This window comes from Camellia sinensis, chromosome 11 (genome assembly GCF_055761805.1).
Source record: "Camellia sinensis isolate YWXY chromosome 11, ASM5576180v1, whole genome shotgun sequence".
Classification (NCBI taxonomy): Eukaryota; Viridiplantae; Streptophyta; class Magnoliopsida; order Ericales; family Theaceae; genus Camellia; species Camellia sinensis.
The window spans coordinates 139,471,689-139,543,777 of record NC_138971.1 but is presented as its reverse complement, the minus strand read 5'-3'; the positions used below and the strand labels follow the sequence as shown (position 1 = coordinate 139,543,777).

The window sequence follows — 72,089 nt, the reverse complement described above, 5'->3', positions numbered from 1 at the left end:
AAAACTACCCTTACATTAAATAAAAAAAAAAACAAAATAACCAATACCTATAATTTTTAAATAGATATAGTTTATGCTAAATTAAGATTCAAAATTTGAAAAAATAAATAAATAAATAGTTTCAAACTCCATCAAAACTATGAATGAGCCGTGTAGTTCATCGAGAACAATTGTAAAATTTTGTATATTTAATATTTTTTGATGTTGAAATAATTAATAGTATTTGTTAGGTTTTTATTCTTGGCAATCCTATTTGACAAAACTCCTTTTAGTTGTAATTGTATTTGATCTTTTATTCCAATGAGGCTATGAGTTTTAGATACGAATTCAACCCGAATTGTACCTATGCAGAGGAGTTTGTGATCTTAATCCTATCATGTTTGTCACTTTGCTGACTATGTCGGGAATCGAGCTGCCCAGTCAGCTTGTGGGGGTCCAGGGGACAGTGCCTCTTGGCGGGTCCGGGGCAGCGCCCAGGCAGGGTTGAGGAGTAGCGCCCCTGAAGCAAAAAAGAAAATTGCAATCAAAGTTATTTGCCCGCTCAAGCGGTCATTCCTATGCTTGAGTGGAGATTATGACCTTTCAAAAGTTTCACCTGCCTGCAAAAGTACTAGGAGTTGTTTTTTCCACTCGAGTGGCTATTCCTGAGCTCAAGCGTAGATCCACTCAAGCGGCCATTCTTGCACTCGAGCGAAGATCGCAAATCTATTTTCTATAAATATGTTTTTCAGTCTGATTTTAGGGTACGACTTCTAAATCTTGTTATTGGGTATTAGGGTTTTTATCTGGAATTTCTTTACTTGTTTCCTTTGATATCTGTTAGACATTAATCATGAATCGAGTGGATCATATCAATGGGTTTGTTTGTTTTATTTATTCGATACAAAAGAGAGAGTTGTTCTTTGGTGGATTCCGTGGAATTTGAGCTTGAAATTTTGGTGGATTATGGAGTGTCTCATCGTCGTAGATTCGACATCGACATTGTGGATTCAATGTTAAGCAACACAATTCTGAGATGAAGACCGTGGTGGAAGGGGCATATAGAGGTCGGCTTAGTTCAAGCGTGGATTCGCTAGGTAATTGAGAGTACACTTGTGTAATTCCTTTTGTCTTCTTAGTGGAATGTTTCATGACTTTTACCCGTGATTTTTTATTATTATTATAATTGGAGGCGCTCCAATTGTGATTTTTTCACGTTAAAATCGTTATGTTAATTTGTCTTGATTGTTTGATTGGGATTGTTATTTACTGGTTAAAATTGATACATAATCACAAATTAATATCTAGGGAATTTCTAGATTTTTCAGTATTGATATATTAAAAATTTATTTGTCATTTAAGGAATTTAAATTAAGATATTGGGGAATTTATTAGAAAATTATCTTTCAAATACTTGTATATATCTCAATTAGTCCTTAAGATATTGGGTTAAATTTTTCTGATACTGTCATCTCAACTTGAGAGAGCGTTTGGGTTTGGGAGGCCTATTTTTTGATCGATTTCGATGATTTATATTGTTCACTTTTTAGAGCTAATAAGCTCATTGAATAAAATATTTATATAAAAAATCAAGATGATTGGACATTGATAGCTATATGTTTTAATCATATTTGTTTTAAAAAAAATAAACAAACAAATTTGATTCAAACATATAATTATCGATATCCAATCATCTTAATTTTTTACATGAATATTATACTCAACGAGTCATAAAAAGTGAACATGCAGATCACCGAAGTAGATTCTGAAATACACCTACCAAGCCCAGACGCTCTATCAAGTTGAGATGACCAACATGTAAGAAACCCAAATAAATCCTATTATTTTGGACATGTGATCCATTAAATCCCAATTCTCATATTTAACGTATTTTATGGACAATTTTATTTTTATAAATATTTTTTGAACCCTTAACAATTTAATGATATAAACATTCACATTAAATAAATTTAACAATGTGAATGTTCACATCATAGAATATTCACACTGTCAATATGAATATTAATACGCGCTTCACCATATTATTATTATTAGTGATATTTTGGTAATTACGTACCTAAGATTTTTTGAACCAGTAAGTCCTATTTAGTAAAGCTGAGAATATTATCATTTTTTTAATTTTTATTTTAAAAACTAAGAACATTATCAATTTTGCATAGTAATATTCTAAATAATTGTTTAACTAACTGATAAAAAAAGAAACAGAGTATGAGATTAAATATTTTTGCCCTTTTACTTATCAGTTTTTCTCAATTTTAAAAATGAAAACATTATCAGTTTTTTTATTTTTAAAGTTTTTTTTTTTTCTTTTCAGTTTTGAACATTAATGTTCCATCATCATGCTCCGTTATACACACAAATCCACATGTGTGTGGATTCCATACTCATATGAGAGATTTGGTAAAAAAATTGATAGATTATTTGAGATCCCTAGTATAACCCTTTTGAAATATATAAAAGAATTTATTAAATTTAATAATAAATGTCTCAAGATTGACATATTTTTTATCCTTATTTTATATTCTAAAGACACTCGTTAGCAAAACCTAATATTAGTTCATAAAAAGCATATTCTCATAATTAATAATAAATAAGGTTTCTAGACCCAAAAATAAATAAGATTCCATCCCCCATCGATATTCCAACTTCTGAGGGACTGATTGGTTTTCGATACAAAAATTTAAGAATAGTTTATCGTAATTCAGTTCACAGGTTAAAATTTTTAAAAATATGAACAAAATCAAGCCAAATCCTTTAAAGGTTTTTATTTTCATTGTTTAGTTTAATATGTGTAGGAAGTTTCTCAAGTTACTTATTTTTCTTTTCATTTATTTTTTTTTAACTTCAATTTCATTTCGACGTTGATAAAGCCTTCATTCATCCTATTCACAAAATATTTTCTCTATAAAAAAGAAAAAGAAAGAGAAAAAGAAAGTGTGTATTATTTTTTGCATTATTTATATGATTTTTACAATTTTATATTTATTGAAAATTTTGTATTTCTATAGTAATTATTATATAATATAAAGAATTTACTTTGTCTTCACATATGTTATAAAAGTTAACAGGACTAAATTAAGTGTAGTCATATATATTATAAAAGTTAATATATTATAGGGACCAGTTTAGTTTTTATTCACCTTATAATTGACCAAAACCGGTTGCTTAGATTAATTATTGATTTATATTTTTTTAATCAGACTTTATATATATATATATATATATAAAGATAATTACGTGTTTGGAAACTGAAGATTTTTGTCGCGTTGAATACATGATCCTCAGATTTTGGTTCATCGATTGTATTAGCTTTTTATTAGTTTTTAACTTTTTTACTGACTTTAGTTTTGGGTTTCAATAACAAAACCAAAGCACCATACTAAAAACTCATAATTTTCTTTAAATAAAAAAGGAAGAAAAAAAATGTTCGGTGAAAAAAATGTGTCCAGAAACTAAAATCCGATTAAAGAAGCCAATAGTTTCGAACAGGGCTTAAAGTTTTAGAGTAAATTAACAACATATCCTAATAGTTGGATTTAATTCTCATTTTTTAATTCGTTACTGAAAGTCGATCCTATAATAATCGTCGGCAAAAAAAGATTTTTGTGATAATTTTTCAGAATCTGTTGCTAAATATTGATAATTAGTGACCATTTTTTTGTGATATTTTAAATTTGTTGCTAAAAATTGACATTTAGCGACGTTTTTCTGTAAAAAAAATTTAAATTATCACTAAAACTAATAATTAGTGACTTTTTTTTATTTATTTATAAAAATACTACTAATTATCACAGTACTCTATTGAGTAATAAGTCCACTTATTAAAACCAGCATATAAGTTACCAAAGTTTTAAAGGGAACTTATGTGTAAATCCTAATAAGTGGACTTATTATTCAATAGATCTTATGATAATTAATGATATTTTTCATCAAACATTATTAAAAAACGTTACTAATTATTAATTTTCAGCAACAGTTTGAAAATTATCACACAAAATGTCACTAATTATAAGTCTTAGTGATAATTTAAAAAAATAGTCACAAAAAAGGTCATTAATTTTCAACTTTCAACGATAATTTGAAATTTTCATTACAAAAAAAGTCACTAATTGTAGGTTTTAGCGATAATTTATCAAAATCGAGACAAAAAAAGTCACTAATTGTCAACTTTTAGTGACATATATAAAAAATCATTATAAAAAAATTATTTTTATCAACAATTTCACTAAAACTTATTTTCAGTAGACATTTATGATAATTAAGTCCAACTACTAAGATTTATTAATAATTTACTCAAGTTTTATTGATAAAAACAAATGTTAGTTATCATGAGCATGCCATAAGCCAATCCATCTCTTGAGATTGACAAAATAGCCCATTGATAGTTTCAAATGTTTTTAAATTATGGGTTAATTACTCATATATAGGTCCTATTATAAGGACTGTGCACCATTAAGTTTTATAAGGATTTGTATAGGTTAAAAAATTTTAATAGTTGGATTTAAAGACTTTTTATAACGGTTTTAAAAATGTCGTTAAAAATTAATAATTTGTGACATTTTTTTAAATTCGTCACTAAAGGATGGCAATTAGTGATTTTTTTTTATGAGAATTTTCTAAATATGTGGCTAAAAAATAACAATTAGTAATTTTTTTCTGTGACGAATTTGTTAAATTATCACTAAAAATAACAATTAGTGACACTTTTTACAAAAACACCGCTAAAAAAGTTTTTTTTAATTTTAATTTTTTTTTTTTTGTGTAGTAACAACTAAAAGTAATGGCACTTTTGATGCACTAAAAAATCAAGAGGAGATTTGGCGTGGAACCGACTATTTTAATAATTTTTTGACTCTTTATGAAAGATATGAAAAAAAAATAGAGAGAATAATGCGACAAGATATAGTAATTTTGACTACACCCATCTTTCAAATTTTACTTTTCATTTAGGTCCTTAAATTACTATAAAATATTCTGCCTGAGCCCAAATATATAGGGCCAGAATGAAGCTTGCAAGAAATGGGCTATATTCAGATAAGTTGATTCAGGACCCAACTCAAAACCCAGCCCACAATTTGAACCAGACAGTTGTGGGTGATTCTATTTGCCGCCCTCAATAAAAATTTTGAAATTTTAATTTCTATTATATCCTACTGTTTATTAATTAATAAGAACAATACACATTAAGGTCAAGTTTGGAAAGATTAAATAAGTGTACTTTTGACTTTTTATGAAATATGAGTTGGATTTGGGTTGGGTTTGAAGTGATGTGTTAGAGAGGTGATGTGACTTAAATAAGATGATGTGACTTAAATAGGATAGTGACTTTTTGACTTTTTGAATTTTTTGGAGGATGCCAAACTTGGCCTAAATCTTAAAATAAAATATATATTTTTTTCATAGTACATTCAAATCACTTATATGTATTTTTTATATTCAACTCTCTTTATCTTCTTTTTCAAGTTTTAATTATTTTCTTTTCATCTTCTTCCGCACTCCGAAACTCTAATTCATCCTGCCAAAACTTACCATATTATCAACATCATTATTTCTTATTAAAAAAATAAAATCAAAATTTTAAGTCATAAAAAATGACTGATTTGTGACAAAAACTAATATTGTTATTGTGCGGTTATTAATTCTACCATTAATATATCTCTATTTCCTTATTGTAAAACTGTGTTCTTTTAAATTCCAAAGCACCAAAAAAAAAAAAAAAAACAAAACAAAAATTGATGAGGCTCTATATTCGTTGAGGCACTGGCAACATTCGTTCTCCATTAATTATGCTATTCCTTAGTTTAGGTCTGGCAACAATAGTGGTTGTTCACTATGAAACTCAAAGAGACAAAATGCAGCTAAAAACTATGTATAAATTAAAGTCTTAAATCAAAAAATCTTATTTTTTTTATCGTTCTCTTTCGTTGTTCTCATTTACCGGTGTCATCTATCCTTATATGTGAACAAAATGAATAACTGTAATAAGAAATATGTCTAGGGTTTTTTTAAATGTTTTTGAAAGTGATGTAATTTGAGATTTTGGATTTGTTATTATTTGGATGTATTTTGAAGGGTAATGTAAGAAAAAATATAAGATATATTAAGTGTAAATTATAATTTTAAATAATTTCATAGAGTGTACTAAAAAATTGAAGGTAATAATTTTTTGAGTGTAAATAGAATCTCCTGACAGTTGTGAGCAAAGCCGCAGTGACAGCCCCAGATTCTTTGGGCTTAGCCCTGCCATTGCCCCTCCCTTGAAAAGTAAAATAAATAGATTTAGACAGCATATTTACATTTTTAGACCATATTTTGCATTGCATTAAAATATATTGAATAAAAAATAATCAATATAAACAAATAGATTTAAACTCTGTTTTGGATTTTGAATTTTTAAAAAGAGTTTTTTAGTTTATTGTTTTTCATTTTCTTTTTAAAGTAAATTCGCTTAAATATTTTAAGTAATTTTTTTTTTTTAGATGCATCTTAAAAAAAAATATTTCTTGAAAAGATAGAAGAAAAAAAAATTCAATAAATTCCAAAAAAAAATTCAAAAATAAAGTGGAACATTTTTTTATTATTATTTTTTAAAGAAAATGTATCACCAGTTAGAGCTAATGGTATGGTAAAAGGTTTGCTATTGTAAAAAATATATAAATATATATATATATATACACACATATATATAGCATAAAAACTCAATTTTGGCCTCTTCAATAGTTATCCAAACCTCGTGCTATATTTTTGTATTGTTGAACTTTGTCAAATTTGACACAATTTCGCTATTGTTAAAATTTTGTAGCATTTTTGTTTATACTTCTCGTGATGCAACTCACATATATATTTCTATTTTACACTATGATCTGTTGCCTGCATGACTCTTCTTCCTCGACTTAATTCTTTTAACCACATCAATATTGACCACGGAATCAGATATTGTTACCAAATCATTGCATAGTATATAGGCAAAGCCTCAAAAAATAGTAGAAATTTCAATTAAATTGCAAACCAATTGGCATAACATTACACTAGCATATCATCCGTGCTATATATACACAGATTATATTTACAATTATCTATATATGTGAATTGTAATTTTTAAATGTCTTTTTTTTTTAAATACCTTCTTTTTTTTTCCTTTTTTATATTATATTAAAGTTTAATATTTTGATAATAATCATATGTGTTAGACTTTTCAATGAATTAAATGTCTGTTTTTTTATTATATTATATTAAATTTAATATTTTGATAATAATTATATGTGTTGGAATTTTCAAGAAATTTTTTTATGCTTGTTCTTAATGTATTAAAGTGTTATTATGATGAATAATAATCATATGGTTGGGACTTTTCAAGGAATTCATATGTGTTGGATTTCAAAGAATTTTTTTTTATGTTTGTTCTTAATGCATTAAAGTGTTATTATGATGGTAAGATTTAGGGGTTAGGAGAAATTAATAAATGCTAAAGTTTTTTTTTTTTAAATCAAAAAATCAAAAAATTTAGATTGAGAGATTAAAACTCTCACAAAATTTAAAGTTAAAAATCCCTTTTTACTTAATATATAGTATAGACTGTATGCAAATACAAACATCAAATAACTTAAAATTAATAAATTAATATTAGATTCAGCATTAACTTCAAAAGACGAGCCCCAAAGTTTATGGCATGGAAGGCCACTACTGGTTGGGTTAAAAAAGTCTCGTTTATTTAATAAAATTATTTATTTGTTTATTTGTTTTTTTCAATTTAGCTTCAAGCCCCACGCTTATCTAGGTCAGTTCTACAGGAATGGATTAAGGATCATCATTAGGGTGTGCGCGGTGCGGGTCGGTACGGTTTGAGAGAAAAATAGAAATCGTATGGCGGGTGGGGGATTGATAAAAGTGTCACTAGAATTTGCGATTTTCCTTATCAAAAACCGGCAGTTTGGTTGGCAAATAATGACGGATTTACCTTGGCGGTTCGGGTGGATTGGCGGTTTATAAAAAATATAATTCAAATTACAAAATTTAAATCAAAGAGTAAAAAAAAGACGAGAGATACCGTGATATTAAGCATCTTGCGAAGCTTTCTTCTGATGCAGCAAGTGTAGCAACAACATGATAATATCAACGACTATGCCATCAGTTCATTACAAGCATCTGTGAAAACTACAATGATCAAATACAATACATATTATTCAGGGTTTACAATATTTTGAAAATGTTTACTGTTGAAAAGTATTTAGATTGAAAAGTGAGCTGATGCAAGTTTGCAACATGGCTAGCAAAAAAAAGATTGAAAAGTGAATTGGAATTCAACTTTATTTTGGATTACTGACATCTTGAATTCCCCTCGAGTAGTAATGAAATACTATATTATAAGGTATAGAACAACAAGCAAACTTAAGTAAAAAAGAATTTTTAGAATCTTATAAAACATGATTTAATAGCGGTGCGGGTCGGTGCGGTTTGGAAGAAAAATAGAAACCGGCGGATTGATAAAAGTGTCACTAGAATTTTCCATTTTTCTTACCAAAAACCGGCGGTTCGATTGGCAAATAATAACGAATTTGCCTTGGCGGTGCGGTTCGGTGCGATTTTGGCAGTTTCGGCGGTTTCGGCGGTATTATGCACACCTCTAATCATCATTATTGGAGCATGAAAATATGTTTGAAACATGAACTCTTATAATTTTAAATTTTTTAATACAATATATAATATTTTTTAAAATTTTAAGAGTGTGATCACCACTTCTGCTACTAAATCCATCCTTGTTCTTGCTTACCTATGGAGGTTTCGCGGAAGTCATGCATAACACTACTCATCATGTGATTTGGTCATTTATTGTTTATTTACTTGTACGGGGAGCAAATATTCCGTGGAGCCCATACTCCTTTCGTCCAAGCTCCTTGTCTATCCGATCGACCTGCGAGCACAACGGCGGTGAGCTACCCGGCGGTGTGTGGCCGGAAAACCCCTCCAACGGTCAAGTTAGCACACACATTCTGGGAGAGAGAGAGGAGAGAGAGATATATCACAATGAGTGTTTCTCACCAAATGATGTTCCATCCCTAGCATGGGGGGCGCAATCATGCTTATATACTTTCTACGCTCAACTCTGCACTCATTAGTCTCTCGACACGTGGAGATGCTCTCCCATCTGTCAGTACAAATCCAGTGAACACTACCTAACCAAACCGTCAGACAACATTAGCGGGAACTCGGCAGCCCAGCGGCATTACCTCGGCCTTACACGACCGTGCTGCGTAACGTGCCTGAGTGCTCCACTCGCCGAGCCCCATAACGGCCGAGCTCGGTAGTATTCCGGCAGAGCCGAGCTCAAGACAAGTCGGCCGGTGAACAGAAGACATTTCCTGCCGAGCTATGCGTGCGACCCATGGAACCCGAGTTGGCAGGCAGTCATCTCAGCCAAGTAAGCTCGGTCCAAACATGGGACCTGAACCTCGGGCCTAGGCCTCGACTGAGCAAGATCAACTCCAGGGAAGCCCCAGTTAGTTCGACCTAAACAGGGGGCCCGAGCCACGACCGAATGAAACCCACTCAGAACAGGCCCAAATTAGCTCGGACCAAACGTGCTCGGCCCTATCCAGTCCGACTTCCTCCACGGCCCAAAGCCAGCTTATAAATCTCCCTTTCAATTGTCCCTTAATTCCGTCCGTGCAAGCGTGACTGGGATTACCTGATCCGACCGGGGTAGATTCTCCCTCGGTTCTTAGTTCGCAAAACGTTAACCGCGCTAATCCCTAAGCTCGGTTTCTTGATTTGCTCGGTTGACGTCTCAACTTGCTTTCCTGTCTCTTCAATACTGGCGCCGCCGTCAATGGGGACACGCGTCGATCATTCATTGGCCTCGAGCAGCCAACCTAGCCGTCTCTTCAGATTCAAATTTAGGCGGTTCTTTTCTCCTATAAACATGCCACATCCCCCTTCATTTTCTTCCTACTGTCTCTCTTTTATTCCAGACGACCTGCAGTGCCCTCCATTGCTTTTCAAGCTTCATTCTTGCTTTCTACCGCGTTTGTGCTTGAAGACTCGACTTCTACCCCATTCTGGTAAGTTCTTCGAACCCCTTTATCGCTTTTTCATTTGGGATTTCACATTTTTGGGCACGAAAAACCATTGGTTTTAGGATATAACCCCCCAAAATCCTCCTTTGCCCCTGCTCTCTTTACTGTTCTTCAACCTCAGTGATAAACACATGAGGATCTGGGGCGGGCCGGGCTCCAGGTCCTCGTTTGATCCCAAAAAACACCAACACCGAGCAAGTTATAGGTTTGCAAAACTCGCGTATGAACCGAGGTAACAAAGTGCTGGACCGCTCGACCGGGCTAAAATGTGGCCCACTTAAGCGACCAAGCTTCTGGGTTTACCCTTGTGACCGAGATGGTTAGGCACTTTATCTGACCGAGCTAAAGTCAAGCTTGTTTTGCGCGACCGCACTCCTGTTTACACTAAAACTTCCTTTTACTGCAGAGTCCAAGGGGACCACGCACCAATACTGAGACTTTCTAAGGTCGAGCAGCCATCAACCGAGAAATTTGCCAAACTAACACAGCCGTGCTAAAACCAGCCGGTTACACATGGGGCGCTATCGCTTCCTAGTTGACACGCCGGTCGCACTAGCCGCGTTCCAGGAAGAATACGGTGTCCCCGTTGACGTACATCTAGAGCTCGGTGCCGAGGACACAACCCCTTGGGGCAGACTAGACCAGTGCCCTTTCACTATGCTTTCCATTATCGAAGGCGGTCTTCGCTTCCCGATCAACCCTTTAATGTGCGAGTTCCTGAGGCGCACCGGGCTAGCACCAACCCAAGTTTCAACCAACACTTATAAGATAATTAACAGGATAGCCGAGCTGAACAACCGACTAGGCCTGAGCCTAGGACTAGCCAAGATACTTCGCCAGTACACCCTAGGGCATACCGGAGATGGTCTCAACTAGTATTTAAAAATCAGACCGGGCAAGGAGAAGATAGTAACCGGCACCCAAATAAAGACATGTACGACGATGACTTTTTCTGGGTGTCCGGTAATTATGAAACAGCCGACGTGCTGGGCTGGTATATCAGCAAGAACTTCGGTTCAACATGTAAGCCGTGCTAACTGCTTGGTCAAATTACTTTCCTTCACTATTCTGTACTTAATATCTTTTCTTCTTTTCTCTTTGCAGCCATTGAAGCTTTGCAAGCCTACTACTACAACCCCAACAAATCAGCCATCGGAACCGTGCTTCAGTACAGTAACCGGGATTTCCACGAACTTCTCGATTACGTACCGACCTACAGATACTCCGCTTCCCGCCGGAGTAGAGTGACAGACTTCCTCCGAACGTCGTCCCCACCTCCTGACCCAACACTACCGGACGTGTCCCTTATCCGGTTGACCGAAGCAGAGGAGATGGCGAAATGAAGCCGCATCAAAAATCTAATCACCACTATATCCACCGAGCTACCGAGCATCCCTTCCTGCACAGTCGTTGCCGGTCAATCAAACGGGGCCATGGTCGCATTGGCGTCAACCGCCGCGGTGCAGACAAGCAAGAAAAGTCGTCGCGCTGGTAAATGGCCTCGCATCTCCGATCCCTCAGCCGAGCTCATAGCGGAGCTGAACACTGAGCAACTAGCGGTTGCAACTGACCTAACACCTTCATGGAAGCCCTAACTGAAGCACCAGGGAAAAGAGATCCCGGCCAATGCTTCGGTCAAAGGGGACAAAGAGCACCTCCTCGCCTTCGATCTAACCAAACCCCTACTTCTGCCGAGCGATGTGACCAGCAACGACCACATGCCAGACACCCGGCTCGTGAAGTCCTCGATCAAGTCTATGACTCGGGTAAGAATTTCGCATGCTTTATTCAAATTTTTTCAAGTGTTTGCTCGGTTTCCTTTCTCCAATCAAACTCTCTTCTTGCAGGCCATCCGGAAACAACATCTGGTGATAGAGCGGATTCATAGACTCCGGTAGAAGGCGACAGACGCTGCCAGTCAGGTTGAGCACCTTCAGACCAAGCTGGGGCGGTCGAAAGCTTCTTTGGAGATTACGAACTCAGACAACTCCAAATTGCTCAGCCAACTTAGAGCCGCCGAGCAAGAAAGAGGCGCTCTCCAGGCCGAGCTGGAAGCGTTGAAACAAGCAAGGAAGGATGAGCTGGATGAGGCGAACAATGAAAGTTTCAAGGAGGCCGAGGAAAACTACACCAAGCAAGTTCATGCCACCCAGGACATTTTCTTTAAGGCCGGCTGGATGGCTGCTTGCGAACAGCTCGGCCAAGGATCTGGAACCGACGTGTTTGCCTCTCCCACAGCTGCCTTCCTACCGACGTACATGGTGCCATACGCCAACGATGTCTTCAACGCATTACAGACTGAGGCTGAGGAAGAAGGCGCGGAGGAAGCCGAGGAAAATGCCAAGGGAGATAACCGCCCAAAGCAGGCCAGCCAAGTTGAGACCGGGGTCCAAGAAACCACAACCACAGTCGACCTGGAGGCAACTGCAACCAGGGATGACTTTGCCGACCTATCTCTCTTAGTTTAGTTTTCTTTTTCTTTTTTCTTTTTAAGAATGTTACCGGGCTGCCAGTCCCACCGTATGTAATTCTGTTTCACATCAATGAAAAGTTCTGATTTCGTTAACTGTTGTACTGCATGTTGCACTGTGTTCCATCATCTCAGCAAAAACATTTGACAAAACGTCAACTATTTTAGCCGGGGTAAAGCACCTCGGCTAAACCTTTTGAGTTGTGCAAATCATCAACACCATTAGCCGGGACAAAACATCTCGGCAAAAGCCCTGAGGAAATCATCAACTCATCTAGCCGAGGTAAACCATCTCAGTTGAAACCATAGTTGAGTAAACCATCAACTCATTTAACCGGAGTAAAACATCTCGGTTGAAATTACAGTTGAGTAAGCCATCGACTCATTTAACCGGAGTAAAACATCTTCGGTTGAAATCACAGAGTTGAACAAATCATTAACTCATTTAACCTGAGTAAAACATCTCAATTGAAATCAAAGAGTTGAACAAATCATCAACTCATTTAACACGAATAAAACATCTCGATTGAAATCACAGAGTTGAGCAAATCATCAACTCATTTAATCGGAGTAAAACATCTCGGTTGAAACCACAGTTGAGTAAACCATCAACTCATTTAACCGGAGTAAAACATCTCGGTTGAAATCACAGAGTTGAGCAAATCATCAACTCATTTAACCGGAGTAGAACATCTCGGTTGAAACCACAGTTGAGTAAACCGTCAACTCATTTAACCGGAGTAAAACATCTCCGATTAAAATCACAGAGTTGAACAAATCATCAACTCATTTAACCGGAGTAAAACATCTTCGGTTGAAATCACAGAGTTAAACAAATCATCAACTCATTTAACTTGAGTAAAACATCTCGGTTAAAATCGCAGAGTTGAACAGATCATCAACTCATTTAACCCGAGTAAAACATCTCGGTTGAAATTACAGAGTTGAGCAAATCATCAACTCATTTCACTGGAGTAAAACATCTTGGTTGAAACCACAATTGAGTAAACCATCAACTCATTTAATCGGAGTAAAACATCTCGGTTGAAATCACAGAGTTGAGCAAATCATCAACTCATTTAACTGGAGTAAAACATCTCGGTTGAAACCACAGTTGAGTAAACCGTCAACTCATTTAACCGGAGTAAAACATCTCCGGTTAAAATCACAGAGTTGAACAAATCATCAACTCATTTAACCGAAGTAAAACATCTTCGGTTGAAATCACAGAGTTAAACAAATCATCAACTCATTTAACTCGAGTAAAATATCTCGATTGAAATCACAGAGTTGAACAAATTATTAACTCATTTAACACAAGTAAAACATCTCGATTGAAATCACAGAGTTGAGCAAATCATCAACTCATTTAACCAGAGTAAAACATCTCGGTTGAAACCACAGTTGAGTAAACCATCAACTCATTTAACCGGAGTAAAACATCTCGGTTGAAATCACAGAGTTGAGCAAATCATCAACTCATTTAACCGGAGTAAAACATCTCGGTTGAAACCACAGTTGAGTAAACCGTCAACTCATTTAACCGGAGTAAAACATCTCCGGTTGAAATCACAGAGTTGAACAAATCATCAACTCATTTAACCTGAGTAAAACATCTCGGTTGAAATCACAGAGTTGAACAAATCATCAACTCATTTAACTCGAGTAAAACATCTCGGTTGAAATCACAGAGTTGAGCAAATCATCAACTCATTTAACCGGAGTAAAACATCTCGGTTGAAATCACAGTTGAGTAAATCATCAACTCATTTAATCGGAGTAAAACATCTTGGTTAAAATCACAGAGTTGAGCAAATCATCAACTCATTTAACCGAAGTAAAACATCTTGGTTGAAACCACAATTGAGTAAACCGTCAACTCATTTAACCGGAGTAAAACATCTCGGTTGAAATCACAAACTAAGCATCGAAAACAACAGAATGCTTCAGCGAAGATAAGTCACTTCTATTATATTGACAAAAAGAGTATTACATTCAGAAGTGTAAGGCAAATAAGTCATTCCTCAAAAGAATCACATAAAAACTATGAAAACTAAAAATAATACAGTTTGAGGTTAGTCACATTCCATGGCCGAGGTATGCCCTTTCCTTCCAAATCTTCCAAGTGGTATTGTAATGACCCCAAAATGCGTATAAGAAATCTTCTTTATTTACCTATGAGAGGATGTGTTTTAATTTAATTATATCTATTAGAATTGACGCATTATCTGTTGAGTTACGGACTTCAAATTGAAATTACCGACCTTTATGGGTTCAGAAATCAAAATTGAGTACTTGGGTATGTTAATGGGAATTTTAGAACTATTGGGAAAAATTAATTGGAAATCTAATTTGTCTGATTCGTTAATGCACGTTTGGGTGGCTAACTTTGTACTGCAAATTGAAGACCCTAGAGACTTCAGAAACTAGAACAGGGGACATATTTATGATCAGCACAATTTTTAGAGTCACCTGGGAACTTTAATTAAAATTTGATTTTGCGCGATTCGTAAGGCCACATTTGGTTCTCCCTATTGTGTTAAGCCTTGTGTGTGTGTTTATTTAGATATATAGATATGTTTGTGAGTGTTTGGTCTCATCTTTTGGAAGCCAAAATATCTAAGAGAGAGAGAGGAGAACCGTGGGGGAGAAAAGAGAGGGGAGACCAAGAAAAGCTTAACAATCATGGTGGTTTGAAGGGAATTGAAGATAGAGAAGGGAGAACAGCCATGGAAACTTGGAGAAATCAAAGAGTGAACTAAGGTAAGATTAATTATCTTGAATCCTTATGTTTGAGACATCAATTTCATGAAATCATGATAATAAGGGAAGCTTTGAACCCATGTTTTTATGTATATATATTGATTGAACCTTGATTTCCTTAGAATTTCTTGATTGAAGAAGTATAGGCATTATATTTGTTTATTTTGAGGTTATGATGGTTGATGGAGAATAATAATGTGAAATTGGTCATGTATTAAAGGGTTTTGGGCTTTGATTTACATGTAATTAAGGTTTGATTTTGAAAATGAGAAGTCCCAAATTTTCAGCCATTTTCGGACTGCAAACTGTCCAGGCCGCACATGCGGCACTGTTCCCCCACACGTGTGGAGACAGCTCTATCCAGCTAACTTTGAACAAGCATATCGTTTGTATCTGAACTCCGTTTTGAGTGATTATTGTGCCTAAAATCAAGCCCCGGAAGTCTAGTTTCTAATGGCAGTGGTCTCACGCCAAAATTCTAAATACAGAAATAGTTATGCCCAAATTAGTGACGGTTGTTCACTTTCTGTCAACCAGTTTTGTACCATTTCTTCACCTAAACCATTTCCCATCGATTTCTCCTGTTTTCTGAGACATGGATTATAACTTATTAAAGAATAATGAGCTTGGTACCACCATGGCTAATTGATTGAATGATCAAAGAGAATAAGTAAAGGATCGAGTATAATCTCATATAATGTGTTGTGCAATGTACTTGTAGGTCAAGACGAGGACATCATCTCAATACTATAGGGAGCGGATCACTGTGAGTAATAGTACCCTCAATGTTTCGTGATCTTGTTAATTACTATTGTTATTAACGTTATGTTGAACATGTATGCTATTAAGGAATGGTATGAAATCATGGAATTGTGAACTATGAACCTATGGAAACATCGAAAGAATTGTGAACTATGAATCTCCAACTTGTGAAATATGAAATGATGAGGCCGAGGGCCAATTGTGAAATATGAATCTCCGACTTGTGAATTTAAGAGGCCGAGGGCCGACTTGTGAATTTATTAGGCCAAGGGCCAATTTGTGAATTTGTGAACCTATTAGGCCAAGGGCTAATCTGTGAATTTGTGAACCTATTAGGCCGAGGGCCAAACTGTGAAATACGTTGTACTTATTATTAATAATTATTAGTAGTACTCTGTCAAACGCCAACTAACTATGTATGACTCTGATTAATAGTTGATATGAACATTCTATTTTTCGTAAGTAAATTATGTCGTTTATTAATAAAAAAAGAGAACTTATGTTTATTCTGGAATAATGGTTTTAGTGTAACTATGAAAGCATACCGTGTTGCTACTAATGGGCCTGAGGCCGATCAGTTATAAATCATCGGGTATGGATATTTCTGAGGGATCAAAATAATTGGATAAGCTATGTGCGTCCGTATGAGTCTGAAATAGTTTTGTTGTGTTACATATGGACTCGAGGTCATTCAAAACCTACGATATGAATGCAAAGGTTTAACGTTATTATATGCTCTCTGTAATAGTATGATTCGTATTCTGTTATACCCGAGATAACTGTGTTAATCGCTAACTAAGTCATGAGAAGTTTATGTGCGCTATACCATAATGGAATTCTTAAGGAACTAAGGTTATTCTGTTTTTGTTTATCCGTTTCGGTTATGTTATGTTATGACATAATATGCATTGTTTGGTCTTTATGACCTAATGATATATTCTGGTATGGAACAAAGTGTTGTACAGAACTAAGTGCTACACCTTGGTGGGAGCCACCTCTAGAATCCGTGCGAGCCACCTTTTGAGTCCATACATAGTTATTTTTGGGCCGAAAGGCTGTTCTGTATATTTCTGGGCTAAAAGGCTGTTCTGTATATATTTCTGGGCCGAAAGGTTGTTCTGTATATGCTGGGCTTAAAGCCACTCTGTCACGGAAACTGGACCCATGGCTGTTTTGGAAATAATTACGGAATGTAGTTAATCATATGTATCTGCAGTTATATGTTTTATTATTCAGGTTAAACATTACATTATTTATGTACTATTATTCACTGAGTTCGCTCATTCTGTATTTTGTCTGTCTATTTCTGCAGGTAATCAACCGGGAGTTCAGTCCTAACCTTTAAGGCTCGTCTTTCTCTTGTCAACTTTGATGCGTCCAGGCACCTACCTGAAGCCATGCATTTTGTAAAGTGTTGTTAGGTTATTGGCTTATGCTTTGGTTGTCTTTCATTAATATTTTCGTTACACGCCCAATTGTGGGTCTAAGTATGAATGTATAAGTGTGTAACCGAAGTTCGGGTGTATGTTTCTATATATTATGTACCTAATGCAATGTGTGTGGTCCTGGCATGGTAGAGGTAGCTCAATGGATGATGTTTTATGTTATTTTATAATGGTAATACTTCCGCTCAGGCCCCATATGTTATGTATAACAGGTTAAGTGTCCGTTTCTGAATAGGTCATGCCCAAAACTTTTAGGGGCGGGTTTGGGGTGTGACAGGTATGCCCCTTTGCCCGCCAGACTGGTTATCTTGTAAGGCTCTTCCCAGTTTACCCTTAGCTTGCCTTCGCCTAGCACCAGTGTGTTTCCCATAACCTTCCTTAGAACACAATCGCTCATTTTGAACGGTCTAGGGTGCACGATTTTGTTGTATTTCCTGGACAATTCTTGTTGGTATGCGGCCACATGGATCAAAGCTTTTTCTCGGCGCTCTTCAGCTAGGTCCAATTCCAGGGCGACTGTTTCAGAATTCAACTCGGACTCAAAATTTTCACTACGGATGGTGGGCATACCGATTTTCAATGGGATAACCGCCTCCATGTCGCACGCTAGGGCAAAAGGAGTTTCCCCGGTAGATCGCCTCGGGGTCGTTCGATATGCCCAAAGGACACTTGGGAGTTCCTCGGCCCATTTTCCTTTGGCTTTCTCAAGTCTTTTCTTCAACCCATCAAGAATGGTCTTGTTTGATGCTTTGGCTTGGCCGTTAGACTGCGGGTAAGCCGGGGTGGAGTTGTAGAATTCAATTTTCAATTCCTCACAAAATCCTCTAAATAAGCGCCCGTCAAATTGGGTGCCATTATCAGAAATCAGAATCTTGGGGACGCCAAACCGCGTTACCACATTCTACCAGACAAACCGTTTGACGTCTTTCTCCTTGATAGTTGCTAAGGGCTCAGCTTCAACCCATTTGGTGAAGTAGTCCGTAGCCGTGATGACGAACTTCCGGTTGCCTGGTGCCGTTGGGAGTGGTCCCACTATGTCCAACCCCCACATCGCAAAAGGCCAAGGGCTTGTGAGGGAAAGTTCTCTGGCTGGCTGGTGAATTTGGTGGGCGAACTTCTGGCACTTCTCACATTTGTGAACATATTTCTGAGCGTCCGCTTGCATGCACGGCCACCAATATCCTTGCGAGATAGCACGGTAGGCCAAAGATCTTCCCCCGATGTGACTGCCGCATATGCCTTCATGAATCTCGTACAGGAAAGCTTCCACGTTGTTTGGGTGCACACACTTGAGGTAAGGACCGGTGAAAGACTTCTTGCATAAAGCACCAGATGGAGAGAGCCAAAACCGCTCTGACTTCACTCGGACTTTATGCGCTTCCTATTTATCAGCCGGAAGGGTCCGCTCTTTTAAGAAGAGGATAATAGAGTCTATCCAAGAAGGGCCAAGCTCGGTGCAGAATACTTCTGTCTGCTCGGGTTCCTCAATACTAAGCCTTAGAAGAAACTCAATCAGGAGAGGACTGGGAGATGTTCTGTCGACCATGGAAACTAGACCAGTTAACTCATCCGCACGGCCGTTTTCTTCCCGTCCAATTTGTTGGACCCTTATCGCTTGGAATCGCTTGATGTGGTCTCTTACCAGAGCTTGGTACTTTGCCATTCTGTCATCTTTAGCTTCGTAGACCCCAGACACTTGGTTAACAACAAGTTAGGAATCGCTGTAAACCATCAACTCGGATGCGTGCAACTGGAGCGCGCTCTTAAGTCCGGCCAGCAGCGCCTCGTACTCAGCCTCATTGTTTGACACAGGGAATCCGAGTGTGATAGAGTGTTCGATGGTCAGACCATCTGGGGAGATCAAAACTATGCCCAGCCCGGCACCGTGACGATTTGAGGCTCTATCTACAAAAACTTTTCATATTTTACCGACAAAGAGCTTCCAACACTCTGAAAGGTCTTGGGAGGCTTGAAGGTCGATGGGATCACGGTCGCTCGGCTGTTCTTCATCCCCCCTCAGCGATGCAACACCGGACCCAACAGGTTGAACTGTTATGCCCAAGTCCGGCGTCGCATCGTCGGGCTGCAGTACTATGCCGGCTGGAGGTTCTATGGCGGGGCGCGCAAGTTCCGCGTCGCCAATATCGCCCTGTTGTGCAATTTCTGGCGAGCTTGCATTCACCTCCTCGGCTGCCGTGGCAAGATCCACCAGGCATACTGGATGAATTCCAGGTGAGAATTCAGCAACGAAATCGGCCAATGTCTGTGCTTTTATGGCAGTTCGGGGTTGGAACTTGACGTCGAATTGTTCCAATTTGACCACCCACTTGAGGATTCGACCGGAGAAATCTGCCCGCTCGAACAAAGCTTGAGTGGGAACTCGGTCAAAACGATGATTGTGTGAGCATGAAAATAGTGCACCAATTTCCTGGAGGCCATCATCAACGCCAAGGCAAGTTTTTCCAGTGGCAAGTATCTCGATTCTGCCGGTAGCAAGGTTTTGCTCACGTAGAAGATGGGGAAATGCTGGATTCCTTCTGATTGGACAAGCACTATGGTAACTGCATGCTGAAAAATGGCCAGATAAAGGTAGAGTTCTTCGCCGGGCTTTGGTGTCACCAATAATGGAGCAGAAGACAGATACACCTTTAGCTCAGCTAAAGCCCTGTCACATTCCTCGTCCCACAAAAACTTGGATTTCAGGGTCGAAAGAAAGGGCGGCAGCAATCTGATGACCGGCTTATGAATCGATTAAGCACGGCGGCCATTCCGGCCAGATGCTGTAAGTCATTCGCCGAGTTGGACTACTTTAATTCTTGTATTGCTTTGATTTGTGTGGGGTCTGCCTTGATGCCTCGGTTTGTGACTAGGAAGCCTAGGAATTTCCCGGATTCCATGCCGAAGGCACACTTGGACGCATTCAGGCGTAGCTTGTGCCGTTTGAGAATGGCGAACATCTCGGCTAGGTCGGACAAGTGGTCTGCCTGATGCCTGCTTTTGACCACCATGTCATCGATGTAAGCCTCCATCGTCCGGCTTAGCAGAGGGGCGAACATTTTGGTCACCATTCTTTGGAAAGTTGTCCCGGCATTCTTCAAACCAAAAGGCATGACTCGATAGCAGAAGAGTCCCCTTGGAGTGGTGAAAGAGGTTATCTCACGGTCGGGGCCATGCATGGCAATCTGATGATAACTGTAACAACCCTCATACTGTTTACTGATTAATGACTGATTGATTACCGTTAATCACCAATTACCATTAAACTGAATTGATTATGACTGATAATTGGACTGATTAAAAGTACTGAACTGACTGACTGAAATTGGAAACCGAATTGATTGAGTATATGTTAGTTAAATTACATCCTATTTGTTTGACTGTATGATTGTCTGTTCATGCTTATATGTTTAGACTGCTAATTGAAGGCCCTATCGGCGGCCGAATCCAGAATTGATTAATGTTTTTTGACCGTCATGATTAATGTGACTTTATGGTGTATTTACCTGAAAACTGATTAGGTATGATTAAATTAGATTAAATTAAGCTAATTAAAGAGTTGGACTTAATTACCGAACTGCCACCCTTAGTGGCCCACTCTATACACACACTTGAGCCTCATGTACACACTTGAAGAACATTTCCATCAGCCATCTCTCTTGAGCTTAGCCGACCAAGAGAGGGAGAGAGTGAGAGAACTTGTCTTCCATCTTGGGTTTGCTTGCTAATTGAAGAACTTGAAGTGTAGGTTGCTTAATTGAACCTCTAGACTTGCATTCAAGGAACCTAGGTATGAATTTCATCTTTTGATTTTGTTTTGAGTTGATTGTTGCATGGTCCATGTTAGATTGTAGAGCTAAGTCATGAATTAGGTCATTAATGGTGAATTGAAGCTCAATCTCTGCATGCATGTTAGTATTGATGAGTTTTGAAGTTGTAGTCCATGTTTCATCACTTACATGTCCATCTTTTGGTCATACTCCATGAGTTCATCTTATTTTTGAAGGTTTGAGCTCTTTTGAAACAGCATTAAAGCTTTGAAAATGATTTGAATCCATGCATGTTTGCATGTTCATATTGTTCTTGAAAAATGGTTTGAAATTGGGTTTGAATAAAACACCCTTGGGCTTTGATTCCTCAAATTGAGTTTTGAATCATGTCATTCTATATGTTTGCAAGAGTTTTCCAGAAAATGAGCCCAAGAGGATCGGTTTTGAGTTGTTAACAACTTGAGTTTGAGCTTGGAGGTGCAATCTGGGTTTTCCAGATTTCGCACTTCCGCTCGAGCGGGGGAAGTTCCTCTCGAGCGTGGAATTCGAGCATCCAGCATCTCTCTGCACTGTTTTACAGTCCGCTCGAGCGGAGGATCGGGCGCTCGAGCGGAGTCATGTCTCAAGCTCGAGCGGGCGTCGAGCGGAGATTTCACCCATCCAGTACTTTCACAGTACGCTCGAGCGGGAAAGTTTACGCTCGAGCGTGTACCTTTGTTTCATGTCCGCTCGAGCGGGGAAACCTGCGCTCGAGCGGGACTCTGTTTTTCTGAAAATGCTTTTAAATGTACATCTTTGCATCCTCATCCCATTCTAGGCATTCTTAGGCCTAGTTTAAGACATCTTGTTGAGGATATAGATGTAGAACACACCGAGGCATTAGGGATTAAGTTATTACCGTTCCCAATTGTGTGGCTTAGTGTGTTCAATCTGTTAACTGTGTAGGGTTGGCGACTGGGGAGACACGCTCTAGCATACCGTAGCCCAAACTCTGTGAGTAACAATTGTGTAAAGATATGTTCAACTGATATCTTTTGAATACTGAACTGAACTGTTTACTGAACTGGTATTACTGAATGAATGTATGTCCTTTATTTCTGAACTGTACTGTGGCATCCTTAGTACCTACTGTTTACTGTTACTGTTACTGTTACAGAGATCTCTGTCGGTTCCCTCATGGAGCCACTACTGTTTACTGACTGATGGCCATCATTATTGTTCGGTCTTTTAAGACCTACTGTTACTGTTATGCTAATGGATGTACCACATATGACTGTTTACTGTACTGAACAACTGAAATACTGATTGAATTGAACTGTTTTCATTACCGTAAGGACATTCATTATAAACCTCTTTACGCATTATGTTATTCACTGGGCTTTAGCTCACTGTTTATATATATATGTAGGTGCTCAGCCACCAGATCGGAGCTAGGAGCGTGGGTTAGACTTCAGTTTTGTCAAGCCAGCCCTTGTGCCTCACTGCGAGGTTCCGAGTTGCCATGCTATGGCTTTGGGGTGTTTTGTTTTGTTTTCCTCCGTCTGTCTCCATACTATTCGGATCACTGTATAGACTGTCTCAGTTACTAACTGTACTGTTATCAAGGGAGTAGGTCCCTGTACTGAGTGACTGTAAATTTTGTATAGACTGCACTGTTTGTATATGTGTGAATGCATGAAAAATCTTTTTGGCATACAGACTGTCACAGCTCATTGGACATTGTCTATTTACTGTATTGGCTTCCGCCAGGCCCTGTACTCTGTTTTACTGTATTACTGTTAAGCAGGCCTTCGGTAATCTCGGATTACTGGCCGGTTACGGTGCTAAACCCATAGGGCCGGGTTTGGGTCGTGACAATAACCGCGGTAGGCATCCAAGAAACTGAGCCTTTTATGTCCGACCGTTAAATCCACCAGCTGGTCTGTTCTGGGCAGAGGAAAGCTGTCTTTAGGGCAAGCTCGGTTGACGGTCTTGTAGTCGACGCAAACTCGCCACTTCCTATTCTTCTTGGGTACTACGACCGTGTTTGAAATCCACCGAGAGTACTGTACTTCCTGAATAGCCCGTGCTTCAAGCAAGTTCCTTACCTCCTCCGCGACTACCTCTGTGTGATAAAGAGCCGATCTCCTTATTCCCTAAATGACTGGCCGTGCATCAGGGAAAACATTGAGCTGGTGGCAAATAAAACTTGGATTGATGCCAGGCATGTCGTAGGGCGACCATGCGAAGACTTCGATATTTGCCATCAAGAACTCTACCATCTCGGTCCTTTCTTGAGCGGTTAGACTTGATCCAAGCAAAAAGAACTTGTTTGGACTTGCCGTGTCGATCCGTACTTCTACCAATTCTTCAACAGCTTTGTCCTTGGCCCTAGTGCCCACGTCATCAAGGACACTCTAGTCTTCTGAGCCTTCAATCATTTGCACGAAGCCTTTGGCAGCTCGGCTCCTGTTCACTACCACGAAGCATTGCTTCGACATGACTTGATCGCCCAAAATTTCCTCAATTTCCCCCATAGCCGAGAGGAATCTCATAACCTGGTGGTAGGTCGATGCTACAGCCTGCATAGCGTAAAGCCAACCCCTACCGAGGATCAGATTGTATGTAGACAGCACCTGCAATACCCAGAACTCCACCTGCTTGACTACGGATTCGGCTTTGACCGGTAAAATTATTTTTCCCAAAGGCCACTCCAGTTGCGAGTTGAAACCTACCAGTGGCGAAGTTGCCGGAGCCAAGTCTGTATCTCGGAGTTTGAGTTGTTTGAACGCATCGTAGTACATAATTTCAACCAAGCTTCCTTGGTCAATCAAGATGCGCTTGACATCTAACTCTTTGACAAGGAGGGTGACCACTAGGGTGTGTGGCGTTTGAATGCGCTCTAGGTCCCTTGTGGAGAAACTAATCACGTCTTTTCCCTCGGTCTTCTCCCTTTTGATCGCGGGCTGGACTGACAAAACTTTCCTCATGTGTTCCGCCTTTTTGATCATTCCTCGGAGCTCGCATACATGTGCCGACTCCACTATGCCATGGATCACATTAACCACTCCTTGAGGGGGTGCCTCCAAGTCATCCAGTCAATGCGGATCAGCCGGGGCGGGATGTGCGGCCTTAACACCCCCGTCAATGTAAAGATCTAAGTGTCCGGCTGCGACTAACTCCTCCAAGTGTTGCTTCAGAGGCAAACAGTCCTCTGTTCGGTGTCCTCGCTCCCGGTGATATGTGCAGCGGTACCGCGGCCTAACTTAGCTGGAAACCGGACGTAATCCTCGTCACGAATTTCACTAAGTATGCGATAGATTGAAATCTTAAAGACCGTAGTGATGCCCGTCCGAGCTTTCAACCTTCTGTTAGCATCAGTTACGTCATCATGGGGGTATTCAGCTCGGTCATTCTGACAACCCCTTCCCTGGTTTCGATGGTTTGACCCACGGTCAGATTCCTCGGCGCAATCATTTGGACGGTTAGTCTCCTGTCCGACTGCGTGTACCTTGCCAGACGACCTCTTGTCTGTTACCACCGGAGTTGTCTTCGCGGTGGACGCCGCTGCGTCATCCTCTACTCGGATGTGCTCATTGATGCGCTGCATTAGTTGGCCCGTGGATGTCGACTGGTTCATGGTAAGCGAGTCCCGCAGCCTATGTCCGACCGGGAGACCGTGCTTGTATTGCGTGATTGCCAGGTTGATCGGGTAATCTAAAATCTCATTGAAGGTTTCCCAGTATATGGAGTTGTATGCCTTGAGTGTGTCGTTCGACTCCATTTTGACACTGAGAATGTGGTCCACCTCCTTTGGCATTTTAGTGTTGGTCTTGAAACGAGTCACAAAGGCTTCCGCCAACTGCTGCCACCTTTCGATGCTTCCCTCCGGAAGCCTCTCAAAGTATTTCAAGCCCAACTCGCCCAAACTCGACAGGAAGATAAGGCACATAAGAGCGTCATTGTGCCTATGTCCAGCCATGACCTGCCGGAAGTGGCTTACATGCATGTATGGATCGGTCTTTCCGTCATAGTGCGTAAACTTGGGCTGGTAAAAGCCCGCGGGGAGCGGTGTGGTTTCTATCTCAAGGGAGAAGGGGGTGGCGTTCAGCCTCGCCAAATCTGTGTCTAGAATGAGAGGCACGGCTGGGAGGGGTGGTGGTATTATGACCTCTTCACTGGCATAACCCCCGTAAGATAGCTGCTGGAGCGCCGGCACCCTTTGAGTCTCTCGCCGGCAAGCCCGCTCCTTCAAGACTACCCGCAAGTCCTCTGAGTGAGCGGAGTAGGAATATCTCGACGTCGTCGCCAGACGTGAGGGTTGATAGGTACTATCTTGCGCGCTAGACTTCTCTACAGGCGCGTCGGAATCTCCAACCCTGTAACTTCTGGTGATAGAAAGGAAGGGAGTGTGCCGCTGGCTCTGACTGCCTGAACGGCGTGGTTGGGTGCGCTCACTGTGGTCTCCCACTCCAGCAACACCCTTCCCTTTGACATGCCGTTTAAGAGCTTCCATCTCCGTCGCCATTCTCCAGATGACGGCGTCTTGGTCCCTTAACTTGTGCTCCAGACGTCTAGCGTGCGATTCTCTTCGCCGCCGGTGTCCGTCTGGGCTCCGCGAGTGACCAAAACTTCTAGCACGCTTGTCTACTTGGGGAAGTCTCCAGGTTCGCCATGTTTGGAACGGCGGGGAGTCCGTCTCCGGGGTAACACCGTCGATGGCGGACAACGGTATTTCGTCGTTGTCCGCCATGGAAGGCGATCAGATGAGCTTGGAAGACAAGGTTTTGTCTATCAAGCTTCCCACCAACGGCGCCAATTGTACGGGGAGAAAATATTCCGCGGAGCCCGTACTCCTTTTGTCCAAGCTCCTTGTCTATCCGATCGACCTGCGAGCACAACGGCTGTGAGCTACCCGGCGGTTTGTGGCCGGAAAACCCCTCCGACGGTCAAGTTAGCACACACACTCTGGGAGAGAGAGAGGAGAGAGAGATATATATCACAATGAGTGTTTCTCATCAAATGATGTTCCATCCCTAGCATGGGGGGCGCAGTTATGCTTATATACTTTCTGCGCTCAACTCTGCACCCATTAGTCTCTCGACACGTGGAATTGTTTTCCCATCTGTCAGCACAAATCCAGCGAACACCACCTAACCAAACTGTCAGACAACATTAGCGGGAACTCGGCAGCCCGGCGGCATTACCTCAGCCTTCCACGACCGTGCTGCGTAACGTGCCTGAGTGCTCTACTCGCCAAGCCCCATAACGGGCACGCTCGATAGCATGCCGGTAGAGCCGAGCTCAAGACAAGTCGGCCAGTGAATAGAAGACATTTCCCGCCGAGCTACGCGTACGACCCATGGAACCCGAGTTGGCAGGCGGTCATCTCAGCCAAGTAAGCTCGGTCCAAACATGGGACCTGGACCTTGGGCCTAGGCTTTGACCGAGCAAGATCAACTAGGGAAGCCCCAGTTAGCTTGGCCTAAACAGGGGGCCCGAGCCACGACCGAGTGAAACCCACTCGGAACAGGCCCAAATTAGTTCGGCCTAAACGTGCTCGGCCCTATGCAGTCTGACTTCCTCCACGGCCCAAAACCAGATTATAAATCTCCCTCTCATTACTTATATAGCAAGTTGGATAAATTATATTTTATCCCTTTTATGTCTGGTATTTTTTTATTTTAGTATTTGAAGTTTTTTGTTTCACTCACTTTGGCTTTTTATATTTTAAGTATTTTTCAATTTATTTTTAAAATTAATTTTTATTTAAAATTAGATCAAAATTGTCTGCCACATTATATATATAAAAAAAATATATTATTATATTAGAATTTAAATTTGTGTTAAATGAGTGATTTATATATAATAAAATATTTTTATATCATGTAATTATTTTCTGTCTAATTTTAAATCAGAGTTAGTTTTTGACGTAAATTAAAAATAAAAATAAAAATAAAAACTTCAAATATAAACAACCAAAGTGTAAAGAAAAAAAACTTCAAGGTTAAAATGAAAAAATAACCAATTTACCCATAGCAAGTTTTTATCTCCATTTTCAGTAGTTCTCTCTCTCCCTCTCAAAAGTTTTGTCAACTCAAGGTCAAGGTGTTAAAGAAACAAAATAAAATAGGATACTACGGTCCGTTTGGCAAGTAAGATTGGGGCTAAAATAGTCACAAAAGATAAAATAGGTTATTTTAGTCACAATAAACAAAGCATCACATTCAATCCATAATCATTACACTCTTCTCTCACAAAAAAAGTCAAAAAAATTAAAAAGTCAAAAAGCTCTTTTCAAACCAAACTTTTTTACCCAAACTAAAATAACTAAAAAAGTCAAAAAATTAAAAAGTCAACCCACTTCCCAAACGGAGGCTACATATGTATAAGGAATGCCTCGAAATCCAATATGTGATCCGCAATTAGGGTAGTTTGACAAATCATAGTTACAATTTCCAAAGTAACCAGCTCTGAATGGAGACTGCTGAGAAGCCACATAACCTTAGCTTTCCTTTGATTAAAAACAAAAATTAGTGGAAAGCGAAAGTGGAAGAAATGAAATAATGAATTTTTTTGTTTTTGTAAATATTTGATTAAGATGAAAAATTTGTAAAAAAAAAATTTTAAAAAATTTAAAATTTAAGTCATAGATAACTCTTTATATATTCAAAATTTCTTGTATTTTTTTTTTGGGAGTAGGGTAAGAAATTAAAAAGTTAGTTACAATATTAATAAGAATTGTATAAAAAAATTAATTTTATTACTTTCATATTAAACAAACTCATAAAAATTATATATATTTTTTCTCTTTCCCTCACTTTCTAACACTTTTAACCTAAATAAATTCAACCTTACATATATATATATATATATATACTCTATGGAACTAGAAAGTGCCTGCACTGCATCTTCTTGAGCTAGCTAAGTTAGGGATTGTATAAGACAATAATGTTGCTTCCCATGCAAACAATATCTTCATGTACAGTGTGATATATATATATATATATATATATCATCCCTCCATTTTGGTGCCATCTGGTGTATTAGTATTACTTTAAAAAACCTAGGAATTAATTGACTAATGTGATGGTCTTTTTTTGACTTTAAGAAAAATTTAGTATTGCTAGGAGCCTAGGAGGATCCATATTCGTCGCTTTCTCTTTATTCTACAAATTGTCTTCAAGATATCCTACCATGGCCAATTGACTTTTTTAGCTGGCCACATTATGAATAGTAGTTTTATATAAGCAAAAAAATTATAGGGAATATTTTTCATGCAGAATGATGCAGTAAAATTGGGAACAATCATTTCAAAACAATACGCTCATCAACAAGACTCTTAATCTATTATAGTTAGTGGGTGTTTGAATTTTTTATTTATTTATTTTTAAAAAAAAACTTTTTTGTTGGTTTATTTGTCTTTGGTGAATTTTTTTAAAAATTTTTTAAAAACACTTTAGGTTTCTAAATTCTATTTAACGAGATGAACCATAAAATTAATTTTTTAAAAAGTCGAGAAAAGACAAAAATAAGCACAAAAAAAAAATTAGTGGCTTCTATATTCTACTTTGTTGGCTTTTTCAAAATTTTTAAAGAATTTTTCAAAAAAAATTTACCTTTTAGATTTGTATACACAAGATGGACCAGAAGACAAAATTCTTTTGACATAATTTTTTTTTTTTTTAAAAAAAAGACAACCAAAAAAAAAAAAATGGAAAAGAGAGGTGGCTTATTTGGGAGATCATCCTAAACAAGTGTGAAGATTTGTCAAGATTTTTCACATTTCCAAATTATCTTTATTTCTTCTTTTTTCCCTCCATCTACATTCAACTGGTTGATTTTAAATAATATATCCATCAAATGTGCACTCTTAGGTCTCGTTTGGCAATCAAACTTTTTAGTCAAAAAGTTACTAAATTAGCCAAAAAGCCAACAACTCTACCAAAAAGTCAAAGATTCTCTTTTTTTTTTCTACTTTTTGCACATCTTTTCGTAAAAAGTCAAAAAGTTATCCCAAACATACTAGTTTTTTTAACTCATATTTTAGCCAAATAGCCAAAAAGTTGTTTGGGAAGCAAAACTTGGGCTAAATTAGCCACGTCCGGACAAATTACGCTGATTTAGCCACGTCCAGACAAAACTGTATTCACGGGTATGTTTGAAACCCTTATTGGTGTAAATTTACCAATATACCCTGAAGAGATCCCTCTCATTCTGAGGGACAACGCCTCATCCAAAACACGCACACCCTTTCCAAACGGCACAGAATAAGCGAAATAGGCGATTCAGAAATACCAGTGGCGACGACGACATCTGAACCACCTTCGCAGAGGTGATCGGCACCAGAGTACGCATCCGCGGCGGCGAACAAGAACCATCCCTCTCAAATACAAACCGATCTGCAGGTAATGCTTTATGGCCTAACTGATTTCGTTTCCCTTTTCGCATCTATGTGGCCCCTGCTTCTGATCTGCATAGTATGGGTTCATAACGGCTTGGGTTCATGACCGATCTGTTTCTTTACCGTTGTGATTGAGTTGATTACGCTTACATTACACACATTTGGGGCAGATAGATATATAAGTATATATATATATATATATCTCTTTGAAAAATTAAACCATATCTGTTCTTATGTTAAAAATCTGTTCGGTTATCTCGGATTACGGCTACATCTCACACATTTGGGGTAGATATATATATATATATAACAAAAAAATATATATCTGTTCTTATTTATGTATCTGTTCTTATATGAAAATCTGTTCGGTTTGGGTTTATTACGGTTACTAACAAACACATTTGGGGCAGATATATATATATATATATATATAATTTAATATATATATGTTCTTATTTATATATTTGTTCTTATATGAAAATCTGTAAAATCTGTTCGGTTTGGGTTCATTACGGTTACATTTCACACATTTCGGGTAGATATATATCTGTTCTTATATATAAATCTGTTCGGTTTGAAGGCAGATATATGTATCTGTTCTTATATTTTCATGTAGATCAACCCATGGTAAAAAAACAGTCATATTCATATTCAACCTGTTCTGTTCTTGGCACCTATTCTGTTCAAAACAATCTGTTCTGCAATTTTTTTCTTCTTCTTAGAAGTCACATTACAAATTATCAATTTCAGATCACAATTTCACATTTATGGCATTCAAATAATATCAATTTCTGTTACAAAATTCATTTGATTACTTATCACTGTCATGATAAACTTCATTTATCATCTGTCAATTACCTATTGATGAGTTATGAAATGGTCTGTCAATGAATAAGCAAAACACATGATCTGAATGGGTTCTGTCATTTGTGAGTCAATGCTGGAGACGATGTCTCCATCTGTGAAATACCTAATGATTTGAAGAAAATTGAATTACCTATTGATTTGTCAATGGTGAAAAAAATGTCTCCATCTCTCTTTCACAAAACACTCCTCACAGGCAGTCTTGATTCTTAAATAAATGACACATTTTTGGGTTGTCGTTATTGAACTTCACTTCTTCAAACACTGTTACCTTCATTATGTTACATGCGGATAAGACCCTCTGCTTTCTTCATTCATATCTGTCTTCATTGAAAGCTAATACAAAAACCAATTCAATATAACTCTTTCTCAGTTGATCTAGTCTAAGTATATATCAATTAATGCTGTATTTTTCATTAAAAAAAGTAAGTCTAATTTGTGTGTGCATGTGGAGACAAACTTTAATCTTCAAAATTATTGATATCAATACACCATTCGGAAATGTCAAAAAACATCAGAAGATAATAATAATAATAATAATAATAATAATAATAATAATAAGTAGGAAAAAAGTAATAATAAAAAAATAATAATAACCAAAATATGCCAAATCCAAACCGAAAATAAAAAATTAAAAAAAAAAACATTTAAGCAAAATACACCAAATCCAAACCCAAAATAAAAAATAAAAAAAAATTTAAGCAAAATATGCCAAATTCAAACCCAAAATAAAAAAATTAAAAAAAAAAAGCAAAAAGGGCAGTTTGGTAATTTAACAGGAAGACACCTCACCAAAAAGCCAAAAAGCCCTTCCCAAACCAGATTTTTTAGCCCTAGGCTAAAATAGTCAAAAAAGCCAAAAAATCAACCCACTTTCCAAACGGAGGCTAAATTAGCATGTTCCCAAACAAGACCTTAATTTAAAAAATGTTATACTTGTATCATTCTAAAGCCTCGTTTGGAAACAAATTATTTTAGTAACTTTTTTACTTTTTTAGGAAAAAATGTGCAGAAAAGTAAAGAGAGTGATGTGACAACTTGTAATAATTTTTTGACTTTTTAGCTAAAACATGTAATTGTCAAACGAGGCTTAAATGCACTTTTTACATAAATTTCATGTAAGAATAAAATTTTTCTTTAAATAAATAATGCACGACTGGTAAACAATTTTGATGATGAGTAGTTATGGAGCCAAAACAAGTCAAGGTAAATTTTTTTTTTTTGTTTTGTTTTGAATCAAAGAAAGTCAAGGCAAAACAAACTAAGCAATAACTATAAATATGTAGCTCATAGTGGCGACCTTCATGACAAATTATTTGATAAATCCGACTTATAAATTGCATGATGTGCTTTTTTAATAATAAGAGGAGAACAAACACATTGCTAACTTGTCCTCTCTTCTCAATAAAAAATGGTCACATGCCCTCTTGACTAAGTTGGCACACAACCATATGGTAAGCTGAATTTATCAGATAACGTCTTATATATGATTTAATCATTTTCTTGAAATTAATTAGGAACAATGCCAACAATGAATGCCTAATTATAGAGTTCATATAAGTTTGATTGAAGTCATAAACTTGAGGCTTGAGCTAATTTTGGACATACATGATTTAGTATGCAACTGGTAGGAATGGCAACGGGGCGGGGCGGGGCCGGGGATCACCCTCCCCGTCCCCGATCCCCGATGGTGAACATTGCCCCATCCCCGGCCCCGATCCCCGACGGGGAACCTATTACTCTCCCCATCCCCACCCCCGATCGGGGATCGGGTTTCCCCAACCCCGAAAATTACCCGGCCTAAATTTGTTTCAACAACATGAATAACAACATTAACAACAACAACACAGATCTGAGATCTGAGAGGCACAAAATCATCAATATCATCAACATCAACAACAAATTATTAACATTAAAAAAAAAAAAAAAATTGATAGAAAAAGACACAGATCTGAGAGGACGACGGAGAAGGGAGGGAGAGAGAGAGAGAGAGAGAGAGAGAGAGAGAGAGAGAGAGAGAGAGAGAAACTAGATCTGGTGGTAATCGATCGATCATGCAGCGGCCAAGATCGCCGGTGATCGCCGGTGACAGAGGGAGGCGCGGCGGTGACGGAGGGAAGAGAGAGGGACAGACCAGTGGCGAGAGAGAGAGAGAGGGGAGCGGCGTGAGTGAGTGTGAGAGGCTTTGAGTGACGGATGGAGGATCGCCGGTGACGGAGGGAGCCGCGGCGGTGACGGAGGGAAGAGAGAGGAACAGACCAGTAGTGGCGAGAGAGAGAGAGAGAGGAGCGGCGTGAGGGATGATGAGAGGCTTTGAGTGTCTGTGATGAAATCTAACCAAGACAACATATGCATATATATATATATCCAGGGACAAAAGGGTAATTTCAGCTCGGGGACCATGCGGGGCGGGGCCGGGGCCGGGGGCCGGGGCCGGTTCTGAAACACATATCCCCGTCCCCGGCCCGGATATCATCGGGGATGAATTTTTAAATACCGTCCCCGGCCCGTAGGGGATATTTTTCGGTGAATAACCGTTGAATTCGGGGTCGGGGGGTCGGGTCACCGTCGGTCCGGTTTCAAATTGCCATCCCTAGCAACTGGTAGTAGGTAAAACCCAATCATAAAAAATGGGGAAAATACAACTCAAGGTAATTTAAAATTGATGATAAATTTTATAAATATCAATAATTAATTATATAAATTATTCCATGTATGCGATTTTTATTTTTATTTTTTTGTTTATTTATTTTTTTTAGGCGAAAGCTCCACTGGATTGTGAATTCCCCTCATAAAACTGTCACTATATATAAATACAACTTGCAAACTTATATGCATTTAACTAATCATATTTCAAGTGTCGGTCCTCGGCTCTCTCTACTCCATTAAACACAACCTTCTCATTTCAAAAACAAAATAATATTTAATCCAAAAAGGAGTCATGCACCTTAAAAAAATATCAAGGAAAATATTTATAATTTGAATGTATGATAGATTTAAATTTTAGAGTATTGTTAGTCATATCTTCTCGAATTATTAATAAATCATATCACTTACATATTATTGAGTCCAAAAAATAGGTCTAAAAAGTAAGTTTATATCCTAAATTTTATAGAGGGAGTCATGTCTATTTGGTAACGTTTACGTTTTCAGTTTATATTTACAAAAATTTTATAAACTGGTTTTTGTTTATTTTTAGAAAAACATAAACTACAAACACGTTTGGTAATTGACAAAATGTTTAAAAAAATTTAAAAATCTAAAAAAGAGTGAGAATGGTAAGTGGTGGCAAGTGGCGGCAGAAGACAGTGGTGGAAAATGGTGACGGTGGGTGGATGGGTGGGTGACGGTGGCGGGTGGCGGGTGGTGGTGGGTGGGTAGTGGTGGTGGTGGTGGCAGGTGGTGGGTGGTGGGTGGTGGGTAGTGGTGGCAGGTGGGTGCCGGATGGCGGGTGGTGGTGGGTGGTGGCGGGTGGGTGGGTGACGGTGGCGGGTGGTGGGTGGTAGCGAGTGGGTGGTGACAGGTGGTGGTGGCAGGTGGAGGGTGGTGGTGGGTCGTGGCGGGTGGTGACGGTGGGTGGGTAGGTGACGGTGGCAGGTGGTAGCGAGTGGGTGGTGGTAGTGGTGATGGCGGGTGGTGGTGGGTGGGTGGGTGGGTGACGGTAGCGGGTGGTGGGTGGTAGCGAGTGGGTAGTGGTAGTGGTGGTGGTGGGTGGTGGGTGGTGGTGGCAAGTGGGTGGCAGATGGGTGGTGGTGGTGGTGGTTGGTGGTGGGTGGTGGCGGCGGTGGTTGGTGGTGGTAGCAGGTGGGTGGCGGGTGAGTGGTGGTGGTGGTGGGTGGCGATGGTGGTGGGTGGCTGGTGATGGCGGGTGGTGGGTGGCAGCGAGTGGGTGGTGGTGGTGGTGGTGGCAGGTGGGTGACGGGTGGGTGGTGGGTAGTGGTGGCCGGTGGGTGGCAGGTGGCTAGTGGTGGTGGGTGGCTGGTGGTGGCGGGTAGGTGGCGAGTAGTGGTGGCGGGCGGTGGATGGTAACGGGGGTGGTGGGTGGTGGCGGCGGTGGCGAGTGGGTGGTAGGTGGGTGGTGGCTGGTGGGTGGCAAGTGGGTGGTGGCAGCAGGTGGATGGCGGGTGGTGGCAGCGGGTGCTGGCAATAGGTGGGTGGTGAGTGGTGGTGGCAGGTGGTGGTAGGGGGTGGGTGGTGGTGGTGGAAGACGGTGGTGGAAAATGGTGGAGGGTGGTGGCTAGTGTTGGGTGGTAAAAAAAAAAAAACTCAAAACGGAAACACATTTTTTGAGTTTATGTTTTTTAGTCAAATTTATAAACTGAGACCATTGATTTATAAATTAAAAATTTACCAAATAAGTTTTTATTTGAGTTTTTTAAATTTTTATAAATATAAACAGAAAACTGAAAACGTAAATGTTATCAAAAGGTACCCAATTAAATAAATAAATAGATTGTCTTTCGTCCAAGATTTGAACCAGACGAGTCCCACCTGGATTAGGGGGCTCACTACAAATCTTCATTTTGATAATTTGAAATATTTATTTTTGACCCTTTAAAAATAAAATATTAATTGATTCAATAATGGTAACCAACTAATTTTAACACATTCTTTTTAGGAAAAGTGAACTTTCAAAATAGACTGTTTATTTTTTGAAAATAAATACAATAAAATTATATGATTATGTTATTGAATCTGTCTGAGTTTTTTACAAGTAATCTACACATTGATAACCATTAAATAAACAATTTAAATCATTAGAATAAGACTCGTGGTAGAGTCACGGAATAAAACTGGACCGTCCAATCCAAATGGTAGACCAGAGGCAACCTGTCTAAAAAAAAACTTCCATGACAGATGGTTAAATAGTACTCACTCAATTCCTTCTATAAATAGCAACACAAACACACACAGAGGAACTCATATTGTCAACAACTCTTAAATTCTCAAGCAAACTCTCACATCTTTCTAGTTTTTGTTCACTTAAGGCTTTTAAAAAGATGAAGCTTGTGTTTGCTACATTGCTTCTTGTTACACTGCTCCTGAGCTCTTCTTTTGTTGAATCCACCACTGATAGCTCAGGTAAGACCCTTCCAACACACATGCTAGCTCCATTTTTATTTTTTGGTAAATTACACTGACAACTCTTGCGGTTTTTGTTTGATACAAATTTTCTCTCACATTTAAAAAATTATATTTCCCTCCCTGAGATTTGTAATCTCATTACATATTGTCCGTTGGATTGCTGATGTCATATTTTAAAATTTTCTAAATAACCATTTTGTCATTTTTCTTACCATTTCTTCTTCTTATCACCATTATATTCTATAACTTTCCATCATTAAATTCTACCTGAATATATTCTTATTGAGTGATGATATACAAACATAAATATTATATAGAATTTTCAAACTCAATGATATAGTTTGATAACAACTTTTCACTTTAAAACAAAACATCCATAAACATGATTTATATTTACAACAATATCACTATCACAATATTTTTATGATATTTTTTGTATAAATTTTTATATATGAATATAATTTTCATTTTTATTTCCACCATTATAACTAGATTAGATCAAATCTAGATATATTTGAAAAATATAAAATGTACAAATATTTTTTAAAAGATCCATTGAATACAACAAAATAAGCTAATGTATTCAATTTTCATATTTTTGTAATTTTTTTTTGTATTGGTTAATTTAAAAAAAAAATCACAAAATATTATACTTATTAAGTATATGTAGATTAGGTATATCTGAAAAATAAAAATAAAAAAATATTAAAATATTAAAAAAATTCAGTAAATTTTTTTTAAAAAAATGAAAAATAAACAAAAAATAATTTTTGTGTGAGTTAAACAAAAGAAAATGATTTTTATTTCTCTTGAAATGATATGAACAAAATATTTGTATTATTTGTATTATTTTATATGTATAAAGGTTAATGGACAAATATATTATTTTAATCTGATAAGGGAATAATGTAATTTTTCAAATGTGAAAGGAGATCTATATTAAACAAAAAGTTCATAAGATGTCAGTGTAATTTACCTTTATTTTTTTTATAAGCATGTAACGTCTCTTCTTTAATTTACACTCGGTTTGTTTCGATTTTTTTTTTTTTTTTAAATGTTCTTTGTCGTTTGATACGATGGGAAAACAAATGTGTAACAAAAACATATTTTGTGAAAACAAGTTTATTTGAGCCCCCCCCCCCCCAAAAAAAAAAAAAAGTGTTTTCCACTTAGCTAAAGTGTTACCAACATACAACCACCAATTTGAAGTATTTTGAAAGAGTTTTTCAATGACATAAAATTTTGTTAGAATTCAATTTAAAACATCATTCAGTGACATCACTGTATATTATTAATACCACCACCATTACGGTTGTAACCGCCACCCCTAACACTATCACACTATCACCTCCACAACCACCTCCATCTACTACCACTACTACTGTTCTTGCGACCATTACCACCTCACCGTCACTCTGCCATCACTACCACACCAACACAACCGTTAGCATATTAGTGTCAAAGCCATAACCAAACAACCAAACAAACAAACAAAAAAATTCATCACAACAAACAACAATAAAGAAACGGAGCATTCATATTATAACGCTGAATTGAGTTGAGTTGTGGGTGTATGCTTATATAAATTAATATTATGGAAATGAACTTGGTGTTGTGTTGTGTTGTGTTTTGTTTGGTGATATATTAATAGGTATTTGTCACTCAAAGTGCGAAGTGAGGTGCAAGGATGCAAAAAAGAAGTATCGGTGCCTCAAATACTGCAAATTATGCTGCGAGGATTGCAACTATTGTGTGCCTTCTGGTACTTACGGAAACAGGTCCGAGTGCCCTTGCTACCGTGACAAGAAGAACAAAAGGGGCAAGCCCAAGTGCCCTTAAAATAAGTTAGCGGAGAAGTTACGTACACAGAACTTGTGCACATAAAAATACTCTGAAAATCATTGTGTGATTGATTTAATTCATGTATTGTGAGAGTTCACATATGTACAATGAATCCGAGCACATAATGATTTTCTTGGTATATTTATGTAAATAAGTTTTGTGTATCTAGCATTGTGGAAATGTTGGATTCGCAACTCACCCACTTGTTTACCTTCGTCTAGATTAGGTTATGTTGTGTTTGTTGTGCTTCCTAGCTAATAAAGAGGGATGCTATATATCACTATCACTCTGGATAATATTTTTTTTACATCTTATGTGGCGTGAATCCATGTAAGTGAAAAAAAAAAAAAAAAAAAATTCCCATAGAAAATTAATCCAGTGACAAATATAATGTTCCTTAGTTTTATCTTTATAGAAGAATAATGGATTGAAAAAGAGATAGGTTAAGAATAAAATAAATAAGTTCGGAATAAGTGGGATTTAAGCCTGATGTAATATTTGATCATGGTTATCTGTAGTCCATTTCGTTGTTGACTTTTCTTGGCATACCTTTCTTGTTACCACTCTACTGATTTGATACAGATTTCTATTACTGCATCTATTATTCATATTCTCTGGATTTTATTTTATTTTATTTATTTATAATTTTATTTTATTTTTGTATTGAAATCTTTAATATGGAAAATGAACAAATATTGAGTTCAATCAATATCACAAGCCAATACAAATTCCTAAGTGACATTAGATGGATGAACTTAATAATATAGTTTTCACTATCATATTGCGAAATTTCTCATTGATTAATAATGATGCCACATCACATCACCGTTATATCAATATTTAGTAATATTTCATCCAAAGGGCGACAAGTTAGTATCCCCTCTTGCATTTCTCCCACTCCATTCCCATTAATAGATCGGAAATGAGTCAAGTTCATCACAATAAATAACAATAATTTTTTAATCAAATTTTAGAACCAAAAAATAAAAATAAAAGCTTAATTTCGATCACATGATTCACTCAATTACAACTTAATTTCAATAAAGTTATCCAAAAAATATCATATTTAGCAACTAATCAACAGTAATACGAGTAAATTAATTTCAAAAGAACAAGTTCAACTAAATTTGACAAATAAATATTGTTTCAAAACAAATTGGTGAAAGATTTAAATTCCATCTATTTCTTTAAAAGAAAAAATCACATTGTATAGATAATAAACTAGCCAGCAAAGTAGTGATTAATAAAGAAAAAATAGTACAATCTTTGACAAATATCCAAAGTGTGTAATTTTTAATAATTGTTGAATAGTCAATTTTTACACCATCACGTCTACGAATCACTTAAAAAGTTAATTTTTGCTTTGAAAAAAGAGTTCCAAAGCTATCAAACGGCTCATCATAAACTAAAAAAATCACGTCACATCAATTTTTTCCATTCACAAAAAATAAATTTTTTAACAACTTCCAAAATATGGAAATAACCCAGACTCATAGTAAAATTTAGGTTTTAGTCAACTAAACAAGTGCTAGTTTGTTGGTTCTTTGAAATTTCGTAAGATGGATTCTCAAAAATAAGAAATGTAAAAGTTGATCTTCCTATATTTTCTTTTCCTAACACCTGAACGGAACCTTTCTTTCGCTAGGGCTTTTTGCTTGAGGGGTATGTCCGAGAGGAAAGAAGAAAATCATGTTGTTTCCTAGACCGTGTGTGGGGATGTATTTTCTGAATACCAACACGTGGCATGATGACGCCGACGTGTCAGCCGAGGTGCCACGTGTCCTGGTAGTTAAGCTGAGATGATCTCGGAGTTGCCGAGGTTATCCCCGAAGATATCGGAATCCGAGATAAGCAGATAAGGGACAAGAGTCTTAAGGCAAAGAGGGGACTTAACCAAGATAAAGATAAAGCTCTTAGGGAGTTTTATCTTTATCTCTTATAGAGTCCAGAGTAAGCAGTAAATTGGAGTTCATAGAAGTCATACTTCTAGTGGGACTTGGATTGAGTATATTATAAAAGAGAGGCACCCCCGTGGGTCAAAGGTATGCAATTTATGTTTTGAGTATTCAGTTTAGCACTTGATTATCTTTGAGAGATATACTGACTTGATCGTCGGAGTGCCCCCGGGTGGAAGAACCACCGCCGGAGCTTTTTCTTTCTGTTACAGGTTGCTAAAGCCATCTATTCTGCCTGTGCTCTCCAACTGATCACTAAACGGGCAGCGTGGTCAGATTTTCACCCACACAATTTGGCGCCGTCTGTGGGAACGAAGGAAGAATAGATGGCCAGTAACGGACAGCAGGAAAATATTGGGGATGATGCCCCCACTGGGAGTGGCAGACCAATTGACCTTGACATTGAAGGAGACAACCACAATGCAGAAGCCCGTGACTAGGGTCACAGAGAGAACGACGTCATCCCAGAAGGCGACACGTCAAAAAGAACAAACCAAGGAAAGTACTACAATGAAGATAACCTCCAGGTATGGAGGGACAGGTGCCTACGGAGGGATGAGGAAGTGAAAGAACTAGCAAACAAGTTGGCGGACCTTCAGTCAGTCGTCAACTTCATGATGCAGAATAATGTTATGCAGCCACCATACCCGCTGCAAGATACGCCGATGCCAGCGACCAACACTCAGAAGGGTGGAAGAAAAACAATCCCCGAGGTCCCTCAGCATACCAGGAGCGGAAGGCATTCTCACCGGCCTTCCAGGGAAGTCGGACGGGAAAAGCCGAGGCAAGAAGAGTCCCGAAGGACACACCACATGAAGAATCCAGACCCCAAAGAACATCGACATGTTTAGGGGCAAGTACTCCATTTTGACACAACCCATGAAGAAAGATCCAAACGGACCCACCACGAGGCCGAAAGCAGTGTACCAAAAAGACTAAAATCCAAAGACAGCCGAGCTCCAGGGAGGAGCAAAGAAGACCTAAGGGACTACCTCAAAAGGAGGCAGCAGAATGCAGAAGCCGAGGTAAACTCCCCAGTAAAACCGAAGACAGCCTTCTCGGTGGAACTGGACAAATTCGAACCGCCCAAGAGATTCAGTATGCCGAGGTTTCAAATCTATGATGGTAAGTCAGATCCAAACTTTCATGTTGGGCTATACCTAAATTCAATGGCATTATATAGCGGGAACGAGCCGTTGCTCTGCAAAGTATTCCCCTCATCCTTTGGGGAAATTGCATCTGATTGGTTCCATAAGTTACCAAAAGGAAGCATAAAGACATGGGAAGGCTTGGCCGAGATGTTTGTGGCCAGGTTCGTGACCAACAAGCTGCAATCCCTGAGGGTTGATGCTTTGATGGCTCTACGAATCACCAAGGAAGAAGGCCTTAGGGCCTATGCGAAGAGGTACTACGAGGTGTTCAACCGAATACCCGAATGCAACCAGGAAGTAGCAGTCGTGTCTTTTAAGAACGGCCTGAAAGATGACTGCCCACTACGGAAGTCTTTGGCAAAAACATTGCCAAAAAGCATGGAAGAACTCATGGCAAGAATTGAGAAATATGCCAGGGCCGAAGAAGATACATCGGGAAACAAAGAGGTGAAACAAGAAAAGGGAAACGGCTCGCCAAAGCGAGGCCGAGTCAACAATGGGCCGACCAAACAAGAAATAGAATTAAGAAATAAACAGGCGGTAACCACGGTATTCCGGATCCCAATCCATAAAATCTTAGATCGGATTCGAAATCAACCTTATTTCAGGGCTCCGGCAAGAGCACCGGGGGAATTCATGGAAAGGAACGTTGGTAGACGTTGTGCCTACTACAATGAAGAAGGGCATCCAACTCAAGGTTGCAGAGCCTTAAAAGCACACTTGGAGGACCTGGTAAGACAAGGCCTTCTGAGGGACCTGGTCGATGAGGCCAGAACAAGGGAAGAGCAGGCAAGGTTGCCTCAAGCACCAGCAGCACCCCCTCCCCCAGCACAGCTACCACAAGCAGGAGAACCGAGGGTAGTTAATGTGATCCACTTAAGGGTCAACGAAAACGAAGTCAGAGGAGAAACCCAGAGGGTAAGACATTTACAGCATATCTACCAAGTCGGGGAAAAGAGACATCGGCCAGAAGAATGCCAAGGGCCAATGATAGCCTTTACTGAAGCCGACTTAGAACTGGTCCAACATCCACATAATGATGCCTTGGTAGTATCCCTCCAGGTTGGGGAATGCCAAGTAAAACGCATCCTAATAGATCAAGGCAGCTCCTGTGACATCATGTATGTCAGATGTTACAAAGAGCTAGGCCTTCACCCCGATGACCTAGAACAATCAAGCGGCCCGATGGTCGGCTTTAATGGAACACCGACATGGCCACTGGGTGCAACAAGCTTAGAAGTACAAGCCGGCACTAAGAAGATCAGGACGGAATTCCTGGTAATTGACACACCCTCACCATACAACATCATCTTGGGAAGGCCGTGGTTGCATGCAATGGGGGCAGTTCCCTCGACGTTGCATCAACTACTCCGGTTCCCAACAGAGCATGGGATTGAAGAAGTTAGTGGGGATCAACTACAAGCCAAAACTTGCTCCATGGCAGCAATAAAATCCACCTGTAGTATACGGGAGCCAAAGAAAGCAGAAGTTGAAGATGAGGACATGGAAGTCCTAGAAGACGTCGGGAAAGAACCAGCCGAGAAAAGCGAAGAGGCGCTAAAGAAAATCCTCGTCCAGGAGGGCGACGAAGAACGATTTTTTCTTCTCGGCTCAGGCTTAGCTAGAGAAGAGGAAAAAGAACTGGAAGATTTTTTAAGGGCAAACATAGAGGCGTTCGCCTGGACACCTTATGAAATGCCTGGCATTGACCCCGAGGTCACCTGCCACAGTCTGAATGTCGACAGATCGGCAAAGCCTGTGATTCAACGAGCCAGAAGGCCGACGTTGATGCACATCGAAGCAGTAGAGGAAGAGGTAGACAGACTCCTTGAAGCCAGGGCCATCCGAGAAGTTCAGTACCCAAAATGGCTGTCCAACACAGTAGTAGTAAAAAAGAAGAATGGCAAGTGGAGGGTTTGTGTAGACTTTACCAGCCTCAACAAAGCTTGCCCCAAAGACAGCTTTCCTCTGCCCAAAATCGACCAACTGGTAGACGCCACTTCGGGACATGAAAGGATGAGTTTTTTAGATGCATACAGAGGGTACCACCATATTGCTATGTACCTTCCAGATGAGGAGAAGACCGCGTTCATCACCCCGAAAGGCCTGTATTGTTACAAGGTAATGCCTTTTGGGCTGAAAAACGCAGGAGCAACCTATCAGAGGTTAGTGACAAAGATGTTTAAACACCTGATTGGCAAAACGGTAGAATTTTACATCGATGACATGGTCGTAAAGACCAAGAAATCAGAAGGTCATCTTGCCGACCTAAAAGAGGTCTTTGACATACTCAAAAGATATCGGCTCCGACTCAACGCCTCGAAGTGTGCCTTTGGAGTTGGGTCAGGTAAATTTTTAGGATATCTGGTAACAAGAAAGGGCATTGAGGCCAGCCCAGACCAAATCAAGGCCATCCTGGAACTACAGAGTCCGACATCGGCAAAACAAGTTCAAGTGCTTACTGGAAGGGCCGCAGCCCTAAACAGATTCATCAGCAGAAGCTCAGACAAGTGCAGACCCTTCTTTAACCTGGTGAAAAAAGCCACAGACTTCCTATGGATAGAAGAATGTGAAGCTGCCTTAGCCGACCTAAAAAAGTACTTGACCACAACCCCGGTCCTTTCTAACCCAGTTCCAGGGGAGGAATTATTTTTGTACTTAGCAGTCTCTGAACACGCAGTCAGTGCAGTGCTAATCCGAGAGGAAAAAGGGGAGCAGAAGGCTGTCTATTATGTAAGTAAGACTTTGGCTGACGCAGAAACAAGATACCTACCACTGGAAAAATTAATGCTAGCCTTGGTAATGGCTTCAAAGAAATTGAGCCATTACTTTCAGGCACACAAGATTGTGGTCCTAACAGAGCACCCATTGAAGTCCTTGTTACATCAAGGAGACTTAACAGGAAGGATAGCAAAATGGGCAGTAACACTGGGCCAGTTTGACCTAGAATTTAGGCCGAGAACAGCAATAAAAGGCCAAGTTTTGGCCGACTTCGTCGCAGAACTCACACCTGAAGCCATCACACCTCGGGCTCCGTCAAGCCGAGATGAGCATCGCCCCAACAAGCAAAAAGAATCCCAGTCAAAGACAAAAAAGCAAGAGAAAGAAAAGCTCAGACCATGCAGCATCTACATCGGCGATTCATTCAGACTATTCGTTGATGGAAGTTCAAACCGCCAGGGAGCAGGAGCAGGAGTACTGCTGATATCTTCAGATGGAGAAATTGTAGAACAGTCCATCCGTCTGGGGTTCAAAGCCTCCAACAATGAAGCAGAATATGAAGCATTAATTGCAGGGCTAAAGCTAGCAGCAGCAGCAGAGGCAGACGAGGTAATTGTTTTTTGTGATTCACAACTCATTGTTAACCAGTCAACAGGAGAATTTGCAGCCAGAGACGAAAGAATGTCGGCATATGCAAAGGAAGTCGTCCGACTGGCAGCCCTATTTCAGAACTGTAGATTACTCCAAGTTAGCCGAGATGACAACACCCACGCCGACGTGTTGGCTAACCTGGCCAGTTCAATTCAAACTGGAAAAACAAGGACAATTATGATCGATTACATGTCGGCCCCGAGCATAGACAAACAAAGCACCAAACAAGAAGCAATGTGCGTAGACTTGGGACCAAGCTGGATGGATGGAATCATTGCATTCCTAAAAGAAGGGAAGCTGCCAGAAGACCATAAAGAAGCACATAAAATTTGACTGAAATCGGCCAGATTCAGTCTAACAGCAGAAGGCCATCTCTACAGGAGGTCCTTCACTGGACCACTTTTAAGGTGCGTACACCCTTTGCAGGTTGAAGATTTTCTTTACGAGATTCATGAAGGAATTTGTGGAAGCCATGCTGGGGGCAGATCGTTAGCCCATAGGGCCATTACCCAAGGGTATTGGTGGCCCTACATGCAAAAGGATGCCGAAGCCTATGTAAAGAAGTGTGAACAATGTCAAAGGTTTGGGGTTGGACAACTTCCCCAGGCAACTGGGCAGAGAAAATACTTGCTGGTAGCAACAGACTACTTTACAAAATGGATAGAGGCAGAACCTCTTGCCAAAATCCGAGATATAGACGTCAAGAATTTTATATGGAGAGACATTATCACCAGATTTGGGATTCCAAGAGCAATAGTTGCTGACAACGGAACACAGTTCGACAGCAAACTTATCAAAAAATTATGTGCAAAATTCAAGATCAAGAATTATTTCTCAACACCAAGTTTTCCTCAAAGCAATGGGCAAGCAGAGGCATCCAACAAAGTAATCCTGGATGGAATAAAGAAGAGGCTGCAGGCAGCAAAAGGAAAGTGGGTGGACGAGTTGCCCAACGTACTTTGGGCATATCGGACTACGCCGAGAAGATCAACAGGAGAATCCCCCTTTGCCATGGCATATGGCACAGAAGCAGTCATCCCATTGGAGATCGGCATCCCAGGGATCAGAACCCAGGGAGTAGAGAATGGCACCAATGACATACTCTTAGCCCGAAACCTAGATTTGTTGGAAGAACGAAGAGAGAAAACTGCAATTCAGCTCGCAGTGTACCAGCAACAGCTTGCCAGAGCTTACAACAAGAAGGTTAATCCAAGAGATTTTCAAGTCGGCGACCTAGTACTAAGGAAAGTCGTCGGGAACAAGAAGGATCCCAGGGAGGGCAAGCTTGGCCCAAACTGGGAAGGACCCTACAGAATTACTTCAGTATTAGGCAATGGAGCTTATCGGCTTGAGGACAATGAGGGCAAAGCATTGCCCAGACCTTGGAATACTTGTAATTTGAAATTTTTCTATCATTAGATATACATCATTGTTTGGCCGATATCATCAATAAAGTCTTTTCAGAATCCTTTCAACATGTATGAGTGATAAAGTTATGCATTGATGAGTATTGAAGACATAATTAATGTGAACCCAAGTCAAGCTCAGGCAAAGTTAAGCCGAGATTATTCCTTAATTCACTTGTTGAAATTTGTAGCAATTTACAAGTTGGAATTAAGCTGATTCCTTATCTTCACTTGTTGAAATTTGTAGCAATTTACAAGTTGAAGTTAAGCCGAGATTATTCCTTAATTCACTTGTTGAAATTTGTAGCAATTTACAAGTTGGAATTAAGCTGATTCCTTATCTTCACTTGTTGAAATTTGTAGCAATTTGCAAGTTGAAGTTAAGCCGAGATTATTCCTTAATTCGCTTGTTGAAATTTGTAGCAATTTACAAGTTGGAATTAAGCTGATTCCTTATCTTCACTTGTTGAAATTTGTAGCAATTTACAAGTTGAAGTTAAGCCGAGATTATTCCTTAATTCGCTTGTTGAAATTTGTAGCAATTTACAAGTTGGAATTAAGCTGATTCCTTATCTTCACTTGTTGAAATTTGTAGCAATTTACAAGTTGAAGTTAAGCCGAGATTATTCCTTAATTCACTTGTTGAAATTTGTAACAATTTACAAGTTAGAATTAAGCTGATTCCTTATCTTCACTTGTTGAAATTTGTAGCGATTTACAAGTTGAAGATACGCCGAGGTTATTGCTTAAGTTCTCATAGTAATGTGTGGGTTGCTTAAACCCTAGGGAAGATGCTTAACACTTGTTGAAATTTGTAGCAATTCACAAGTCTATGTTAAGCCGACATATGATCACCCGCTGAGGTATACAGAAATTTACAGGTTGATATAAAGGCTAAGTATATTGTTTACTACTTGTTGAAAATTTGTAACAATTTACAAGTAAGATAGATCAAGATCACTGTTTGATACTTATTTGAGAAGAAACTTGCAAAATTTACATTCAGAAATATATGGTTTATACTTGTTGAAATTCATGAAAAGTTTGCAGGTCGGTATCTTGCCGAAGTTTAAGTTTTATAGTTATACCCGAGGTATGTCACCCCGAGAAGATTGCACAAAGGAAGCAACATAAAGAAGCATGCAAAAAATTTTTCCCAGTACAAGACTACGCAGAAGCAGTCAAACAGAACATCACAAGATTAAAACATTCAAAAGAACAGTTGCAATTATATATTAAAAAAGCCACGTCGGCCATAAGAAGGAGTTTCGCATTGTCCAAAAATTAAAAAAAGTACAAAAGAAGAAGGAAAAAATACAAAAGACAATTTTCTCAAGATTCTTCGCTGTTAGCCACTGCAGGGACTGGGACCTCGGACGATTCTGGTGGAACCTCGTCGGCCACTTTTTCCGCTTGTATCTCGGCATCAATCTCTGCTAATGATTCCTCAACACTTCTTTCTATCAAGAGAAGATTGGACGATAGCTGCCCAGTAGCAGTTTCCCTAGTTGCCTCCTTGGCCTCATCACCCTCCTCATCCAAGGTTAAGTCCATAACCTGCTCAGTAGGAGGAGGGGACTTGGCTACGACGGCATCCTTGGGTTTTCTCACCAAGGCTTCTTCATTGGTTTCCTTATCTTCATTCTCGGCGTCAGCATCAGATTTTGATTCACCTTCAGGTGGAGGTGGAGGAAATGGCAAAGGGATGGCATCAGCATTCCGAAGGGCGCGAGTCAACAGGGAGATCAAGCTTCTTTATCAGGGACATCCAACCTAGGGAAAATCCCCTGTTGCATGCCTGCCTGACTTGAAGCTTATAATCTTCTGCGACGTTGGCCATACCTTGGGCGTAGGCCTTTTCATCGGCCTCTTTGACTTCGGCCTCTTTCGTGACCAGAGCTTGCTGGAGTTCTTTCTTCGCTTGGGCCTTCTGAGCCTCGGCCTCTCTTTTCTCGGCCTCAGCAACTTTTCTAACGGCCTCAGCAGATTCGGCCTTCTCAAGAGCTAAAGTTTGAACTTTAGTTGCAGCCTCGGCTTGATCCTCCAGTTTTTTCATTTTTGCTTCAAGGGACTTTATCTCTCTCTTCATGGAAGATGCTTCCATTTTCATATCAACCAACCTTTGACGATTTTCAAAAGATTGCATTGAAAATGAATGGGCATGCTGAATGGCCTGCAGAAAAACAGAAATGTGAGACAGTACTTTCAGTAAAGAACGGAAGAAAAAATCACAAGTACAAACAGAAATACTTACTTGAACGGAGTGTTGGAGCATGAGAGCGTAATTCTCATACTCACTAAGCTTAGCATTTCGTTCCAAGTCATTCGGAAGGAGAAGAGCAGTGCTGAGGGCGACACCAACGTTAATGTCGTCAGCACTTTCACTAGCCATAATGGGCCTATCCTCCAGGGATAGATTAGGGGCCTAGGGGACATCGGGCTTCTTTGAAGCCGAGGTCGTCGCAGACGATGACCTTGGCCTCTTTGATTGAGTAGACCCTGAGGGTTGATTTTTTGCTTTCTGCCAGCTTTGAAATAGGCACAGCATCCTCAGCTTCGGCATCTGTAGCCTTGGCTTTAGGCTGGGCCTTTTTAACTTTTTTTGGTTTGGGTGGGAGCATTGATTGCGTTGGTATGGCTTCGGCGTCAGTTGGAAGATCGGCGAGAAGGTCCTGAACGACAGGCCTTGGACGAACCATCTCGGCAGTCTTTACAAGCCTTCGTCGACGTTTACGTTCAGGAATTGGTATTAAGTAGGGGGCCGAAGTTGATGGAAGATCGGCTGGGTCAGATGTGGACTCTTGATCTGTTCGGGATGTAGAAGCAGTTAAGGTTGTGGCTGTGGGTGGAGAAAGACTCTTCTTCCTTTTTCTTGGGACGTCGGGTAAAGTGGATTTGTATGTAGGGATGAAGTTTAGTAACAGTGGGGCTTTTCGTTTATGGATTGGAAGGTTAAGGAGTGTTTTTAGATCTGTTCCTGGGAAGAAGGATTGACGAAAATTTTTCGGTGGCTGACGAAGATCTGCAGGACAAAGAACACAGACGTCAGAAACAAAAAAAAATCTTAAAGACTTAAATAAAAACAACTAAGTGTTGACTCAGGGCTCTTACTCTTGCCCTCTGTAATTGTTCGAGGAAGAGGGTAGAGGTGGACATCTTCATCTGGGCCAAATTCCCAATTTCCAGAAGCAATGAGAAAATCATCTCCAGCCCCCTTGTTGGAGTCTGGGAGGTCGGCTACGATTTTGTACGGAGTAGATCTCGGTTTAAGGTAATAAACGAAACCCCTATCCTTCAGATCAAGAGGGCACATGGTATAGCAGTATTGAAGGTCGGCCAGGGTAATTCTAAGGTTCTCTTGCCTAGCTAAAGCAATAATACCGTTAATTACCCTATAGGAATTGATAGTAAGTTGCATGGGGTTCAGCCTATAGAAGTAAAGAACTTCGCGAAACAGGGGATCAAGTGGAAGCCGAAGTCCACATTCGGTGAAAGCTACTATAGGGAAGGGCATCGTATGGTCTGTGGGGATGATGGTATCACTGTCCCCAGCTAGTTTAAGATGAACATCGACTGGGATAGAGAATTCCTGCCTAAAGTATTCAAGTTTTGTTGGGGTATTTACCCTATGCCTCCACATACCCATTATGTCAATTTAAAATATGTTTCAGAAGATGGGCGTTTTTAGGAAGGGTTACAAGAACCTCGGTAAAAATCTAAGAAATGGCTGATAAGGCTTATTTCAGTTTTCCCTAAATTTGAAGGTTCTACGCACAAATCCCAAACCTAAGAACTCTAAAGACCAAGATTGAAGGCACAGATCTGGGGCAGATACAAAAAAGAGAAAACAAAGACGAAGTTTCAGATTCCAGAACAGAGGTATAGCTCTCAGAAGCAATAAAGATACAGAAAAAAAAACCAAGAACAGTGGCAAAGAGAATGGTGAAAAAGTATAGAAGTTCAAGGAATAGCCACAAATTCAAGATACAAATAAACCTAAGGCTTCGAACAAGATCAGTAATGGCAACAGGCAGACAAAAGCACATAAAGAGAAAAGAAGAATTAAAGGAAAGGGTCTTACCAGGACAAATGAAGCCGAGGTAATGTTAGCCGAACCCAGAAACTGGTTGCAACAGCAAAGAAGGCTTCGCAAGAATGAGGGATTAAGAGCAGTTCGAGAAGAGAGATCGAAGCAATGGCGGATTCGAAGAAGAAAGAGCTTTCAGAGAGAAAAAGAGCAAGAAGACAGAATGAAAAAGTGAAGGAAAAGTAGAGGCAAAAAAGAGTTTTGTCAAAAATTTGAAACGGCGGCAAAATTAGGGCAATTATTACGCCTAGAGCAACGCAGGCGTCAGACGGCGCAGACAAATGGCAGACAGCTTTCAGGCGCGTCACAGACACGCTCCAATGAAAACAAAACACGTGAAAAGGAACGGTTAGAAATGCATGACAGCTCATGCGCGTGGAAAAGTACGATCGAAACCTTGTTCTCCGAAGAGAACACGTCGGCTGGAAGAGGATTATCTCGGCTAATCAGTTTTTGAACCATTACTCAGAAAAGAAGTGGCAAAATATCGGAATAGGTTCTATCACCTCAGAATGCCGAGGTAATAGAACCTAGGGGGCAGTTGTGGGGATGTATTTTCTGAATACCAACACGTGGCATGGTGACGCCGACGTGTCAGCCGAGGTGCCACGTGTCCTGGTAGTTAAGCCGAGATGATCTCGGAGTTGCCGAGGTTATCCACGAAGATATCGGAATCCGAGATAAACAGATAAGGGACAAGAGTCCTAAGGCAAAGAGGGGACTTAACCAAGATAAGGATAAAGCTCTTAGGGAGTTTTATCTTTATCTCTTATAGAGTCCAGAGTAAGCAGTAAATTGGAGTTCATAGAAGTCATACTTCTAGTGGGACTTGGATTGAGTATATTATAAAAGAGAGGCACCCCCGTGGGTCAAAGGTATGCAATTTATGTTTTGAGTATTCAGTTTAGCACTTGATTATCTTTGAGAGATATACTGACTTGATCGTCGGAGTGCCCCCAGGTAGAAGAACCACCGCCGGAGCTTTTTCTTTCTGTTACAGGTTGCTAAAGCCATCTATTCTGCCTGTGCTCTCCAGCTGATCACTAAACGGGCAGTGTGGTTAGATTTTCACCCACACACCATGTATCTATCATATACAATAAAAAAGAAGGGGCTTCTCATACTTGGAAAAACTACAATTTTCTCAGCAGATTGGCATAATTAGTTTCTGAGTAAAATAAAAGATAAGAAACGAAAAGAAAATTCTCACCAATAGATAATCATTGTTATAACAACATGTGATGGCAAGGCTGTGGTGGTGGAAAAGCGCACATTTTCCTGCCACAGACAGCCTATGCCTGGTTCAACTGTTGTATCCTGGGCGGCTAGAAAACTCAGCTATCAACATTGCAATTTTCTATCGTCAACAAGTGCTCATAGAATCAACAGCCACCCAGGAAAAAATGGTGTCAAATTGACACAGCTTTTATTCTCAGAGAATCCAAGGATTGGTTTGTTTTTGGAGAAAAAATTTCAAAATCACTTTTTTCTACTCCACATCAATCAATCACTTTTTCTCTCTCTTCTCTCTCTCTCTCTTTCTCAATCACTTTTTCTCTCACGTCCATCTATTCAACTACAAAAAAATAAAAATAAATAAATCATCCCAAATTCCAAAACTATTTTCAAAATATATAACTAAACAAATTTTTAAAATTTCTAAACTCTCTCCAGAAAATTGTTTTTGAAATAATATCTCAAAACACAAACCAAAAAAGGCCCAAATTTGTGCTTTGCACATATCTGCATCAATTTTAGCCAAGCAAGTCCCTGAACAAGTTGGGATTCTGACTTAATGGGTCACACCCATTTGCCTCACCAGAGCATCCTTATCCAGTGAATCTTTAGGATTCGGACCCACCCTTAATTGTGTTGGGTGCATTACTGAAGATCGTCCGTGGGAAGTTGTGTTAGTTGCATTCAACAACCCAGATATGATATTAATATCATCTGTATTACTCAAAAGAGGATTTGCAATGGTACTACTCTGCCCACTTGCAGGCATCACATCAGGCGCTGTAGTTGAACCTGTTGAAAAAATGGTTTTATATAGGTATTTTTTTTAACCCATTTTGGGTGGACCCCAAACGTCTTTAGGGGTGGGTCCGAAGAGGTGAAGTGGTGAAGACGGAACGTCAAAACCATTTTTGAGTGAATGGGAAGTTGACGTCGTTTTCGGGTTTAACATTAATTTTTTAGATAAAATTCTTTTGAATTTTTTCAATAAAAATTATTGTGAGAATTTAATTTAATTCTAAATTCAAATTTTGAGTTCCTAAGTGGTTTCTTAAAATGTGTAATTTTAGAATTTAATTTAATTCTAAATTTAAATTTTAGGTTCCTTAAATGTTTCCTAAAGTTTGTACCTCTTTATTTATTTATTTAAACTATTTCATTAGTTATATATTTTTATATATATATTTGAAATAGATTAAATAAGTAAAGGTGCAACAGGTTTGTTCAACGTTCACTTTTGATTGGTTGAAATGTTGTGCTCTTGCACCAACGGACAAATTTTTGAATCAACAGTTGCATCTGTTTTGGGACCTGTTCGGTGCATGGTTTTTTCCCTATATATACAGCCATATATCCAGCATGGTAAAGTCCCGGAAGATTGAGTCTTGCTAATCCGTATTTTCCATTCGAAAAAAACCTGTTTGGTTTTTTGTCACTTTGCTGTCCAAATTTTTCTTTTTACATTATTTATTCATTCTAGTTTTAGAATAAAAATTTCAGAGAGTTAGAACACAGGTTTGGTTCGCCGAACAAATTTATTTGAAGTGCTTCTATAAATTTGTGAAGATCATTGTATCCTGGAAGATAGACGCCACTCATCCGTAAGTACCATAGCGGGACGAATCTGTCTTAAGGACATAGTGTCACACACTCGACTTGGTCTTAATTTTATTTGGGTTCAATAAATAAATCTGGTATGTTATTTATTTGTTTTGTTTGAATTTATTTCAGTTTATTTTATTTACACAGAAGATTGTTCCAACAATCTTAAGACAGATTCGAATTATTCTGTTTACAGAATTTTTCGTTTGTTTTCCTTTTTCCATTCTTTGTAAATAATTTCGGAAAAAAAAAATTATTTTCTGTGAATTTACAAAATAATATTCTGGTTGGAAAAACAAATAGTGGTTATAAGCTATTTGACAGATAGTAGTAATATACTGTCTCTTTTCTTTGACAACAACTAGTAGTACGATACTGGTGTCATTAACAATTCAGAATATATTTTTGTGAAATTTTTTCAGAAATTAATTTTGGGTTTTAGAAATTATTTTCTGAGTTTTCATTAATTAAAATTCTGTTTCAGTATTTTAATTATTGAAGTGTTACTGAAATTAATTTTCTTGTGTGGAATTAATTTGGTTAAATAAAATTTTATTTTATTTCCAAATTAATTGAAAAATAAAAGTTATAGTTATTATTTCTTTTATTTTTATAGAATTTAATTTCTTGTGTGGAATTATTTTGGTTAAATAAAATTTTATTTTATTTCCAAATTAATTGATAAATAAAAGTTATAGTTTTTATTTCTTTTATTTTACAGAATTTAATTTTCTGTGTGGAATTAATTTGTTTAAATAAAATTTTATTTTATTTTCAAATTAATTGGAAAATAAAAGTTACATTCTTGTTTCTTTTATTTTTACGGAATTTAATTCTGTGGATTTGGTTTAATTTTCTGTGTAGTGTAAATTCTAATTCTAATTTTGTTTTATATATTAGAATTGATGGCTACTGAAACGAATGCCCAAACAAGTACTACTGTGGTGGCTGCAATGACGCCAACCCCCTCTCCTGTTGTAACAGTACCGGTAAATCACGGTAAAAAGCCAGAGAAGTTCTTAGGAACTGACTTTAAAAGATGGCAACAGAAAATGTTGTTCTATCTTACAACTCTGAACCTGGCTCGTTTCCTCCGTGAAGATGCTCCTATCCTGAAAGAGGATGAAACCGACCGGCAAGTGGTTGCTGCGGTTGATGCTTGGAAACATGCCAATTTCCTTTGCCGGAATTACGTCTTGAACGGACTTGACAACACATTATACAACGTCTACAGTCCAATCAAGACTGCAAAGGAACTTTGGGAATCGTTGGAGAAAAAGTACAAAACGGAAGATGCCGGCTCAAAGAAATTTGTGGTTGGCAGATTCTTAGATTTTGTAATGGTTGATTCCAAAACTGTGATCAGCCAAGCTCAAGATTTCCAACTCATTCTGCATGACATTCACGCAGAAGGTATGTCTCTTAGTGAATCCTTTCAAGTTGCAGCCTTAATTGAAAAATTACCAAAAGGCTGGAAGGAATTCAAGAACTACCTCAAACATAAGCGCAAAGAAATTTCTATGGACGAGTTGATTGTGCGTTTGAGGATTGAGGAGGACAACCGCAATTCTGAAAAGCGGGGCTGGTAAGCTTCCTATGGAGTCTAAGGCAAATGTGGTGGAACATGCTTCAAAAACCAAGAAACGAAAGTCTTCTGGAGAAAGTTCATCACAAGGCTCTAAAGGGGGGGGATAATAAAAAGTACAAGTTTAATGGCAAATGTTACATCTGTGACAAAGAGGGACATCGGGCCAAAGATTGCCGTAGCAAAGGCAAAAACAAAAGAAGAACAAGCAAGAAGCCTGCTCAAGCCCACATGACTGAAGTGGACAATATTTCCAATGGTGTCGATGACATCAATCTTTCTGCAGTCGTTTCCGAGGCAAATCTTGTCGGAAATCCTAAAGAATGGTGGGTGGACACTGGTGCTACTCGCCATATCTGTGCCGACAAAAAGATGTTCACATCTTATTCTTCAGTGGATAATGGTGAACAACTTTTTATGGGCAACTCCTCAACTTCCAAAGTTGAAGGACAAGGAAAGATTGTACTCAAGATGACATCTGGAAAGGAACTCACTCTCAACAATGTGCTGCATGTACCGGACATTCGCAAGAATCTTGTTTCCGGATCTTTGTTGAGTAAGAATGGGTTTAGGCTAGTATTTGAGAGTGATAAATTTGTACTTACTAAGAATGGGATGTATGTAGGAAAAGGTTACATGTCTGATGGCCTTTTCAAGTTAAATGTAATGACCGTTGTACCCTCAGTTATTAATAATACTACATCTTCTTCTTACTTGCTTGAGTCTTCAAATTTATGGCATGGTAGACTAGGACATGTTAATTATGGATCTTTGCGTAGATTAATTAATATGGAATGTTTACCTAAATTTAACATTGATTCAAATCATAAATGTGAAATTTGCGTTGAGGCAAAATTATCTAAAACTCCTTTTCATTCAATTGAAAGAAGTACGGAACCACTTGAATTAATTCATAGTGACATTTGTGATTTTAAATCAATTCAAACTAGAGGTGGAAAAAAGTATTTTATTACTTTTATAGATGACTATACTAGATGTAGTTATGTTTATTTAATTCGAACCAAGGATGAAGCTTTGGAAACTTTCATTCAATATAAGAATGAAGTTGAAAATCAACTTGGTAAGAAAATCAAGAAACTTAGAAGTGATAGAGGTGGTGAATATGAATCACCTTTTAGTGAGTTTTGTAAAGAACATGGGATAATTCATCAAACCACCGCTCCTTACTCACCTCAGCAAAATGGAATTGCTGAAAGGAAAAATAGGACTTTAAAAGAAATGATGAATGCCATGTTAATAAGTTCTGGATTACCTCAGAACTTGTGGGGGGGAGCAATACTTTCTGCTAATTATATACTTAATAAAGTACCCCGAAAGAAAGTGAATCAAACACCTTACGAATTGTGGCATGGAAGAGTACTATCCTACAAATACTTAAAAGTATGGGGGTGTTTGGCTAAAGTGGCTATTCCTAGTCCTAAAAAGATTAAGATAGGTCCTAAGACCATTGATTGCATTTTCATTGGTTATGCCAAGAATAGTAGTGCATATCGGTTTTTGATTCATAAATCAGAACATTCCGAAATGCATGTAAATACTATTATTGAATCTCGGAATGCATCGTTCTTTGAACATGTATTTCCGAATAAGATTGGACAAGAGACTAGTAATAAGAAAAGATCTTTTGATGCTATTACTAGTAATGATCAAGAACAAGAGTTAGATCAAAATGAAGAAGAGGAACCTAGGCGTAGTAAACGTGCTACAACCTCAAAATCTTTTGGTCCAGATTTTCTAACATATATGGTAGAAAATGAGCCTTTAACTTTTAAAGAGGCTATGTCCAGTCCTGAAGCTCCTTTATGGAAAGATGCTGTCAACAGTGAAGTTGAATCCATCTTGCAAAATCACACTTGGGAATTAGTGGATTTGCCACCAGGTTGTAAACCTCTTGGGTACAAGTGGATTTTCAAAAGAAAATTGAAAGCGGATGGATCAATAGATAAATACAAGGCAAGACTTGTAGTCAAAGGTTTTAGACAGAAAGAAGGTCTAGATTACTTTGACACATACTCACCGGTTACTAGAATCACATCCATTAGAATGCTAATTGCCATTGCATCTCTATACAATCTAGAAATTCATCAAATGGATGTTAAAACCGCTTTCTTAAATGGTGAGTTAAATGAAGAAATTTACATGGAACAACCAGAAGGGTTTTCTGTTCCAGGGAAAGAAAAGAAAGTGTGTAAATTGGTTAAATCATTATATGGTTTAAAACAAGCGCCAAAGCAATGGCATGAGAAATTTGACAAGGCAATGATGTCAAATGGATTTAAAATTAATGAGTGTGACATATGTGTTTATATTAAAAATACAGATAAAGGTTATGTCATTGTATGTCTTTATGTAGATGATATGCTCATCATTGGTAGTAATAATGACATGATTAAAACTACCAAGAAAATGTTGAATAAACATTTTGACATGAAGGACATGGGCATTGCTGATGTAATACTTGGATATGCTTTGTCACAATCTCATTACGTTGAGAAAATACTTGACAAATTCGGCAAAGATGATGATCATCTTGCTAGAACTCCTGTAGATGTTAATTTGTATCTTTCTAAAAATGTACAGGAAAGTATTTCTCAATTAGAGTATGCCCAAATTATTGAAAGCTTAATGTACTTGATGAACTGCACCCGCCCAGATATAGCTTATGCAGTAAGTAAATTAAGTAGATATACGAGTAATCCGGGAGTAGAACACTGGAAAGCAATTATAAGGGTTCTAAGATATCTCCGATTTACTCGTAACATTGGGCTGAATTATACTAGATATCCAGCAGTACTTGAAGGATACTGTGATGCAAATTGGATATCGGATACTAGAGACTCGAAGTCCACCAGTGGGTATGTCTTTACTCTTGGTGGGGCGGCTGTATCTTGGAAATCTTCCAAACAGAATTGTATTGCTAGGTCTACTATGGAATCTGAATTCATAGCTTTAGACAAAGCAGGGGAAGAGGCAGAATGGCTTCGTCACTTCCTTGAAGATATTCCAATTTGGCCAAAACCGGTGCCTGCTATATGCATACATTGTGATAGTCAATCAGCAATTGGTAGAGCACAGAGTCATATGTATAACGGTAAGTCACGACACATTCGTCGTCGACATAACACCGTAAGACAACTACTCTCTAATGGAATTATTTCCATAGAATATGTTAAGTCTAAAGACAACATAGCGGATCCACTAACCAAAGGGTTAGCAAGAGAGTTAGTTGAGAATTCATCGAGGGGAATGGGACTAAAGCCTATTTAATAAGAGTTACCACAACGGCAACCCAACCTAGTTGACTGGAGATCCCAAGATCTAGGTTCAAAGGGACAACCGAGTTGTGATTGACTCAGAAGGATCACTGTGGAGTCCAACTCCTACCCATTTCTATGATGAAATAAGTGATGTCTGCAGCGATTTAGGTTAAGTAATACTTTTAATGATTCTTATATCTAGGTAAACCTAGTGGAGTATGGCAGGATACTTTTCATAAGAATCACCTATGTGAGTGTGAACTGGGCCGGTTCTATAAGATTTGTGAAAGGCTACAAGTCTTTAGAGCACTCATGAAAGACCAGGTTGTTCAGGGCCAAAATGAACACAATAGTGAGAACTAAACTGTGTCTGGGAATATACTGTGTGAGTTCTATTGTTTTGGTTTACACAAACGGCTGAACAGTTCAAGACATCATGTTCACTGGTTAGCTAGTAAATCCGATAGTATCTCACAAGGGAAGGTTCAAAGCCAAAAGCTACCTATCCTTTGCAGAATATTACCAATTTCTGTACTCTCTGTAATAGATCATGTTGTTGCATTTTCTCTCCATCAAATTCCATTCATGTGGGGGATTGTTGGAAAAATGGTTTTATATAGGTATTTTTTTTAACCCATTTTGGGTGGACCCCAAACGTCTTTAGGGGTGGGTCCGAAGAGGTGAAGTGGTGAAGACGGAACGTCAAAACCATTTTTGAGTGAATGGGAAGTTGACGTCGTTTTCGGGTTTAACATTAATTTTTTAGATAAAATTCTTTTGAATTTTTTCAATAAAAATTATTGTGGGAATTTAATTTAATTCTAAATTCAAATTTTGAGTTCCTAAGTGGTTTCTTAAAATGTATAATTTTAGAATTTAATTTAATTCTAAATTTAAATTTTAGGTTCCTTAAATGTTTCCTAAAGTTTGTACCTCTTTATTTATTTATTTATTTATTTAAACTATTTCATTAGTTATATATTTTTATATATATATTTGAAATAGATTAAATAAGTAAAGGTACAACAGGTTTGTTCAACGTTCACTTTTGATTGGTTGAAATGTTGTGCTCTTGCACCAACGGACAAATTTTTGAATCAACAGTTGCATCTGTTTTGGGACCTGTTCGGTGCATGGTTTTTTCCCTATATATACAGCCATATATCCAGCATGGTAAAGTCCCGGAAGATTGAGTCTTGCTAATCCGTATTTTCCATCCGAAAAAAACCTGTTTGGTTTTTTGTCACTTTGTTGTCCAAATTTTTCTTTTTACATTATTTCTTCATTCTAGTTTTAGAATAAAAATTTCAGAGAGTTAGAACACAGGTTTGGTTCGCCGAACAAATTTATTTGAAGTGCTTCTATAAATTTGTGAAGATCATTGTATCCTGGGAGATAGACGCCACTCATCCGTAAGTACCATAGCGGGGCGAATCTGTCTTAAAGACAGAGTGTCACACACTCGACTTGGTCTTAATTTTATTTGGGTTCAATAAATAAATCTGGTATGTTATTTATTTGTTTTGTTTGAATTTATTTCAGTTTATTTTATTTACACAGAAGATTGTTTCAACAGAACCAACTAGTTTAGAGCCGAAGCATCTTGAGATGGATCAAGAAGCCCTTCCAATTGCTTAAAACGATCCACTTGGGGCAGCACTTGTGACTGGTGGTTCACGTCGAGCAAATCTGGAGGTGGCTGAATAGCAGTTTCAAAAGATGAAGTCACCCCCTTAGCCGTTTGGGATATGTCTCCTTTTGAAATCTAATGACCAGTAGAGGATGGTCTCTCCTCGGGTTTTGATGGACCCCCAAACAATGAAGCAGCAAGCTTCTGTTTTTCCAAATAAATCTGAACTTGGGACCTTCTTGAACCATACGATGTATCACATGGTTTGGAGTTTAGATTGCCTGTTCCATCAGGTTGTGTCACCCCATTCATGGGTCTCTGCAAACTGGAGCTTGGGGTAGACGGTGCGGGAGAGGAGTAAGTTGGCCTACCCCACTTCCTTTGAACCCCATCAAGTCTTAGCTTGAGTTCTGATGGACCCGTATCAGATACAGATGGCACTGCTGTAGTTTGGTGCATCTCCCTTGGATAAGAAGGCTCGGGTATCGGAACAAGTTCAGTTGAGGATGCTAGTGAAACTGGAGGAGCCCTTGATGGCATTGGCACCGTTGGTTTTGGAAGCTCATAGGCCTCGAACCTAAGAGAACGTGTTGAAGCTTCATGGTGATCTTGTTTTCTGAAGCTGCTGATATTTAAAATTCCGGAACGTTCATCCTTGGGAATATAGGACTGAGCCCCGTTTTCCAATGACTGTTGGACATAACTGTTGAGGAATGAAAGACTTTTGAGGGCTTACAAGTGTTAGTGTGGATCTATCAAAGAAATAATGCCAATATAGTGAAAGAAATTACGCAAGTGACCATAACAAAGAGGTCAGCCAAAATCCGATGCAGACAATCAAAACAACCATCCTTAAATATCATGACCAAAATATCCAGACGTGTGCATGCTTCTACATCCCTAATATAAACATAACCACTAATACATGCAGATGCAGAAGCACAACACGATACAAACATTGACATAGCAATTTTTAAAACTGAGAACCAAACAAAGAGATATAAAACAGGACAAAATAACTTAATGACTTCCAAGTAATTTGAGCACCAAGCAAAGAGATACATGAAACAAATAGAAAAATAGAACTGAGAACTCCCTAGAAAAGAATTTGATGCATCCCAGAGAGCAGTGCATACAAATAGATAACACGAACGGCTTCTAATAATTTTAAGAAAGGTATACAGGAAAAGCATAACTATATTTATCCATTTCAGCCAAGTATTAAAAAGCAAATTAACAAGATAAGAACCTTGACAATAAATGGGGAAAAAAAAAGAAGGCGACCTACTAAAGTAGATAAGATATAAAAGAAGACCTGGATGCCTTCACAACTTGCATCCAATGGCATTATACTTTCAACAACATGAGCATCTAAGCCGATGACTGCTTGAAGTTCATATGCACGTTGCTGCAAATCTGTCGAGTGGGATGCTGATAATTCTTCAATGAAGGATTGATACTGCAAAAAGGAAGAAAATCACCAATCTGCAGATGCATCTTTTAAGGGGCGAAGGGAAAAAATTATTTAAAAATATATATATATATATATATATATATATATTTGATGCCTTTGATTGTGACATGCGGAAAACATATTACTCGTCTATGATATATACACACATATAATTTGGTAATTATATATGCACACCAATAGTTAATAGAACTCTATCTTAACAACTAATACATCAAACAGTACACAGAGAAGCACAAGGCAGCATTAAATGTCAGAAAGTAACTAGCATGCAACACTAAGAACAAACATGAATCAGATGACCCAGATCAAATTGTATTGAAATATCAACTCTGAAATCACAAGTTTCCATTTCAAGGAGAGTTGAGAAAGAAAAAAGATTAGCACACCAAGCATTTTTTTTTTTAACAACAAATTGATAGTATAGTTGATTTATCCATTATAAACTTGAGAGTGTTAGCTGGTGATTTTGAAAGCACTATGATGTAGTGTTAAAACCTACCATCACCTACTCCACCTACTACACCTACCACCACCTACTTCCACCTACTACACACCTACCACTACCACCTACTACCACCTACTCCACTACATTTCCTGTATAAGGAGCCCCTCACCATTTTTGTAATAGATAACATACATCAATCAATAATACATCAATTTTAACATGGTATCAGAGCAAGGTTAAGCACTTAGTATTTTTCGCTTCACCGGCGGGCGGCAACCTCGCCTTGGCTGCCCGCCGGACCTCACCCTAATCCGCTAGAATTTTCTACACATACCTTGAAATTTCTTCGAGTCCACCACCACTGCCCCTCCTCTCACTGTTGTCCTCCCATACACCACCGTCTCGGTCGTCTTCATCTACCACCACTGTTGACCTTAACCCGTCGCTGCAGTCCCTTCACTCTGATCAACGGCTGGACACACACACACTGCCGGCACCATCGCAGCCACCTTCGGCATGGCCAACCTCATCGCCCGCCCCTTCGGCGGCTTCGCTTCCGACTACTCCGCCAGATTTTTCGGCATGAGAGGCCGCCTATGGACCCTCTGGATCCTCCAAACACTCGGCGGACTCTTCTGCTTCGGAACTAATTGGGTACCCATCCATATGCCTGATTGTGGGTCCAGACTTCTGCAGCTACCACATTACATTTTAGGTCAGTGAGGACTGCGAAAACCTCTGAAAGCAAGCCGGGTCGGTCTCTTCCAGTCAATTCAATGGTGGTGTGTTCCATGGCAGCTTGGACACCAACAGACCTTTTCAAAGACCGGAAGCTTCGTCCCCTTGGTCCCAGTGACTGCTGAATGCGTTCAGTGACAGTTCCTTCTTCAGAGAGCTGAACTTGGTACTTCTTACCAGTCCTCTCGTCGATGATGGTGAGCGAACCCTTCAGATTCGGAGGCGGTGCGATCACCGATTGAGAGGAGACACACGAGGCCTCGATAACTGGTACGAAGGCTTCGGATTCGACGGAAGCTGAAAGGTGGGCTGAGAGAACAGCCAAACGACCTCGCGCCACCATTGATGAGTCATTTTTGGCATGGTCGGAGCCGGTGGGAATTTTGGGTCTGGTTTGACACAGTTGATCTTTTTTCACAAGCTCCAAGTACTCCACTCAAATGGGTTTATCTTAGCTTGCTCAGATGCTATCTCAATGGAAAGTTTTCACTTTTTTGACTAAAGCCACCGCCTTACACACAACCAATTTTTTTTTTTATTCATTTTATCATCATCATCATGTACCCCACTCTCTCTCTCTCTCATTTTTTCACTTTCCAACCCACCAGCGCACATGCTTTCCTCCTTAATATATTATTATTATTATTATTATTATTAAACCCACAACAAAAACAAAAACAAAATATATATATATATATATACCGAACACCATTGCCGATTTTCACCAATTAGTGGGCCAAGAAACCACGTGAACCACTTTCTTTATTTCTCCCATCTTTTATTTTGATTTCAAATATATTCTTATTATTTCTTTCTTTATTTTCTGTCACATTATTTTTAATCTTTTTCAACTTCCATTCATACCATATAGCTTTGCACACCAAACCATATTTTATTCATCTCAGGGATCAACCCCGATCACAATTTTACACCCAACAAAAAACAAAAAAAAAAAAAAAAAAAAAAAACAAACAAACAAAAAAAAAAAAAAAAAAAAAAAAACAACAACAACAAACCAAAACACAACATCCAAAGATTTGTTTTCTTTTCTGCAGACGGCCACCCACCGACCTCACTTCTTTGCCTATTCCGCCGGTCTTTTCTTCTTGCCTCCGTCCTGGGCGGCCATTGCCAGTGTTGTCTCCGTGTTTCCCACGCCACCGAGCACGTTCACTCCCCCTTGCTCCTCCACTACAGCATATGGCGGACCTCCAAATCGGAACATAACGGTGGCCTTCCGCTTCAGCTCCTTATTTTCCGCCTTTAACACACTTATCTCTGCTCGCGCATCCTTATACATGCGCTGGAGCAGAGCCAGTTGGACGTTTAACTGCCGCACCTCATTTGTCCTACTCTGCAGCCGGTGCGACAAGTTTGTGACTGTAGTCATGGTTTCCCCACATGACTTCAAAGTATACTGATTGGCCTCAATATCTGTTTGCACTACCATTTTTTGCTCCACCGACCGCATAGGGAAGTTCAACGGCGCAAAACCAGAGGCGCTTGGTTCCGGTTCAAGGGCCACCGCACTAGTTATTTCTCTTGTGGACTCGTTCAGGTTTGGAAAGAGCGTGAGCAGACCACGGGAAGAGGAGGCCATGTTCTGGGTAGCTGGACGGGAAGAAGAGGCCATGTTTTTGGGTTGCTGAGTGTTTCAGCGAAGCAGCGATTTCCGACTGGTACTTTCAGAGAAGGATTGGTTACTGAGTATTTCAGCGAAGCAGCGATTTTCGACTAGTACTTTCAGAGAAGGATTGGTTACAGAGTATTTCAGAATGCAAATGTTCGGCGGTTTCAGACTGGTTTGCACAGCCTCCGCCTCAACCTTGGTTAAATAGCCAAGGCAGACACGCGCATCATGCGTCGCTCGGCGCTCGACGACAACATGGGCGCGCCTTTTGATGGCACGCCTTTTTATGGATTGGGCACGCCTTTTGATGGCACGCCTTTTGAAAGATTGGGCACACCTTTTGAGGGTGCGACTTTTTAGGGGTCCGACAAGACTCTGTAAACTGTCCCGACATTGATTCCGGTTAGCTCCTTCATGGGTCCGACAAGACTCTGTAAATTGTCCCGACATTGATTCCGGTTAGTTTCTACAAGGGTCCAGCAAAACTCCGTAAACTGTCACAACAACTGTCACAACATTGTCTGCTACAACGGTCCGACATGACCCCATAAACTTCTTCTACATCGGTCCAACACGCGCCAGTGTCTTCTACATCGGTCTGCCATAACCATACAGTCTTCTACAATGGTCTGACACGACCATACAGTGTCTCCTATCCATTTTTTATTTTTCAGATTATTTTCTTGTTTTGTTACTCTCTCCAAACTCAAGTTGGTTAGTTCCTATCCCCCTTGAGTTTGTGGGGGGCTGTTAAAACCTACCATCACCTACTCCACCTACTACACCTACCACCACCTACTTCCACCTACTACACACCTACCACTACCACCTACTACCACCTACTCCACTACATCTTCTATATAAGGAGCCCCTCACCATTTTTGTAATAGATAACATACATCAATCAATAATACATCAATTTTAACATGTAGGACGAGTAGGGATTACTTTCCTACAAGTAGTGAGCTAGGTTTAAGTATACTGACAGCAACAATGGACTTATAGGACTAGATTTGGTAGGATTTTGTGACTGTAGAAATATTTAAAAGAATAGGAGTTTAAGGGTTTGTAAAAGGATAGGGTTTTGGGAATGAAAACACAAGTGTTTAGTGGTAGTTGGATGGTTGTTCTAAGCACTGTGAACAGTGACGTGAACAGTAACCTTACTGGATAGAAGAAGAAGAGAAAAAGAAAGAGAAGTGCTTCACCCTCACAAGGGATAGGCCAATCACACAAACACAATCTCACATTTTCATAATTTTAACTCTGCTCTTGAATCATTAAGATTACACATATATTTATAGGCTAAAGACTTTCCTAATTCTATAAGAACTATTTCTCAAATTTAGAAACTAAAAAATATTTAGCAACTACTAATATTTTAGACTAACTTTGACTTCAAATTCTACTTCGATCATAGTAGGAAACTTTAATGACTTCTGATTCTTTTTCAATATCAAAATAGGAAACTTGGACTTTTGACCACTAAGATTATTTTAGACATAATAAAACTCATATATAATAATAACCCATTTAATAACTTGACCCAAAATAAAACCCAACCCATGGGTGACCCCTACAACCCATGGGTGACCCCTACAACCCATGTCCAACAATTATTGAAATTACCATTATACCCATAATTACTAAAACCTACTATAATGACATGAACACTCAAAATTATAATCCAAATCTTTAACTCTTGATGCCTTAAATGTGCTTCATGTGAAATTCTAGATTTGCTCTTTTTCTTCTTTCCATAATCTTCATCATTCTCCCCTCCATTCGAAAAAACTCAACCTCAAGTTTTATAATGTTGAAGTATAAGGATTATGGAATCTTGCACTTGCAACCATTCAACTTGATTGTTTGGAACGAACGATGAGAAAATCAAAAAGTTCAATGTTATCATCACTCCATTGACCACATCGAATTTGTCAGGAATAATAAACTCAATGTGAACTTCATTTTTCTTGTGAAAAGTAGAAAGTTCAGTTGCATTCTTATCATTCTCTTTGGCTTCCTTGGCTTTAAAACATTGATCATGATGATCTTTCATGCTTTCTTTAATAAGTAAATTAATTTTCGCCTTCCTTTCTTCAATATCCTCAATATTAGCAGCATGTTCATCTTGTTCTTTCATACATTCTTCAAAATCTTTAACACTATCACCCTCTTGCTCTTGGATATTAGTCTTCTCTTAAACAGTAGCCAATAACATCTCCATGGAAGTTTTCAATCCATTTAAAATTGTTTTGATAGTATGCACATCACTCTTTATTGTTGCAACATCTGCCTTAATTATCGCAAAATCCTCTTTTAACATCGCAACATCTTCCTTGGTAGCCTCATAATCTTTTGAGGAGGCTTCAAACTTGGAATTCAATTCAGCGTTTGTCACCATCGTACTCAATAAAACAACTTTGTCAAAAAAACCCAAAAAAGTGAAGACTAAAAGTAGGATCTTGAGGCTCTGATACCAAACTGATGTAGGACGAGTATGAATTACTTTCCTATAAGTGAGCCCGGTTTAAGTATACTAGCAGCAGCAACAACAATAGACTTATAAGGCTGGATTTGGTGGGATTTTGTGACTGCAGAAATATTTAAAAGAATAAGAGTTTAAGGGTTTGTAAAAGGGTAGGGTTTTGGGAATGAAAACACAAATGTTTAGGGGCAGTCGGATGGTTGTTCTAAGCACTATGAACAGTGACGTGAACAGTAACCTTGCTGGATAGAAGAAGAAGAAAAAGAAAAAGAGAGAAAGAAAAAGAAGTGTTTCACCCACACAAGGGATAGGCCAATCACACAAACGCAATCTCAAATTTTCATAATATTAACTCTGCTCTTGAATCATTGAGATTACACATATAGTTATAGGCTAAAGACTTTCCTAATTCTATAAAGACTATTTCTCAAATTTAGAAATTAAAAAATATTTAGCTACTACTAATACTCTAGACCAACTTTAACTTCAAATTCTACTTCAATCATAATAAAAAACTTTAATGACTTCTAATTCTACTTCAATATCAAAATAGAAAACTTGGACTTTTGACCACTAAGATTATTTTAGATATAATAAAACTCATATATAATAACCCATTTAATAACTTGACCCAAAATAAAACTCATGGGTCTACAACCCATGTCCAACAATTATTAGAATTACCATTATACCCATAATTACTAAAACCTACTATAATGACATGAAGACTCAAAATTATAATCCAAATCTTTAATTCTTGATGCCTTAAATGTGCTTCATGTGAAATTCCAGATTTACTCTTTTTCTTCTTTCCATGATCTTCATCACACTACCATAGATGCTACCTTATTGAGATTCTCAATTTCAACTCTTAAAAAATTCCTTCAAGATCAGTGCAAATGTGAACAACTTACACAAGAATTGTTATGGGGTCAAATACTAAGCAAGTTTGAAGCCCACAACATGCAATGAATACTTAAACAAAACCTCTTTGTGTTTTAAATTTGCTCTCAAATTTTCCCTCAAGCACCCCAAAATGTGCCAGTTCAGGACATATCAGAATGACACATGCTGCTACTTGAGGAGCCAAGTGTTGTCAGCTGCTCAATAGGTCCAAAATTGAAGGGTAAGCAATGAAAAGGCAACCACCAGACTAACCATAAGTTAAGTGGCAGGATATTGGTCGGCTAAAAAAAGTTCATGTAATAAGAATGTAGAAGATTTGGAGAAGTGGCAAGGCAAAAAAGATAACACAAGAAAAAAATATATTCAAATGGACTAACAGAGTGCGAAGAGAGAATGCACAACATTGTGTGGCGTGATTCGGGTTCAATGTTCTTCATGGACAAAGGATAGACCAATAAGGATGAGGATAAGGTAGAGTTGTAGAAAGGAAATTTTGGCTTATGATTTCTACCAACCACATCTAACAGCAAGTATCACCTGTGTTACATGGACTCGGCACTTTGGGGCGAAGTACCCATGTCGACATGACAGGGGTGCGAGTGTGGGATCTGTGTCGGATTCGCCTCTTCTCTCTCGGACACGGCTCTTTACAGACAACAAAAGAAATGAAAGAGGAGAGAGCAAGAGAGAACCTGGTCGCCTTTCGAAACGACGAAGACATCGATCATCGACTTCGATCCTTCCAGTCGTTGCTTCGACAGCTTCGACTTTTGCTCGATCCTCAATGCTCAATCTCCTTCTCCTTCTCTGTCTTCTCTCTCGTCTCTCAATCTCCTTCTCTGTCTTCTCTCTCGTTTCTTGATCTCTTCATTTCTCTTCTTCTCCTCTCATCTCTCGATCTTGATCTCTCTCTTCCTCTCCTTTCTCTTCTTCCGTCTGTCTGTCTGTCTGACTTCTCTCTACTCTTTATATTATATAATATATAATAAATATTACATACATTTATTTTATATTAGTATATAATATAAATTACATTAATAGAATAATATTATAAATATAAATAATGGATGAATAATATAATAATATATAATATTATTAATATTATATAATATTATTCATCCAAAAAAAATTATATAATATAATATATCATAAATAATATAATTTTTATGTCTAAAATAAAAATGACTTATTTTATTATATATAATATAATTTATTTGATATCTAAAATAATTTTTATTTGTTATTTATATAATATAACTCATCTTCATATAATAAATATAGTTTTTTTTCATATAATAAATATATATATTTTTTAAAAAAATTATTTAACGTATCCCCATACCCTCATCCAAATTTGGATACATATCCACATATCATCAATTTTTAATTTTTAAGTGTTCGACCCCTAGATACGCACCCGCATCCGATACCCGTACCCGAGTCCATGTAACATAGAGTATCACTACAAATTCTCAGCCACTTGATTATAGAAATTGATTTAACTAGCTCAGATAAGAGAAATGCAATCAAGTGCTAGAAAGACCTACCTCAGGCAGCACGTCCACTTTTCTCCCAACCGCGGTCTCAAATGCATATTTTCATAAGTGCTGTAACTGCATACGCCTTCAAGAAAACAACAAAAAAAACTCAATACAAGTAGAAGCTTCAAACGAAATGAATATAAGGCAATAAGAACATTAACTGAATCAAATAGCGAAACCCCCTTCGATAAACATATGCATGCATGCACACGTTAAGGAGATCAAACTAGGTAGTTTTCTCAAGAATTTTCAATCAATTACGCAATAAATCAACACAATTAAGTATCAAATGCTTATATCTTTCTCGTTTATTTATTTATTTATTTATTGTTGATAAACAAGCAAACTTTATTAGAAAGCATCAAAGCAATAAAAAGAATACAAAAAAAGCAACCCACCACAGGGCTAAACAGAACTAACTAATCAACCACCATAAGGCCAAGTATCAAATACCCATGTTTTCAATTACACAATAAATCAACCACCATGGCCCCAAAAGACTGGAAGAGAAAATGTTACATGTACCTTGACGGTGTCATCACTTGAATGCGCTTCTGCCACATTCAAGGTTCTAAATATCGGCCGGTACGTTCCGTACCGTCCGGTTCGTACCGGAAAATGATAAGGCCGAGTCGGATACTCACCGGTATACCGGCGAGACTGAATTTCACAGCCGTAGCGGCCGATTCCCGATACGTATCGGGCTGAATCCGATACGTAAGCGATTTGTTGTCCGATACATGCCGATACGGCTGAAAAACGACAGTGTCTTGTGTATGTATGAGTGTGGCTACTGAGCAAAGCAAAGCACGGCAATTACCTGCAAAAACAATTAAGAAAAGCAAAGCAATCACCTGGAGAAAAAGCAAAGCAAAGCACTTTGAGGAAAAGAAAAAACAAAGCAAAAGAACCTGCAAAAGAAAAAAAACATGGACCAAAGTACCTGCAAAAATAAAGTAAAAGGACCAAACCTCTGAAGAAAAACTCAGACTTACGGACTCACGGAATACATACACAGACTACGGACAATAATACATACACAGACTCACGGACGGACACCATAAATGTGTTACAAACCTTTGAAAAAAAACTCAATCGGACCAAACCCAACTCCTCAATCAAACCCAAATCTATCTCCCAGGAGCTTCGATCTTGTAAAGTGTTGCGGCTTGCAGGGAGAAGCATCGAATCGAACCCAAATCTATCACCGATTTGAAGCTTCTTCGTTGAAGGTTTGTCTCTCACTCATGCTCTGTTTGTTCTCTCACCATATGATGCTCTGTTTTTTTTTTTGTTTTGGGTCAAGAAAGAAAGTCATAGTTTTGGTTTATAAGTTGTGTTTGGTTCGGTTTGTTTATAATTATTATTTTTTTTTCTGTGGTTATTTTTTTAAATGCACATAATTTCTTGTATATATTATTGAGGTTGAATAGAATTCGGGAGCAATTTTTTACATAATTTTAAACGCACATAAGTTCAGAAGGTGAATAGAACTCATATTTTACAATTCAGGAGCAGGTTTGTTCTCCCATAATTTTATATATATATATATATATATTATCAGCATAGAATATAATGTTTTATATAGAATATAATTTTTTATATAGAAAAATATTTTTTATATATATTTTAAATGCACATATGCTCAATATATATATTTTTTATATATATTATTTAAAGAGATTTAATCTGTTAGATTTTTTATTTCAGGTTTTTTTTATTATTTTAGATTTTTTAATCTGTCAAATCTTTTTATTTCAGATTATTTTTATATCATATTATTTTTATAGAGGTTTAATCTATCAGATTTTTTTAAAGAGGTTTAATTATTAAGTAAAGATGTTTAATATTTTAGATTTTTTATTTTTATTTTAAATACATTATTATTACTAACTAAATTAGAATTACAATATTTGTTAATTGAAAATTGTTATTGTAGATAATTGAAAGTTATAATGGCGCACGGAGGTGGGGTTTGTCTATAATTTTTTTTTTCTGTGGTTATTTTTTTGAATGCACATAATTTTTTATATATATTATTGAGGTTCAATAGAATTCAGGGGCAATTTTTACATAATTTTAAATGCACATAAGTTCAGAAGGTGAATAGAACTCATAATTTTACAACTCAGGAGCAGGTTTGTTCTCCCATAATTTTATATATATATATATATATATTATCAGCATAGAATATAATTTTTTATATATAAAAATATATTTTATATATATTTTAAATGCACATATGCTCAATATATACATTTTTTATATATATTATTTAAAGAGATTTAATCTGTCAGATTTTTTATTTCAGATTTTTTTATTATTTTAGATTTTTTAATCTGTCAAATCTTTTTATTTCAGATTTTTTTTATATCAAATTATTTTTATAGAGGTTTAATCTGTTAGATTTTTTTAAAGAGGTTTAATTGTTAAGTAAAGATGTTTAATATTATAGATTTTTTAGTTTTATTTTAAATGCATTATTATTACTAACTAAATTCGAATTACAATATTTGTTAATTGAAAACTGTTATTGTAGATAATTGAAAGTTATAATGGCGCACGAAGGTGGTTCTAGTGGAAAACTTCCAAGTGATGATATTGGTTGGAAATTTGGAATTCCACTAGAAAATAATAGGCATAAAATTAGGTGCAAATTTTGTGGAAAAGAGCTAAATGGTGGTATAACTAGGTTGAAGCAACATTTGGCCCATATGAAAGGTCAAGTCGCACCTTGTGCTAATGTCAGTGGTGAAGTTCGAACACTAATGATGGATCATTTGAATAATTATAAGGGCAAAAAGCTTGACAAAAGGAAGATGAATGAGGAATTGACAGAACAAATTAGAGCCAGTCAGTGTGATGATGATGAAAATGATGAGGAGGACTTAGAAATGGTTATGGCCCGACAAAATAGGGCTAGTGATATTGAGGTTGCACCACCTCCTGGTTTTGCTCGGCGAAGTCATAGTGTTCGTGAGACTAGTACAGGTAGGAAATGGATTGATACATCCTCTCCAGAAGTTCAATTATTAGACATAGATGTGGATCTTCATAGGACCAAAGGCAACAAACAATCCAAACTCTCCTCTAGATTTTTGAAAGAAGCAAAGAAAAAATTAGGAAGAGCAGTTAGCCAGTTTGTATTGTTCACTCCAGTGCCTACTAATGTTGTTAATTCTAAATGGCTAGAACCAATGTTGGATACTGCAAGAGAGGTTGGAAGAGGAACAAAGCTACCTACTTCTTATGAAGTAAGCCTCTAACTTAAAGTTTGAAAAAACTCTATCTATGTTTAAAAATAAATAAATTATTAAGATGCTTGTTAATAGTTTTTGTTTGTTATTTATTATTAAACAGGTAACTGAAGTGTATTTACCAATGGAGTATAAAGCTTTACAAAATTGGATAAAATCTCATAAATCTAGTTAGGCTGAGAGAGGTGTTACAATTATGTGTGATGGATGGTCTGGGCCCACAAGAAAGCACATTGTTAATTTTCTTGTGTATAGCAATCGTGGAACAATTTTTCAAAAGTCTGTGGATGTAACTGATGTACCTAGTAGGACAGCTGATTATTACTTGGGCCTCATGGGCAAGGTAGTGGATGAAATTGGAGAAGAATATGTTGTGCAAATCGTAACTGATAACGAAGCTGCGATAAAGGTTGCTGGTTACAAACTCATGCAAAAAAGGGAGAATCTGTATTGGACAGGATGTGCAGCTCATTGTATTGATCTTATGTTAGAGGATATTGGGAAGAAAAAAAGTGTAGCAAAGGTGTTGGATTGTGCAAAAGTAATCACACGATTTATTTACAACTCCAATTGGGTCGTTGATTTCATGAAGAGATTCACAGGAGATAGAGAGTTGTTACGTCCTGTCATCACACGCTTTGCCACCAATTTCATTACTTTGGAAAGCATTGTTAAACATAAGACTGTTTTACAGGATATGTTTCATTCTCAAGAGTGGAAGCACAGCAAATGGTCCAAAAAGGATGATGCAAAAGAAGCGAAAAAAATTATACAAAGTAAAGATTTTTGGACCAAGGCAGCAGATGTATTAAAAGTTCAAGAACCACTTCTAAAGGTGCTTAGACTTGTAGATG

The 72,089-nt window shown here is 38.3% G+C and overlaps 1 long non-coding RNA gene across 3 annotated transcripts; it reads right to left on the bottom strand.

The window, feature by feature from the left end:
* Positions 1–51,028: 51,028 nt before the first annotated feature.
* On the bottom strand, positions 51,029–68,082 carry LOC145802907 (uncharacterized). Of its 3 annotated transcripts, XR_014344677.1 has the most exons (4): positions 67,985–68,081; positions 60,072–60,215; positions 58,706–59,459; positions 51,029–51,453 (listed from the first exon to the last, which is right to left on the bottom strand). It is a non-coding gene; the product is annotated as an uncharacterized LOC145802907 (long non-coding RNA). The 3 variants fall into 3 exon arrangements; XR_014344675.1 differs by having other exon boundaries at positions 58,706–60,215; positions 67,985–68,082; XR_014344676.1 differs by lacking the exon at positions 67,985–68,081 and adding an exon at positions 67,130–67,397 and having other exon boundaries at positions 58,706–60,215.
* Between the last annotated feature and the right edge of the window lie 4,007 nt (positions 68,083–72,089).